Consider the following 72,089-nt stretch of genomic DNA (forward strand, 5'->3'; position numbering starts at 1 on the left):
AGGTACAGTACCACCATACAGTACGGTGCCCCCTCACACAGTCACAGCGCCCATCACAGCTTACAGCGCCTATCACAAGGTACAGTACCGCCATACAGTACGGTGCCCCCTCTCAGTCACAGTGCCCATCACACCTTACAGTGCCTATCACACGGTACAGTATCTATTGCCGCCATACAGTACAGTGCCCCCTCTCAGTCACAGCGCCCCTCACACCCTACAGCGCCTATCACATGGTACAGTATCCATCACTGCCATACAGTACGGTGCAGCCATAGCGCCTATCACATAGTACAGTACCGCCATACAGTACAGTGCCCCCTCACACAGCCACAGTGCCCCCTCACACAATAAGGCAGCACCTAACATAGTACAGACCCCCCTCACACAGCCACAGCGCCCATCTCACAGTATTGTGCCCAACGCCCCCATACAGTACAGTGCTCCTCTCAGGCAACACAGTATCCCCCCCATAGCCACAAAGACCCACACACAGCCCCTACGCCCCCTCATGCAGTACAATGCCACTCAGACCCTACAGCGCCCCTCACACAGCACAGTATCCATTACCCCCCCTCACGCCGTACGGAGCCTCCTCACAGAGCCATAGCGCCCCCCTCACGTAGTACAGCGCCACTAACACAGTAAAGTGCTCATCGGTAGCCCCTCATGCAGCCACAGAGCCCCCTTACACCAAACAGGGCAGCCACAGTACAGTGTTCATCGGCCAGCCACAGAGCCCCTTGCAAAAGTACGGTACCACCTCACGCAGTACAGAGCCCCTTACGCAGCCACAGCCCCCACTCACACAGTATGCCCCCCCACTCACGCAATACGCGCAAGGAGGATGGAGGCGCGCGCACCCCGCACATGCGCACAGATAATCTCCGGCAGGAGCGCGCACGCAGAGAGGCACCGTTGTTTTTGAGGCCGGTATAACAGAGCCTGGTAGAGGTGCCCTGTCATAGAGTGGGCCAGAAGGGTACAGCGTCCTCTGTGCTGAAAAGTCACCGCTACCTCACCATGGCCTCCGTGGAGTTCTCCGGTGATGGAGCCGAGGACTGCGGGACCCCCGAGAACGCCGAGGGCCGGAGATGTGGTCGGAGGAAGCGATCCAAGGTGAGAGATGGCGGAGCAGTGGCCCAGTGCTGGCATGGACTTGTGCCCACTAGCCGTCCTGGGCCTTGTGGTAGCATCCGCTGTGCCATCCATGTGCAGCTCTATCACGACACATGCACTCAGTCCGGAGGATGTCCCTCTATTACCACCACTCACAAGTCATTCCCTACAGATTGCTGCAAGATTGGGAAATAAGTCCACCCCTGCCCCTGTGTCACACTGCCCTGTGCCCTATTGGGCCATTAGCACGTGAATTGTGGAAGCCAGTCTTCACCACCAGTCAGTTGGCGTTCGATGTGCCAAGTTAGGCTAGGTTCACATTTCCGTCAATTTGTATCAGTCACAATCCGCTGCTCTGGTAAACAACGGAATCTGTTTGGCGAATTCTGTGGTTCCCATAGACTTGTATGAGCGGCGGATTGTGACTGATGACGCTGCATTGTATCCTCCGCCCAACTGATCAGTCGTGGAACGACTGACCGTCGGGCGGCAGGAACGCAGCTTGGAACGTTTTTTGAGCAGTGCAATCTGTAGGATTTCTCTGCGCATGCTCTCTAGCTCCCTGCACACGTAACCAGGGTACACATTGGGTTACTAAGCAAAGTGCTTTGCTTAGTTACCCGATATTTACCCTGGCTACGTGTGCAGGGAGCCTGACACTTCCCTGCTCGGCTCCGCCCCCTCCCGCACTTTGCATGTACACACACACACACACACCCCTCTCCCCAGCCATGTAGTCCCCGGCACTGACGTCCTCAGCGCCATGGCCCCGCTCGGCTCCACACACACTCCCGCACTCCACCCCCCGCACACATTCTCGGCGGCCGAGCGTTTGGCTGATCACCCGGCGGCCGGCTGCTGTGAGCGATCGGCTGATCAACCGGCGGCCGGCTGCTGTGAGCGATCGGCTGATCAACCGGCGGCCGGCTGCTGTGAGCGATCGGCTGATCACCCGGCGGCCGGCTGCTGTGAGCGATCGGCTGATCACCCGGCGGCCGGCTGCTGTGAGCGATCGGCTGATCACCCGGCGGCTGGCTGCTGTGAGCGATCGGCTGTTCATCTGTTCGCTCTCAAAAGCCGGCCGGCTAATGTGAACGATCAGCTGATCACTTTCTCTTTTACAATGGAGTCCGACAATGAATTCTGTTCTTTGTCATCCGTTGTACAACGCATGTGACTGATGCAAAACAACGGAAATGTGAGCCTAGCCTTAGGCTCAGGTTTAGGCCATCCTGGATCCAATATTTTGCTCACCGCTGGAACAGCACAGGAGGTGAATATAGAATATAGATGTGTGTGTGTGTGTGTGTGTGTGGATAGATAGATAGAATATAGGTGGATAACCCCCTTGCAAAGGGAACCATGTCACCAGACTTGGTGACTATAAGCTGCGGCCACCACCGGGCTCTTATATACAGCATTCTAACATCCTGTATATAAGAGTCCAGGCCGCTGTGTAGATCATAAAAATCACTTTATAATACTCACCTAGGAGGTCGATCAGATGGGTTGCGCCATTCTTTGGACCGGCGCATCCTCTTTCAGCCATTTTGGTCTTCCTTCTTCTGAAGCCGGCGTCACCCTCGCCGGCATTAAAGTCCCGTGCAGGCACACTTTGATCAAAGGACCTCAATGCCGGCCTGTGTTGTGTATGATGTAGGACGCATCATGCACCCCAGCTTCAGAAGATGGAGGACCAAGATGGCCGAAAAAGGAGGTGCCGACACCGAAGAACGGCGCCACCCATTTGACCAGTCTGCGACCTCCTAGGTGAGTATTTTTAAAGTGTCTTTTACATTCTACACAGCATCCTGGGCTCTTCTATATAGCATGGTAGTATGCTGTATATAAGAGCCCACTGGCGGTGGCCGCAGCTTATAGGCCCGAAATCTGCTGACAGGTTCCCTTTAAGTAGTAAAAAAAAAAAGTCTCCATTTTCACAGCTTTGAACAAATGTTAAATTTAAAGAGGAGCCAAATTTATTAAATATTGTATAACGTTTAGATACATTTAGTGCAAATAATGGCAAAGCAGCTACAATAATATTTATTCACTTATATAGTGCTATTGATTTCATATATATATATTTATTTATATATTTTTTTTATTCCATAAAAGGCTCTGTTTTGTATGTGGTGGCATCAGCTGTGACACCTGGTGTTCTTCTGTATGATTAGTCATAAATAGATGTGAACACACCCTAATCTAGCAGGTATTTAGGTTAAGTGCGTAGGTGAAATTGTTTCTTACACTTTTTGGCCACCTTCAGCGAGTGCAAAGAAACACTTGGGAAGTAAGAACTCATTTTAAGGCCTGCGCCACACATCCGTGCCTCCGGCACGTGTTTGTCATTTTTTACACGTACCGGCGGCACGGAGACACTTTAACCAATGCTACCCTATTGTAGCAGGCACACACACGTAAAACCACACGGAACGTGTGTCCGTGTGCGTTTGTACGTGTGTGCGTTTTTGAAAGCGCTGACATGTCAGTGTTTTCTCCCGCAGCACGGGTGTCACACGGCCCGCACCCGCACCACACGGGTGTAGTGTGGATGCGGTCCCGTGTGACACGCGCCGGAGAAAACACACATGTCATTGAAAAAAAAACAAAACATTAACTCACCTTCTCCAGCCCTCCTGTCTCTGCCGCTGCTGCCTCTTGCTGCCGACCGCCGCTCATTAATCTCATTGAATATTCACTTCACTGCCTGGCAGCAGCAGCAGCGGGGAGACGGGAGGGCTGGAGACCGAGGATCAGCACCACGGACAGCAGCGCGGACATCAGGAAGGACCAGGTGAGTATAATAATTACCGATTCTACGTGTGCTATCGCGGATAGCACACGTAGAACACACGTGTCACGCACGTACCAGAGACACGTACTTACCTGCACGCAACACGCAGGGGAAATACGTGTCTCTCGGCACGTGCGTGAATTTCACGTGAGTGTGGCAGAGGCCTAAGGCTGTGTCCACAATCAGTGTTTGCAGTGTTTTGGATTCAGGGTGTTTCACTGCGTCCAAAACGCTGTGTTGTACAGTAAAAGCACAATGGATGGGATTTATAGAAATCTTCTGCCCACTGTGCTTGTTTCTTCTACAGTATAAACTGACCTGCGGTGCCGCTTTCTGAGCAGCAGCATGTCAATTGTTTGCTGTGGAGTTGCAAGTGTTCTCTGTAGGTAAAACAGAGAGAGAGACCACAGCGCACTGAACCCTGATCGTGGGCCGAGCAGCTACGGATCCTGCGTTCCACTACGGAGGAGACTTGCGACCCCGCAGAGCAGGATCTGCTGCGTCCAGGATGCAGTGAGCTCTGATCGTGGGCACATACCCTCAGGGTAAACTCACATAAGTGTGTGTGTGTGTATTGATAGATAGATAGAGATATATATATCTTCAAATTTTCATCCAAAAAAGTAGAACAATTTTATTTTCCACTTGTCATCCATGTGGAATGCGTTTTTGTTTTTTTTCTCGCATTGCACTTGTACGATTTATATGCTCGTGTGAGCAAACCCTAAGGGTAATGCCTGATCCTGTCGCTGTGGTGCGGCCAAAGAAAGCCTCCTCCACCCGCAGAGTCCAAATTTCCACACAATTGTGCTACAATTTGCCATCAAGGTGGGTGAAGTTTCCCCCGCATGAGGTTGGGCACATGAACTGGCCGGACGCTAATAATCTTAAAAACCTGTGAGCTGAAATCCCCTGAATCTGTTTCTTCATCTACAGCAGACACTTCTGTTCATAATTCAGAAATGGGGAAGGCGGGTGGTGTGTGTAATTGGGATGTGTGTGGGATGTAGTGTTGCATCTCTTCCCTAGTTACCACATTACTAATCTTGTGTATGTAGCTAAGGTTGCCGGTTTAACTAAACCTAGAACAGTTTGGTTTGTGAGGACAACATTACAGTCAAGTTTTCCCCTGTAACCTGGCCTTGCATAATATCTGCTGCTTTTTAAAGGGCCAGCATAGTGTATAAGCTTTTGAGAAATAATGAGAGGTTTAAAAAGTTAGATATGTTTAGCTTAGAAAAAAGACGTCTCAGAGGAGATCTCATTTATATGTATAAATACATGTGTGGTCAATATAAAGGACTGGCACATGACTTATTTCTTCCAAAGACAGTACTAAGGACCAGAGGACATACACTGCGAGTTGAAGAAAAGCGATTCTGACAGCTAAATAGGAAAGGGTTCTTTACAGTTAGAGCGGTCAGACTGTGGAGTGCCCTACCACAAGAGGTAGTAATGGCAGATACTATAACAGCTTTTAAAAAAGGGCTGGATGATTTCCTCAGTACACACAACATTGTTGGTTATAAATGACTTAGGCCGGTTTCACACATCCGGCTTTTCGCTTGTTTGCCGGATCCGGCGCTCTCTCATACAGTGACTACAGTACAGTGACAGCGCAACAAGCGCCGGTCACGTGCTGTCATGTGACCGGCGCATGTGACCCGGAAGTTACAGCGCTGTCACTGTACTGTATTGTCTGTACGGGAGAGCGCCGGATCCGGCAAACAAGCGAAAAGCCGGATGTGTGAAACCGGCCTAAGTGACCAAATGTAGAACTGGTGGAGGAAGGTTGAACTAGATGGACCTAGGTCTTTTTTCAACCTAAGTAACTATGTACGGTAACTATATATATGTATGAAATCTTATGCACATGCTCTGAATCCTACCCAAAACGTAAATGGACAATAGCAGCAGGTTTCAGCTTTGCAATGTGTCAATTTATGCTGTGGATATATGTGCAAGTTTCACCTTTTTGTTGTGTAATGAGTGAAATGTGCAGCTTCCCAAGCACCTTTAGCACAATGCTATCCCCTGTGGTATATGCCAGTGTGGGTGTCACTGTTTTTTGGGGTTTTGGTTTTTTTTGTGCCATAAAAGACACGTGTTCCACTCAATTGTCTCCAAAAATTCAGGCCTACATAAATAGGAGTACATTGCTCTTATGACTCTTTAAAAAGTTGCAATTTGTGACTTGCATGAAAACATTGGGAAAACCACAAACATTGGACACTTTAACAAACATAAAAAAATATAAAACAGGCAAACTCGTATAAAATAGACTTTAAAAAAGGCGCAAATGATACAGGCAAAAATAGATGATAAAGGCGCAAATGATACAGGCAAAAATAGATGATAAAGGCGCAAATGATACAGGCAAAAATAGATAAAGGCGCAAATGCCATCTGACCCCTTGTGTTTACTCTTACTGTAAAAATTCAATTTCCTCAGCATGTGGGGACCCTTCTTTTCGCCATTTAATACCCGCTCCCAGGAATTTGATAACTGCTGGATTGTTGGGGTCTTACAGCTGAGACTTGTGCCACACATTTGAATGGCGCGACACTTGTACATGTGCATTGCTGCTGCTTATGATGGCTGCATGTGTGCCCGCTGCTCCATTAATCAACAAATACCCTGCTCAGGCTACTTTCACACTTGCGTTGAACGGCATCCGTTGCATTGCGTTGTGTGACCGATGCAATGGATGCGTTGCATTTAGTGGCGCAACGGATCTTACAGATTTTTTTTTCTTCGTTTTACTATTGTGAACGATCAGCTGATCGCTCACAGCGGCCGTTCACCGGGTGATTAGCTGATTGCTCAGAGCAGCCAATCGCCGGGTGATCAGCTGATCGTTCGGCCGTCGAGAATGTGTGAGGGGGTGGGGGGTAGAGTGCGGGGTGGGTAGAGCCGAGCGGGGCCATGGCGCTGAGGACGTCAGTGTAGCGAGGAATGCAAGGCTGGGGACAGGGGAGTGGGAGTGTGTGCGCGCGCGTACGTCTGTACATGTGGGGTGGAGTGCGGGAGGGGGGGGAGCCGAGCGGAAAGTGTTGGGCTCCCTGCACACGTAGCCAGGGTAAATATTGGGTAACTAGGCAAAGCACTTTTCTTGGTTACCCGATATTTACCTTGGTTACCAGTGTACACTGCTTAGCGCTGGCTCCTTGCACCCGTAGCCAGGGTAAATATCGGGTAACTAGGCAAATCGCATTGCTTAGTAACCCGATGTTTACACTGGTTACGTGTGCAGGGAGCCAGAGAGAGCATGTGCAGTGAAATCCTACAGATTGCGCTGCTCAAAAAAACGCTACATGCAGTGTTCCCTCTGCCCGACGCAGTGTCAAAATGACAACGCTGTGTCGTGCAGCGGATGCAACGCAAGACCATCCGTTGCTATCCGTAGCTAATAGACGTCTATGAGGAATACAACGGTTTCCTGCAACGGTTCCTGTAATTCCTCAAGGCTGCGGATAGCAATGGAAGCCGTCCAACGCAAGTGTGAAAGTAGCCTCAGATAATCCGTGCCTGGCTCAGAGGTTACACCCCACCTTTTTAATAGTTACCTCCCGTCGTGTGAATGTGATAACTTGTTTTTATCCAGAATATCCCTGTAATTGTAAACTTAGGGATACTGGAGTATGATAACGTTTATGGGGTGCAGCATATCCTAGTGCTTTTGACAAACGTTCGGGTGATGGAACTGTAATTTCTCATGTTATGAAGTAGAGATAGGTGGAACAGTATTTCAGTCGTCGGCTGCTTTTTCTCACAAAACCGGACAGACAAGTACTTGTGCATCTAGGACATAGCAATCATCTGTCTACCGGTCAGCGCTCACTACGAAGTTCTCATCCATCCCTGTACAATGGAAACCAGCCTGATGATGCATCACCCACGTGGGGGCTGCTTAGGAACTAGTTCTTGGTATTCTGATAACTCGACTTAAAAAGAACTAAGGGCTATGCTACTGGGCATTGTAGAAGCTCTCTGCTTTCTAAGCAGCCACACGGAGAATGAACGGAGTGGAGGTCGGGCATCCAACCTGCTCTATTGTGTAATGCGCATAAAAGGGTACATGGTAACTTTTCACCGGAGAACACCCTTTAATATTCCTGAGGATCTAATACATTTTAGGGTATGTGCGCACTAGGCGTTTTTGCCGCGTTTTTAGCGGCGTTTTTTGCCGCGTTTTTGTGCTGAAAACGCAGTGACATTGCTTCCCCAGCAATGTCAATGGGTTTTCATAAGTGCTGTCCGCACACAGCGTTTTTTTTTTTAGCTGCGTTTTTGTGGTGACCACAAAAACGCAGCATGTCAATTATTTCTGCATTTTTCACTCATTGAATTCAATGAGATGTTAAAAACGCAATGAAAAACGCATATAGCCGCGTTTCTATGACTAAAAACGCAGCTATAAACGCAAGGGGTGGGTACTACAGTGACGTGTACAGGAAGAGGATTCCTTCTGTTGGTAAACACAGAAGCATGAATCCTCCCGGTACCGTCACCGCTGCGTCCACCTCCCGTCCTGTGCATGTCAGCTCCGTGCGGCGCCATGTCTGGGCTGGAGGTGGAGGCAGCGGCGAAAACCAAAGTGAACAGTAGAAAAAAAAAAGTCATATATACTCACCTGTCTGCAGGGTCCCGGTGCCATGCCCGCTCCCAGCTCCTCCCGGTACCGCCGCTCTGGCTGTGTGCAGTCTCCCCGGGGCAGGATCTTGCTTGCAGGACCTGGCGGTGGATCACCTGATGCAGTCACCTGACGCATCAGCTGATCGTAGTCTCGCCGGCTTTTTCGCGCCCGGCCGGCTATCAGCTGATCCTGCCGTCAGGGGACTTCATCAGCTGATTACCGGCAGCTCCTGCAGCGATCGGACGGGATCAGATTCCTGTCCAATCGATCGCGGCAGGAGCTGCCGGTAATCAGCACAGCACATAAGTGAGTATTATTTTTATTTTTTTGCACTGATGCATCAGCTGATTGTATAAACAGCTTTTATACAATCAGCTGATGTGTGATGGGATTCATGCACTTGATCCTGACACATCATCAGATCGCTTTGCCTTCCAGCAAACCGATCAGATGATATTGGATCCGGATTGGATGGCGCGGGACCTTGACCCAGGATTACTGCGGAGGGGGGTTCTTTATTTCAATAAAGATGGAGTCACTAATTGTGTTGTGTTTTATTTCTAATAAAAATATTTTTCTGTGTGTTGTTGTTTCCTTTTTTTTTTTTTTTTTTTATCATTACTAGAAATTCATGGTGGCCATGTCTAATATTGGCGTGACACCATGAATTTCGGGCTTAGGGCTAGCTGATAATATACAGCTAGCCCTAACTCCATTATTACCTAGCTAGCCACCCGGCTTCAGGGCAGCTGGAAGAGTTGGATACAGCGCCAGAAGATGGCGCTTCTATGAAAGCGCCATTTTCTGGGGTGGCTGCGGACTGCAATTCGCAGTGGGGGTGCCCAGAAATCTTGGGCACCCTGCACTGTGGATCCCAATCCCCAGCTGCCTAGTTGTACCCGGCTGGACTCAAAAATTAGGCGAAGCCCACGTCATTTTTTTTTTTTTTTAATTATTTCATGAAATTCATGAAATAATTAAAAAAAAAAGGGCTTCTCTATATATTTTTGGTTCCCAGCCGGGTACAAATAGGCAGCTGGGGGTTGGGGGCAGCCCGTACCTGCCTGCTGTACCCGGCTAGCATACAAAAATATGGCGAAGCCCATGTCATTTTTTTTTTTCTTTTTGGGCAAAAAACTGCATACAGTCCTGGATGGAGGATGCTGAGCCTTGTAGTTCTGCAGCTGCTGTCTGCTCTCCTGCATACACTAGTGAATGGAGGACGCTGAGCCTTGTAGTTCTGCAGCTGCTGTCTGCTCTCCTGCATACAATGAACATTTTGAAGAAGGAAATAACATCAGACCTTTTTTTTTTTTTTCATCAACAATCTTTCATGGCATTGTGCACTGATTAAAAACGCAGTGAGCAAAAACGCAGCAAAAAAACGCACCAAATCGCGGCAAAAACGCATGCGGGTGTGTTTTTTTGAGACAAAAACGCACATAAAAATGCAGCGTGAAAAAAACGCCTAGTGCGCACATACCCTTAGTAATGCTTTTACTTTTGATCTTGAACATCTTGATGCTTTCTGATGTTTTCATCTTTATTGCAGACTATTCCTGTGTGGGAGAACAAGCCATGTGGTTCATCTCGTAGCCTTGTAAGGAAAATTGGATCTCACCTGCCCCTGAAGCCATGTACAAGAGCTCACTTTGAGGTACTGCTTGGACTGTTGTGTTGTGTGTTTTTTTTTTTTTTTTTTTTTTACTCCATATGTCATCCTATTTTCACATAGTCATATGAAGAAGTTTGGGCACCCCTATAAATGTTAACCTTTTTTCTTTATAACAATTTGGGTTTTTGCAACAGCTATTTCAGTTTCATATATCTAATAACTGATGGACTGAGTAATATTTCTGGATTGAAATGAGGTTTATTGTACTAACAGAAAATGTGCAATCCGCATTTAAACAAAATTTGATCGGTGCAAAAGTATGGGCACCTCAACATAAAAGTAACATTAATATTTGCTTCCTGTAGCTTTTAATGAGTTCCTGGATCCTGGATGAAGGTATATTTGGCCATTCCTGTTTACAAAACAATTCCAGGTCAGTTAAGTTTGATGGTCGCCGAGCATGGACAGCACGCTTCCAATCATCCCACAGATTTTCAATGATATTCAGGTCTGGGGACTGGGATGGCCATTCCAGAACATTGTAATTGTTCCTCTGCATGAATGCCTGAGTAGATTTCGAGAGTTGTTTTGGATCATTGTCTTGCTGAAATATCCATCACCTGCATAACCTTAACTTTGTCACTGATTATTGTCAAGAATCTGCTGATATTGAGTTGAGTCCATGCGACCCTCAACTTTAACAAGATTCCCGGTGCCGGCATTGGCTACACAGCCCCAAAGCATGATGGAACCTCCACCAAATTTTACTGTGGGTTTCAAGTGCTTTTCTTGGAATGCCGTGTTTTTTTGCCTCCATGCATAACCCCTTTTTGTATGACCAAACTACTCATTGTTTCATCAGTCCACAGGACCTTCTTCCAAAATGTAACTGGCTTGTCCAAATGTGCTTTTGCATACCTCAGGCGACTGTTTGTGGCGTGCTTGCAGAAACTGCTTTTTTCGCATCACTTTCCCATACAGCTTCTCCTTGTGCAAAGTGCGCTCTATTGTTGACCGATGCACATTGACACCATCTGCAGCAAGATGATGCTGCAGGTCTTTGGAGGTGGTCTGTCGATAGTCCCTGACTGTTCTCACCATTCTTCTTTTCTGCCTTTCTGATATTTTTCTTGGCCTGCCACTTCTGGGCTTAACAAGAACTGTACCTATGTTCTTCCATTTCCTTACTATGTTCCTCACAGTGGAAACTGACAGTTTAAATCTCTGAGGCAACTTTTTGTATCCTTCCCCTGAACAGCTATGTTGAATAATCTTTGTTTTCAGATCATTTGAGAGTTGTTTGGAGGAGCCCATGATGCCACTCTTCATAGGAGATTCAAATAGGAGAACAACTTGCAAGTGGCCACCTTAAATATTTTTTCTCATGATTGGATACACCTGCCTATGAAGTTCAAAGCTCATTGAAGTTACTAATCCAATTTAGTGCTTCAGTAAGTCAGTAAAAAGTAGTTAGGAGTGTTCAAGAAATTGATAAGGGTGCCCATACTTTTGCACCGGTCAAATTTTGTTTAAATGCAGATTGCACATTTTCTGTTAGTACAATAAACCTCATTTCAATCCAGAAATACTACTCAGTCCATCAGTTATTAGATATATGAAACTGAAATAGCTGTTGCAAAAACCCAAATTGTTATAAAGAAAAAAGGTTAACATTAATAGGGGTGCCCAAACTTTTTCATATGACTGTATATGATACAAAAAAAGGAAATTTCCAAGTATCTCTTGTCATGATTGAGCAAATTGGGTCCACAAACCATACCTGAGTGGGCCATGTCCTCGTTTTTTTGTTGTTTTTTTTTTTTTTTTGTTTTTGTTTTTTTGTAGTCTAATTATCCTATAAAAAAAAGTCAGTGAATTGCCCCAGAAAATAAATGTTATGTGTTCATCTGTTGTCTGCTTTTCCCCTAGACAACACATTCATGACAAACAGTAGCATCTGAATAAGCCATTAAATGCACTCTGTGAGCACAGGATGACTGTTCACACACAGTACAGGCCTGTATCATGGTGCGGCAAATCATTTACACACATCTTCTCACTTGCTTGTTTTCTCCTCTTCTGTAATTGACAGCTTTGACTTCGTAGCACAAGAGAACGGCAAAGACAGATGGAAAACAAGAATTTCGCAAGGTGTAGTTAACCCCTTCACGACCATGGACGGATATATCCGTCAGTGTGTCCCGTTAAGCCCTGCCCCCTGCTGCGGCCAGGCGGCGTTGATCAGCACACATATCAGTTGTTTTCAACAGCTGACATGTGTGCCTGCATGTTACGAGTGGAATCGCATTCCACCCGTAACATTAACCCCTTACATCTCGCTGCCAAAGTCTGGCAGCGAGTTGTATATACGCGCGGTGAAGATTTTCACTTACCACCGCCCCCACCGGAAGTCACGTGAGTGATCACGTGACTTTCGGTGGTTGCCATCGTAGCACAGCACATGACGCCTGGAGCTATGACGTTTCACTTTCGTTTTCCCTCGGCCCGGAGCAGAGAGAAACAGGAAGTGACTGTATCTGTTGTTTACAGCTGTGTAGCTGTGATCAGCAGATAGATAAGAGCGATCGAATTGCTGATCGCTATAGCCCCCTAGGGGGACTAGTAAACTAAGTATCGCCGCGTTCAGAAATGCCCGATTTATCAAAATATAAAATCAATTAATCTGATTGGAATTTTTTTTGCCACTACGCCGTTTACCAAACGCCAAAATTACGTTTTTTGGTCGCCGCAAGTTTTACGCAAAATGCAATAACAGGCAATCAAAACGTAGCATCTGCGCAAAAATGGTACCATTAGAAACATCAGCTCGAGACGCAAAAAATAAGCTGTCACTGAGCCATAGATCCCAAAAAATAGAACTCTACGGGTTTCGGAATTTTTTAACCCCTTAGATACAGGTAAACCTATACATGTTTGGTGTCTACAAACTCGCACCGACCTCAGGCATCACACCCACACATCAGTTTTACCATATAGTAAACACCGTGAATAAAAAATCCCAAAAACTATTGTGCCATCACACTTTTTTTGCAGTTTTTCTACACTTGGAATTTTTTTGCTGTTTTCCAGTACACTATATGGTAAAGCTTATGGTTTCATTTAAAAGTACAACTCGTCCTGCAAAAAACAAGCCCTCATATGGCAAGATTGACAGAAAAATAAAAAAAAGTTATGGCTCTCGGAAGGGGAGCAAAAAACAAAAACGGAAAGTGCCCCGGGGCTGAAATGGTTACATATTTTCCGCCGCCATCATCCACAAGCACCAGTACTTCATTTCAACAGTCATTCTATACTGACAGACTGCCTATAAGGGATTGCTGTGATTTTTCCTTGGTAGAAGCTATATACTTAGTGATTGGGCTGCAGACAGTGCATTTCTATGTTGGTCCACAATCCCAGAACTGCCCCATCTTTTGCCGCCACAACATTCATTTTGTTCTACCTAAAACCAGTCTTATTTTTCCCTTGCAGGCTCTCCCAGGTTCTGACGTTTATTTCACTGACGCACCAATGGTACCTACCCTAGCTGACATTAAGTGGATAGCCGCAGATGATGACGAAACATATGCAAGAGTTAGGTATTTATTAGCTTTTCATGTCAGTTTTATTGACAGTCAGCATTATTTTACTTTATAGAGCTCATACCACTTGTTTGTGTACTATGGCCATGGCAACACATCATGTCAGGAATTCACATCTTGGGAGCAGGATCCAATGGGTTTAATGTTCAGCATCCCTACGCGGTCTGTTTTATACAGCTATATAAAGACCCAGTCACACACAACGACTTACCAGCGATCCCGACAACGATACGACCTGATAAGGATCGCTGGGAGGTAGCTGGTGAGATGTCACACAGTCAGACCTTACCAACGACGCAGTAACGATGAGCGACCTGTATAACGATCTCGGCAGATCGTTATATATGTACTAGAAGGTGGCCCGATTCTATGCATCGGGTATTCTAGAATTTACGTATTGTGTAGTTCATGTATGATTTTTGTTATATATATATATATAGATAGATGTTGTGTGTAGTTACCAAGTGTTTGTGTAGGGGCTGTACATGTTCTGGGTGTTGTCTGGGTGTGACGGGGGGTGAGAGCGGTGTTGTATGTGTGTTGCGTGTGTTGCGTTGTTTGAGGAGCGCTGTGTGTCTGTAGCGTTGTGTGTTGCGCGGTTTGTGTGTGTGTGTGGTGTGTTTTGGGGGAGGTATGTTTTGTGCAATGTGTGTGTTGTGCGGTATGTGCGTATATTTGTGTGTGCCGCGGTGTTTGTGTGTTGGGTGTTGTGTGTGTGTGTGTGTGTGTGTGTGTGTGTGCAGCGTTGTCTGTGTAGGGCAGTTGTTTGTGGTTCCCAGTGTGTGTGTGGTGTGTTGTGCAGTGCGCGCGCGTGTGTGTGTGTGTGTTGGGGGGAGGTGCGCACTCCCAAACATGCTCCATTCCCCCATGCAGCGCACTCCCCATCGTGCTCCATCCCCCATGCAGCGCACTCCCCATCGTGCTCCATATCCCATGCTGCGCACTCCCAAACGTGCTCCATCTCCCATGCTGCGCACTCCCCATCGTGCTCCATCCCCCATGCAGCGCACTCCCCATCGTGCTCCATCCCCCATGCAGCGCACTCCCCATCGTGCTCCATCTCCCATGCTGCGCACTCCCAAACGTGGTCCATCCGCCATGCTGCGCACTCCCAAACGTGGTCCATCCGCCATGCTGCGCACTCCCAAACGTGGTCCATCCGCCATGCTGCGCACTCCCAAACGTGGTCCATCCGCCATGCTGCGCACTCCCAAACGTGGTCCATCCGCCATGCTGCGCACTCCCAAACGTGGTCCATCCGCCATGCTGCGCACTCCCAAACGTGGTCCATCCGCCATGCTGCGCACTCCCAAACGTGGTCCATCCGCCATGCTGCGCACTCCCAAACGTGGTCCATCCGCCATGCTGCGCACTCCCAAACGTGGTCCATCCGCCATGCTGCGCACTCCCAAACGTGGTCCATCCGCCATGCTGCGCACTCCCCATCGTGCTCCATCCGCCATGCTGCGCACTCCCAAACGTGCTCCATCCGCCATGCTGCGCACTCCCAAACGTGCTCCATCCGCCATGCTGCGCACTCCCAAACGTGCTCCATCCGCCATGCTGCGCACTCCCAAACGTGGTCCATCCGCTATGCTGCGCACTCCCAAACGTGGTCCATCCGCCATGCTGCGCACTCCCAAACGTGGTCCATCCGCCATGCTGCGCACTCCCAAACGTGGTCCATCCGCCATGCTGCGCACTCCCAAACGTGGTCCATCCGCCATGCTGCGCACTCCCAAACGTGGTCCATCCGCCATGCTGCGCACTCCCAAACGTGGTCCATCCGCCATGCTGCGCACTCCCAAACGTGGTCCATCCGCCATGCTGCGCACTCCCAAACGTGGTCCATCCGCCATGCTGCGCACTCCCAAACGTGGTCCATCCGCCATGCTGCGCACTCCCAAACGTGGTCCATCCGCCATGCTGCGCACTCCCAAACGTGGTCCATAGCCATGCTGCGCACTCCCAAACGTGGTCCATCCGCCATGCTGCGCACTCCCAAACGTGGTCCATCCGCCATGCTGCGCACTCCCAAACGTGGTCCATCCGCCATGCTGCGCACTCCCAAACGTGGTCCATCCGCCATGCTGCGCACTCCCAAACGTGGTCCATCCGCCATGCTGCGCACTCCCAAACGTGGTCCATCCGCCATGCTGCGCACTCCCAAACGTGGTCCATCCGCCATGCTGCGCACTCCCAAACGTGGTCCATCCGCCATGCTGCGCACTCCCAAACGTGGTCCATCCGCCATGCTGCGCACTCCCAAACGTGGTCCATCCGCCATGCTGCGCACTCCCAAACGTGGTCCATCCGCCATGCTGCGCACTCCCAAACGTGGTCCATCCGCCATGCTGCGCACTCCCAAACGTGGTCCATCCGCCATGCTGCGCACCCCCCAAACGTGCTCCATCCGCCATGCTGCGCACCCCCCATCGTGCTCCATCCCCCATGCTGCACCAGCATCAGCCTCTCTGCCCGCAGCATCAGCCTCTCTGCCCGCAGCATCAGCCTCTCTGCCCGCAGCATCAGCCTCTCTGCCCGCAGCATCAGCCTCTCTGCCCGCAGCATCAGCCTCTCTGCCCGCAGCATCAGCCTCTCTGCCCGCAGCATCAGCCTCTCTGCCCGCAGCATCAGCCTCTCTGCCCCCAGCATCAGCCTCTCTGCCCCCAGCATCAGCCTCTCTGCCCCCAGCATCAGCCTCTCTGCCCCCAGCATCAGCCTCTCTGCCCCCAGCATCAGCCTCTCTGCCCCCAGCATCAGCCTCTCTGCCCCCAGCATCAGCCTCTCTGCCCCCAGCATCAGCCTCTCTGCCCCCAGCATCAGCCTCTCTGCCCCCAGCATCAGCCTCTCTGCCCCCAGCATCAGCCTCTCTGCCCCCAGCATCAGCCTCTCTGCCCCCAGCATCAGCCTCTCTGCCCCCAGCATCAGCCTCTCTGCCCCCAGCATCAGCCTCTCTGCCCCCAGCATCAGCCTCTCTGCCCCCAGCATCAGCCTCTCTGCCCCCAGCATCAGCCTCTCTGCCCCCAGCATCAGCCTCTCTGCCCCCAGCATCAGCCTCTCTGCCCCCAGCATCAGCCTCTCTGCCCCCAGCATCAGCCTCTCTGCCCCCAGCATCAGCCTCTCTGCCCCCAGCATCAGCCTCTCTGCCCCCAGCATCAGCCTCTCTGCCCCCAGCATCAGCCTCTCTGCCCCCAGCATCAGCCTCTCTGCCCCCAGCATCAGCCTCTCTGCCCCCAGCATCAGCCTCTCTGCCCCCAGCATCAGCCTCTCTGCCCCCAGCCTCAGCCTCTCTGCCCCCAGCCTCAGCCTCTCTGCCCCCAGCCTCAGCCTCTCTGCCCCCAGCCTCAGCCTCTCTGCCCCCAGCCTCAGCCTCTCTGCCCCCAGCCTCAGCCTCTCTGCCCCCAGCCTCAGCCTCTCTGCTCCCAGCCTCAGCCTCTCTGCTCCCAGCCTCAGCCTCTCTGCTCCCAGCCTCAGCCTCTCTGCTCCCAGCCTCAGCCTCTCTGCTCCCAGCCTCAGCCTCTCTGCTCCCAGCCTCAGCCTCTCTGCTCCCAGCCTCAGCCTCTCTGCTCCCAGCCTCAGCCTCTCTGCTCCCAGCCTCAGCCTCTCTGCTCCCAGCCTCAGCCTCTCTCCTCCCAGCCTCAGCCTCTCTCCTCCCAGCCTCAGCCTCTCTCCTCCCAGCCTCAGCCTCTCTCCTCCCAGCCTCAGCCTCTCTCCTCCCAGCCTCAGCCTCTCTCCTCCCAGCCTCAGCCTCTCTCCTCCCAGCCTCAGCCTCTCTCCTCCCAGCCTCAGCCTCTCTCCTCCCAGCCTCAGCCTCTCTCCTCCCAGCCTCAGCCTCTCTCCTCCCAGCCTCAGCCTCTCTCCTCCCAGCCTCAGCCTCTCTCCTCCCAGCCTCAGCCTCTCTCCTCCCAGCCTCAGCCTCTCTCCTCCCAGCCTCAGCCTCTCTCCTCCCAGCCTCAGCCTCTCTCCTCCCAGCCTCAGCCTCTCTCCTCCCAGCCTCAGCCTCTCTCCTCCCAGCCTCAGCCTCTCTCCTCCCAGCCTCAGCCTCTCTCCTCCCAGCCTCAGCCTCTCTCCTCCCAGCCTCAGCCTCTCTCCTCCCAGCCTCAGCCTCTCTCCTCCCAGCCTCAGCCTCTCTCCTCCCAGCCTCAGCCTCTCTCCTCCCAGCCTCAGCCTCTCTCCTCCCAGCCTCAGCCTCTCTCCTCCCAGCCTCAGCCTCTCTCCTCCCAGCCTCAGCCTCTCTCCTCCCAGCCTCAGCCTCTCTCCTCCCAGCCTCAGCCTCTCTCCTCCCAGCCTCAGCCTCTCTGTCCTCCCAGCCTCAGCCTCTCTGTCCTCCCAGCCTCAGCCTCTCTGTCCTCCCAGCCTCAGCCTCTCTGTCCTCCCAGCCTCAGCCTCTCTGTCCTCCCAGCCTCAGCCTCTCTGTCCTCCCAGCCTCAGCCTCTCTGTCCTCCCAGCCTCAGCCTCTCTGTCCTCCCAGCCTCAGCCTCTCTGTCCCCAGCCTCAGCCTCTCTGTCCCCAGCCTCAGCCTCTCTGTCCCCAGCCTCAGCCTCTCTGTCCCCAGCCTCAGCCTCTCTGTCCCCAGCCTCAGCCTCTCTGTCCCCAGCCTCAGCCTCTTCTGTCCCCAGCCTCAGCCTCTTCTGTCCCCAGCCTCCCCATCCCAGCCTTTCCCAGGATCAGCCTCTCTCCTCCCAGCCTCCTCCAGCACGCCGTGCTCCTCTGCCGACACTTACAGATCCGATCACATACACTCACGCACACCCGATCGCATACACTCACGCACACACACATTGACGATATTGCACATACGCGCTCACACTCACAACATCCGGAGATACCACATGCTTCTGGCCATGTGATCCTCCGGCAGGGCCTGGAAGCTCACAGCACAGTATCGCCGCCGAGAAGCAAGCGATATCCCAGGATGTTGTGAGTATGTGGATGTGAGGTGTGTGTGAGAGTGAGTGTGATCTGATGTTTGTGTGTGTGTGTGTGTGTGTGTGTGCTGTTATGTGTGTGCGTGTGTGTATTTCTTTGTCGCTCCATTGGGAGACCCAGACAATTGGGGTGTATAGCTTCTGCCTCCGGAGGCCACACAAAGTATTACACTTAAAAGTGTAAATCCCCTCCCCTTCTGCCTATACACCCCCCGTGCATCACGGGCTCCTCAGTTTTTATGCTTTGTGTTGAAGGAGGCACACATGCACGCAAGCTCCACAATTTAGTCAGCAGCAGCTGCTGACTATATCGGATGGAAGAAAAGAGGGCCCATAACAGGGCCCCCGGCATGCTCCCTTCTCACCCCACTCTGGTCGGCGGTGCTGTTAAGGTTGAGGTACCCATTGCGGGTACAAAGGCTGGAGCCACATGCTGTTTTCCTTTCCCATCCCTTAGGGGCTCTGGGTGAAGTGGGATCCTAACCGGTCACCAGGCACTGGGACCGTGCTCCCTCCGCAGCCCCTGGGTGAATCTGCTGGACAGGAGACCGGGTATCGTCAGGGACAGGCCCTGCTCCTCTGAGGTACTCTGTGTCCCCTTGGGGATGGCGCATAGAGCGCCTGTGTAATGGACGCTGCAGCAGCTGCTGGGTGTGTTTGTGCGCCGGGACTACCGCGCTGACTGTGCTTGTTTGCCGGCCGCGCTTATAACTTTAGTCCCCGGCTTTTGCGGCCTAGTACCGCATACTCCCGCCCCCGGGCCTGCCAGTCAGGGGTAAGGGCGGGACGCTGCACTGGACGTCAGCGCTGAGGGCTGGAGCATACTTAGTATCCTCCTCCCCCCTCACTGAGCACCGTGGGGCACCAGATTCCCGCACTTTCTGAGGCACGCCCACGGCTCCCTCCTCCTCTCAGAACGCTGGCAGCCATTCCTATCAGCACTTCTGACGCTGGAGAACTTCAGAGGGGAGACATCACCGAGCTCCACAGCTCTGGGAGGCCCAGGCAGGGAATCTGGTGGTCACACAACCGCTGAGGGCGGTCGGTAAGCCGCACCTGTTACTAGGTGCTGGCCCCCCTGGGTGCCGAAGTGTATATTTATATGCTTATATTGTATACATTTACTCTGTACGGCCGCACTATTTGCTTTTGGCTATATACCCTCTCTGATTGCTCTAAGAGGAGACAACAGCATGTCGTCCGCAAAAAGCAAGGGTGCCAAGGCACAGGCTTACTTTGCAACCTGTACCTCATGTGCGGCTATGCTACCTGCAGGTTCCACCTACCCTCATTGTGTGCAATGCTCGGCCCTTGTGACACTCACTCAGCCGGAGCCTCTGCCACTGGTGGGACCCTCGGCCCAGGTGGAACCACCTGCTGCCACTGTCCAGGTGACAGGGACAGAGTTTGCAGTATTCGCTGACAAACTTTCTGAGTCTATGGATAAATGGTCTGCTAAGATACTAGAAGCTTTGCAGTCCAGACCGGTAACACAGGCCCCGGGCACTGTTGAATCATTGCCCCCAGGCCCCCCTCGGTTGGAGCAGCAAAGTGCTCCTGGGGCGACTCATAGGTTCCACGGTGAGGACTCTGACACGGACCGCAGTCCCAGACCGGCTAAGCGGGCTCGCTGGGAGCTTCCCTCGACTTCATCACACTGTTCAGGGTCTCAGCATGAGGACTCTCTGGAGGATGAAGCGGAGGTGGCAGATCAGGGCTCTGATCCTGGCGCCGCTCTCAACCTTGATACACCTGAAGGGGACACCATAGTAAACAACATTATAGCGTCCATCAATCAGGTGTTGGATCTTTCTCCTCCAGCTCCTCCGATTTGAGGAGTCAGCTTCTCAGCAGGAGAAATCCCATTTTAGGTTTCCCAAACGTACACGGAGTGCGTTTCTTGATCACTCCGACTTCAGGGATACAGTCCAGAAACACCGAGCTTTTCCAGATAAGCGCTTTACTAAGCGCCTTAATGACACACGTTATCCCTTCCCCCCCCTGACGTAGTCAAGGGTTGGGCTCAGTGTCCCAAGGTGGATCCTCCAGTCTCTAGACTGGCGGCTAGATCCATAGTTGCAGTGGCCGATGGTGCATCACTCAAGGATGCCACTGACAGGCAGATAGAGCTCCTGATGAAATCCATCTATGAAGCTATCGGCGCGTCCTTTGCTCCGGCATTCGCAGCCGTATGGGCACTCCAAGCTATCTCAGCTTGTCAGTCTGAGATTAATGCAGTCACACGTGCCTCTACTCCGCAGGTTGTGTCCTTAACCTCTCAGGCGTCGGCGTTTGCGTCCTACGCCATGAATGCTGTCCTGGACTCTGCGAGCCGTACGGCGGTAGCATCCGCCAATTCGGTGGCAGTCCGCAGGGCCATGTGGCTACGTGAATGGAAGGCAGACTCTGCTTCCAAAAAGTTCTTAACCGGTTTGCCATTTTCTGGCGACCGCCTGTTTGGCGAGCAATTAGATGAAATCATTAAACAATCCAAGGGAAAGGACTCATCCTTACCCCAGTCCAAACCAAACAGACCTCAACAACGGAAGGTACAATCGAGGTTTCGGTCCTTTCGGCCCTCAGCCAGGTCTCAATTCTCCTCGTCCAACAGGCCACAGAAGGGTCAGAGGAACTCTGATTCATGGCGGTCTAAGTCACGTCCTAAAAAGACCGCCGGAGGAACCGCTCCCAAAGCGGCCTCCTCATGACTTTCGGCCTCCCCAAACCGCATCCTCGGTCGGTGGCAGGCTCTCCCGCTTTTGCGACGCCTGGTTGCCACATGTCCAAGACCGATGGGTGAGAGACATTCTGTCTCACGGTTACAGGATAGAGTTCAGCTCTCGTCCCCCGACTCGTTTCTTCAGAACATCTCCGCCCCCCGAGCGAGCCGATGCTCTTCTTCAGGCGGTGAGCACTCTGAAGGCAGAAGGAGTGGTGATCCCTGTTCCCCTTCAGCAATGGGGTCACGGTTTTTACTCCAACTTGTTTGTGGTACCAAAAAAGGACGGATCTTTCCGTCCCGTTCTGGACCTCAAACTGCTCAACAGACACGTGAAAACCAGGCGGTTCCAGATGGAATCTCTCCGCTCCGTCATCGCCTCGATGTCCCAAGGAGACTTCCTAGCATCAATCGACATCAGGGATGCTTATTTCCACGTGCCGATTGCACCAGAGCATCAGCGTTTCCTGCGTTTCGCCATCGGGGACGAACACCTTCAGTTCGTGGCACTGCCTTTCGGCCTGGCGACAGCCCCACGGGTCTTCACCAAGGTCATGGCAACAGTGGTAGCAGTCCTACACTCTCAGGGACACTCGGTGATCCCTTACTTAGACGATCTCCTTGTCAAGGCCCCCTCTCGGGTGGCATGCCAACACAGCCTGAACATTGCTCTGGAGACTCTCCAGAGATTCGGGTGGATCATCAATTTCCCAAAGTCAAAATTGACACCGACCCAATCGCTGACATATCTCGGGATGGAGTTTCATACTCTCTCAGCGATAGTGAAACTTCCGCTGGACAAACAGCGTTCACTACGGACAGGGGTGCAATCTCTCCTTCGAGCCCAGTCGCACCCCTTGAGGCGCCTCATGCACTTCCTAGGGAAGATGGTGGCAGCAATGGAGGCAGTTCCATTTGCGCAGTTTCATCTGCGTCCACTTCAATGGGACATTCTCCGCAAATGGGACAGGAAGTCGACGTCCCTCGACAGGAACGTCTCCCTTTCTCGGGCAGCCAAGGCCTCCCTTCAGTGGTGGCTTCTTCCCACTTCTTTGTCGAAGGGGAAATCATTCCTGCCCCCATCCTGGGCTGTGGTCACGACGGACGCTAGTCTGTCAGGGTGGGGAGCGGTCTTCCTCCACCACAGGGCTCAGGGTACCTGGACTCAGCCAGAGTCCTCCCTTCAGATCAATGTTCTGGAGATAAGGGCAGTGTATCTAGCCCTAAAGGCGTTCCAGCCGTGGCTGGAAGGCAGGCAGATCCGAATTCAGTCGGACAACGCCACGGCGGTGGCATACATCAACCACCAAGGCGGCACACGCAGTCGGCAAGCCTTTCAGGAAGTTCGGCGGATTCTGCTGTGGGTGGAAGCCACAGCCTCCACCATCTCCGCAGTTCACATCCCGGGCGTAGAAAACTGGGAAGCAGACTTTCTCAGTCGCCAGGGCATGGACGCAGGGGAATGGTCTCTTCACCCGGACGTGTTTCAAGAGATCTGTTGCCGCTGGGGGAAGCCGGACGTCGACCTAATGGCGTCCCGGCACAACAACAAGGTCCCGGCATTCATGGCACGGTCTCAAGATCACACAGCTCTGGCGGCAGACGCATTAGTTCAGGATTGGTCGCAGTTTCGACTGCCTTATGTATTTCCTCCTCTGGCACTGCTGCCCAGAGTGTTACGCAAGATCAGGTCCGACTGCCGCCGCGCCATCCTCATCGCCCCAGACTGGCCGAGGAGGTCGTGGTACCCGGATCTGTGGCATCTCACGGTGGGTCAACCGTGGGCACTACCAGACCGACCAGACTTACTGTCTCAAGGGCCATTTTTCCATCTGAATTCTGCGGCCCTCAACCTGACTGTGTGGCCATTGAGTCCTGGATCCTAGCGTCTTCAGGGTTATCTCAAGAGGTCATTGCCACTATGAGACAGGCCAGGAAACCAACGTCCGCCAAGATCTACCAAAGGACGTGGAGGATCTTCTTATCCTGGTGCTCTGATCAGGGTTTTACTCCCTGGCCATTTGCCTTGCCCACTTTTCTGTCCTTCCTTCAATCCGGAATGGAAAAGGGTTTGTCTCTCGGCTCTCTTAAGGGACAAGTCTCGGCGCTCTCTGTGTTTTTTCAAAAGCGTCTAGCCAGGCTTCCACAGGTACGCACGTTCCTGCAGGGGGTTTGCCACATAGTCCCCCCCTTACAAGCGTCCGCTAGAACCCTGGGATCTGAACAGGGTGCTAACGGCTCTTCAGAAACCACCTTTCGAGCCAATGAGATATTTCTCTTTCACGCCTTTCGCAGAAGGTGGTCTTCCTAGTGGCAGTCACATCACTTCGGAGAGTGTCTGAGCTAGCTGCTCTGTCATGCAAAGCCCCCTTCCTGGTGTTTCACCAGGATAAGGTGGTTCTGCGTCCGGTTCCGGAATTTCTCCCTAAGGTGGTATCCCCTTTTCATCTCAATCAGGATATCTCCTTACCTTCTTTTTGCCCTCATCCAGTTCACCAATGTGAAAAGGATTTGCACTTGTTAGATCTTGTGAGAGCACTCAGGCTCTACATTTCTCGTACGGCGCCCCTGCGCCGCTCGGATGCGCTCTTTGTCCTTGTCGCTGGCCAGCGTAAAGGGTCGCAGGCTTCCAAGTCAACCTTGGCTCGGTGGATCAAGGAACCAATTCTTGAAGCCTACCGTTCTTCTGGGCTTCCGGTTCCTTCAGGGCTGAAAGCCCATTCTACCAGAGCCGTGGGTGCGTCCTGGGCATTGCGGCACCAGGCTACGGCTCAGCAGGTGTGTCAGGTGGCTACCTGGTCGAGTCTGCACACTTTCACGAAACACTATCAGGTGCATACCTACGCTTCGGCAGATGCCAGCCTAGGTAGGCGAGTCCTTCAGGCGGCGGTTGCCCACCTGTAGGAAGGGGCCGTTTTACGGCTCTATTACCGAGGTATTCTTTACCCACCCAGGGGCTGCTTTTGGACGTCCCAATTGTCTGGGTCTCCCAATGGAGCGACAAAGAAGAAGGGAATTTTGTTTACTTACCGTAAATTCCTTTTCTTCTAGCTCCTATTGGGAGACCCAACACCCGCCCCTGTTCCCTTCGGGCTGTTGTTCTTTTGTGTACACATGTTGTTCATGTTGAATTGTTCTGGGTTCATGGTTTTCAGTTCTCCAAACATCCTTCGGATTGAATTTACCTTAGACCAATTTATAAGTTTCCTCCTTCCTGCTTTTGCACCAAAACTGAGGAGCCCGTGATGCACGGGGGGGTGTATAGGCAGAGGGGAGGGGTTTACACTTTTAAGTGTAATACTTTGTGTGGCCTCCGGAGGCAGAAGCTATACACCCCAATTGTCTGGGTCTCCCAATAGGAGCTAGAAGAAAAGGAATTTACGGTAAGTAAACAAAATTCCCTTCTTTCCGCCGCTGCAGGACCTTGATGCGCTGGTAACTATGCTACCATGGTTACCAGCATATCTCGTCCCCCGCTCGCACGGGAGCCCACACCAGCATATGCCGGCCAGCCCCAGCAATGCGAGGGTATGTGTCGGCTGGTTTGGCGGCGTACGCTGATGTGGGCTCCCAGGGGTACAGTACTCACCTGGTAGTCGTGGCTCCGTGACCGTGTCGGTTCGGGGAATGCGTGGGGGGGGCGGGGCCAGAGCTAGCGTGCATTGCGTGAGGGGGGCGTGGCCGAGTTGCCAATGCCTGCAGAGTGCCGGGGCGAGAGGCTTATCTGGGGGGGCGGAGCCTGGGCGAGCGGCCGGCCAATCCATGTGGGGGCGCAGCCTCGGCGAGCGGCCAATCCGTGCGGAGGGGCGGGGCCATGGCGAGCCCAGCGGCCAATCAGCTTTGTGTCACCATAAGGACACAATTTTGGAGCAAGACAGACAGACAGAATAAGGCAATTATATATATATAGATAACGACCCTGTTAGGAGGTTCTTGGTAGGCGTTAAACACAGCGCTGTGTCCTGCCCAGCAGGACATCGCCTTTGAAGAAAATGGTCCAGACCATTCTGCATTGACTAGCGATTTCACAATAGGGGCCTGATTGCTGGTAGGTGTCACACATAACGAGATCGCTAACGGGATCGCTACTGCGTCACAGAAACGGTGACTCAGCAACAATCTCGTTGTGTGTAACGGGGCCTTAAGGCCCCGTCACACACGACTTACCAGCGATCTTACCAGCGATCCCGAAAACGATGCGACCTGATAGGGATCGCTGGGAGGTTGCAGGTGAGATGTCACACAGTCAGACCTTACCAGCGATGCAGGAACAATACAGGCAGTAGCGACCTGTATAACGATCTCAGCAGTCACTGTGACCCTGTCACACAGTGTCAAACACAGCGATGCGTCCTGCCCAGCAGGACATCGCATTTGAAGAAAATGGCCTGGACTGTTCTGCAATGACCAGAGATCTCACAGCAGGGGCCTGATCGCTGGTAGGTGTCACACATAACGAGATCGCTGCTGCGTCACAGAAACCGTGACTCAGCAGCGATCTCGCTAGTGATCTCGTTATGTGTGACGGTACCTTTTAAGAAGTGCCATAAATGCGCAATGCTAGAAGGAGTTAATCATCTCTGCAGATAAAGCATTTGAGGACACTGGAGATTTGGTGCTTGTGGTCTCACTCTGCACTGCACACATATAATCACTCCTGGGACTGGTATACTTCTTCCCAGGCTTATCTCACTGGTCCCTCTGCAGTCCTGATCTAACTCTGAGCCAGCACAGTCTTTGTAGTTGTCTACATTGCAGGTTTCCATGAATTCATTAGTTATCCTCCCACTTCCAAGTAATATCCTCGCATTGCTTTTAGCTTCTTGTTTACTGCTCTGTCTGTTGCTTACAGTTAGTTGAGGGTGCATTATAATAAATGATGTATGATCCAGTAAGGAGTGATTGTCTCCAGCTCTGGCAGTGATATAATGTAGGCTGGCTTCTGTGGTTGGAGGTATTCTTCAGTTCTATGCTACATATTTTGTTATGGCTTCTCTCTTTCAGGAGCGACACAAGGCCACTGAAGCACAAGTGGAGGCCAAGTCCTCTATTAGTGATGCAGAGAAATTCATCTGTCCCCAACCTAAAGATGAAAGAAGAAAAAATGTTTTGTTTAAAGAAACCAGGCATGTCCTTAAACAGGTCCACGGACTTACAAGATGAACTAAGTCTCCTCAGAAGCCAGATTGCTAGAATAGTTGCCACAGACACAGGTACTCTACAGCCATCAATAGATTTGCTTTTGTGCTTTAAATATTCCTTTCCTTGAAGGGGTTGTTATAAGATTGTAGGTTATCACCTGTCCACATAAGCTGTAGTCTTGCGTTATTTAACCCCTTCTGCCCCCGGGCACTTTCCGTTTTTGCGTTTTTGTTTTTTGCTCCTTTTCTTCCAAGAGCCGTAACTTTTTTATTATTCCGTCAATCTTGCCATATGAGGGCTTGTTTTTTGCGGGACGAGTTGTACTTTTAAATGAAATCATAAGTTTTACCATATAGTGTACTGGAAAACGGCAAAAAAATTCCAAGTGCGGAAAAATTGCAAAAAAAGTGGGATCGTACAATAGTTTTTGGGATATTTTATTCACGGTGTTCACTATATGGTAAAACTGATGTGTGGGTGTGATGCCTCAGGTCGGTGCGAGTTTGTAGACACCAAACATGTATAGGTTTACTTGTATCTAAGGGGTTAAAAAAAATTCACAAGTTTGTCCAATAAAAGTGGCGCACGTTTTGCGCCATTTTCCGAAACACGTAGAGTTCTTATTTTTTGGGATCTATGGCTCAGTGATGGCTTATTTTTTGCGTCTCGAGCTGACGTTTATAATGGTACCATTTTTGCGCAGATGCTACGTTTTGATCGCCTGTTATTGCATTTTGCGCAAAACTTGCGGCGACCAAAAAACGTAATTTTGGCGTTTGGAATTTTTTTGCCACTACGCCGTTTACCAATCAGAATAATTGATTTTATATTTTGATAGATCGGGCATTTCTGAACGCGGCGATACCAAATATGTGTATATTTATTTATTTTTTAACCCTTTAATTTTCAATGGGGGGAAAGGGGGGTGATTTGAACTTTTAGGTTTTTTGTTTTTTTTTTTTTTTATTTTTTAAAACTTTTTTTTTTTTACTTTTTTTTTTTTATTTTACTAGTCCCCCTAGGGGGCTATAGCAATCAGCAATCCGATCGCTGATCGCTATCTGCTGATCACAGCAATACCGCTGTAATCAGCAGATTCACTCACTTTGGTTTTCCCTCTGCTCTCGGCCGAGGGAAAATGAAAGTGAAAGATCATAGCAGCAGGCGTCATCACATGACCCTGTGCTACGATGGCAACCACCGATAGTCACGTGATAACACACGTGACTTCCGGTGGGGGCGGCGGTAAGTAACAAACATGGCCGCGCGCATTTAAATCTTGCTGCCAGACTTTGGCAGCAAGATTTAAGGGGTTAATGGCCGCGGGTGGAAGCGATTCCACCCGCGGCTAGCAGGCACACATGTCAGCTGTTGAAAACAGCTGATGTGTGCCGATCCACGCCGCCTGCCCGGCAGGGGGCGGGGCTTAACGGGACACGATCCTGGACGGATAGATCCGTCCAAGGTCGTGAAGGGGTTAAAGTCCCCTGCTCCCATTCTTATGCTCCCCCTTCTGGCGGCCTCAAGCTATGTGCGCACTAGAAAACTGATTTTTCTCAAGAAAATTTCTTGAGAAACTTCTGGGAGTTGAAAATTACCGCACCTGCAGTAAAAAACTGCGGTAAAACCGCATGCGTTTTTGCCGCGGTTTTTCCGCAGGTTGGTCCCTGAGGGTTTTTTATGCTGAACTGCAATAAATAATATAGATAATAGATAGATAATCGATAGACGGATAGAGGGAAAGATGGATAGATGAATAGATAGATGAGACCTATATAATGTCCCACCCCCCTGCATTTTCTAAGCTGGCACCCTTTAGTGACTTTCATGTGGCACTAAAGGGTGCCTAGCCTTGTATTTAGCCAAAAAATAAATAATTTTAAAAAAAAAATGACGTGAGGTCCCCCCATCTTTTGTAGCCAGCTAGGGTAAAGCAGACGGCTGCAGCCTGCAGACCACAGCTGGCAGCTTCACCTTGGCTGGTAATCCAAAACAGAGGGCACCCCACGCTGTTATTTTACATTAAATAATTTAAAACAAAAAACGTGGGGTCCCCCCCCCCCCATATTGGATCACCAGCCAAGGTAAAGCGGACAGCTGTGGGCTGATATTCTCAGACTAGGGAGGGCCACTGTTATTGGACACTCCCCAGCCTAAAAAATAGCAGGCCGCAGCCGCCCCAGAAGTGGCGCATCCATTAGACATGCCAATCCTGGTGCTTCGCCCCAACTCATCCCGTTGCCCTGGTGCGGTGGCAAACGGGGTAATATATGGGGTTGATGCCAGATGTGTAATGTCACCTGGCATCAAGCCCTGGGGTTAGTGATGTCACGCGTCTATCAGATACCCGACATTACCAACCCAGTCAGTAAGAAATAAAAAATAGACAACAAAAAAAGTTTTATTTGAAAAAACACTCCCCACATTCCCTCTTTCACCAATTGATTGACAAGAACAATCAAATCCGGGTCCGGCGTAATCCAATAAGGGGGGGGGGGTCCCACGACGATCCAGACCATAGTCACTGTCCCAGTAAGTGAAGAACAGAAGGTTCCCCATTGGCTGGGAGAGTAATGCAGTGACCTGAGCGAACATAAATAGGTCAGCCCAGGTCACTGCAGGGGATGCCGAGCGCTGCCATCAGGAGGTTAGATGAGATCATTACCTGCTGTGATGATCTCCTGCAGTCCTGCCATCAGCGCTGTCACTGACTTCTATGCCCGCCGCGTTGTCAGCAGTATCGCGAGAGCCCGTGACGTCACCGCTAGTGACAGTCTCGAGCCGCAGGCATAGACGGCAGTGACAGCGGTGAGAAAAAGGAGAAGAAGGCAACCGCACATGAATCAAATGCACACCGATAGTAAAAAATATATAATTTGCCTTTATTGTATATCAATATTTAAAACCATTTAAAACCAGAAATACAAAGGTGAACATGCAAACAAGAGGTGAGGTCGGTTCACCCTGGGCAAATAATAAAAATAACAGCATTACATAGGAGATGGTAAAGATAAATACATAAGTAAGAAATAAATAACCAAAGTTTAGATGCTGTAAATGATGCCAAATAGAAATGCTGAAATATACCCAATGTTTGATCTGGACCCACACAAGCAGCAACAACGTCTCTTAGGTAAACGTCTGTAACATATCCCTATAAGATATACAGTCATAGAGAGGGAAAGGGTTACCTACAGATGCATTGGATATAACGATTATATAGAAGGACAATCACAGGACATAAAAGGAAATTCCTGATCTTAAATATCCTAAGCATGTACATAAACCATGGACGTTTGAGCACATATCCATAAACAATACAGAACCTCCTAGGGGGTTTGTTAATAGTGCATGCTGCAGCTGAAGTCTAATGCTCAGGTAAAATGCCAGTTAAACCAATAAGTGCATGCAATCTGATAGTCAAGAGAGACCAGACCAGTAGTGGGGAGTCAAGCATGAATATAGAGCGGCAGTATACCCAGGGTTAGCAGGCCAACGCGTGTCGCCGCCTGAGCGGCTTCCTCAGGGCAAGTGCAGAGGTATACAACAGAACGGCATATAAGTATGCTTGGTAATTAACAAGAGTACACAAACCTGTGAGAGTCAGGGTGTATTATCTGAGCAGCGCCTTGTTAACTCATGCATGGTGGGATGCTACGGCGAGGTGGAGTAGACAAAAAGGCATACATAGCAAAGCACTGTAAAAGGAGAATTGCCATCTGATGCTGCTGTGGTGAGGCGTGACCCTGCATCCATTCTATAGTGGTTAGAGTAGATTTAGAATATATTATATATGCAGTGAGAAGTGTTTTAGAAACCCACATCAGCACAGATCCATATCGGTAAGCCATAGATGAAAAGACATATGTAAAAACGATATGTCAGTTTGATGTTTATCAAAGGTACATAAATGGGCATTTTTTTGACACACATGCATACCTGTGCATGTATCTGCGCATATATACAGGTGCACAGACACATACCCACGTACACACATATCTACACACACGCGCACAGTAGTCACGTGTGTATGATCATGTGTGCACATATACATAAGCCCGGGCTCCATTCATACCTACAGAGAGATGTACCTGAATAATTGTATATATGCACATATAAGCACAGCCTAGAATGAAGGCACCACATTTCATATCAGAACCCACATTTAGCGTTGTATGATGACATTACCCTATAGATCTCATTCCCAGAATCAGCATGTAGGGGTTTGGAAATAAGGTTATCCCAAGGGGTAGTATATCCATTTCTATAAGGTATCAGGGCGGATCACAGAGGGAGTCCCGAAACCATTGTAAAAGTGATGATACGAAAAAATATGATTCTTAATGTTCCATGCTGATCCGCATTGGGAATGAAGAGTAGACAAGTAGCTTCACCTTGACCTCAGATATATGGATATTTCAAATACAGGCGACGGTCCCAATCAACTGTCATGATGTCGAAATATGTGGCAGGAGCCATACAGATACTGCAAGAAAAAAAGGAGGAAATAAAGGAAAAATATATATATATAAAATGGGACCCAGAGTCAGCCCAAAAAGCCGGTAAAGAGTAGCTCCTCGTTCAGACCCATGGGCGTTACTGAGTGTAGATTATAGATCCAACGGGACTCATTTTGCAGTAACCACTTTGAACATGAGCCCCCTCTGGCATTGCCAAAGAATTTTTGCAAGCCAGTGACCCTCGTGGATTGCCATGATGTTTAGACAAAAAATGCGAGGCCACAGAAGTCAAAGTTTTACCTTTACGGATATCAGATGCCGCCAGGTTGATTGTTGAAAAGTGCTTCTGGATGCGTTTGCGGAGCTCTTGAGTAGTTTGTCCGACGTAGACCTTTTCGCAGGGACAGACAATGCAATAAATTACATTCCTGGATTTGCAATTTATGTAGGTCCTAAGGTGATGGTCGGTCGAATCCTGTGGGTTACGAAATGTATCACGTGTCGCATGCATATATTCACATATATTGCATTCCCCACATGGGAAAGAGCCCCTTTAAAGTAATGCCCCGTTGCAATTTGGTAGAGGGTCTGGTAAAATGGCTACGAGTCAGTAGATCTCAAGTTGGGGGCCCGGCGGGCCGTTAAGAGAGGATATGGAGCCACCACCGTAGAGGTCTGTGAGTCAGAGGTGAGGATAGGCCAATGTGTCTGTAGAATGTCCCTTACCTTGTGCCAGCTGTTGTTGTAGTTGGTAATAAATCGAGTATGTTTTTCCTGATTTTTTGGTTTGGCCTGGATCAGAGACACCTGAGTTTCCTTTTTCGCTCTCTGGTGAGCACATGCGATGATCTTGCGTGGATATCCACGCTCCATGAACCTGTATGTAAGTCCACAAGCTTGTTGGTCAAAGTCCGCCATCTCACTACAGTTGCGTCTCACTCGCAAAAATTGTCCCACAGGAATACCTGTCTTGATGTGCTGGGGGTGGAAGCTTGAAAAATGAAGGAGACTGTTGGTTGCCGTCGTCTTTCGGAATAGGGACGTGGATAAACCTTGATCCTTGATGGAGATGACCAAGTCCAAGAAGGTAACCGCTACAGGCGAGATGGTGTGGGAGAGGAAGATATTCAAATTATTTTGATTCAATTCCATGATAAATGCCAAGCATTCTTCCTCTGTACCCTCCCACACAAAGAGAATGTCGTCAATGTAACGGTACCAATGTAGCACCTGTTTTTGAAAAGCCCAAGATTGCGAAACGACAGTGGCCTCCCACCACCCCAAAAAAAGGTTGGCGAAAGATGGTGCGCAGCGTACGCCCATGGCGACCCCGGAGACTTGTTTGTAAAAAGTCCGGTCAAACAAAAAATAATTATGTGTGAGGACAAAGTCCAGGAGGTCAGCCAATAGGGAGTCATGCATACGATCTGAGCCACATTGTTGATCCAAAAAATACAAGACAGCTCTCATACCCTCATCGTGTCCAATGTTGGTATAAAGGGATTCTACGTCACAGGTGACCAAGAGGACACGAGGTCTCAAGGCCACCTGTCTACACAGCTGCACACAATGGGATGTATCCCGTATATATGATGGTAAGCTCGAGACCAAGGGCTGGAGAAAGAAGTCCACATATGTCCCAACCTTTTCGCACAAACCGCCGATGCTCGCCACAATAGGGCGACCAGGAGGTCTCTCCACGGACTTGTGCACCTTGGGTAACATATAAAAGGTTGGAACCACTGGGTTAGTAACCCACATATATTCTTTTTCCTTTACAGAAATAATGCCAAGATGACAGGCGGAGTGCAAGAGATGGTATAACTTGGACGTAAATGCAGAAGTGGGGTCCGACGGTAGTTTGACATAGAAGGTGGTATTGTTAAGTTGTCTATGGGCCTCATCTATGTACATAGATGTAGGCCATAGAACAACATTCCCTCCCTTGTCAGCTTCCTTAATAAGGAAATCCGTGCGGTGTTTCAATTTCTGGATAGCTTGTTTTTCAGCCGCCGTGATGTTAGAGACCGTAGGTGACTTGGATGGAAGCTTGACAATATCAGCTTTGACCAGCTCAAAAAAGATTTTAATAGCTGGCACAAGTGAAAGAGAAGGTGTAGCAGTAGATCTATTTCGGTATGGAAACCGTCTCCTACCTTGTGCCTCTGTGTTTTCTTCCAAAAGATCTAGAAGGTCCTGGAACGTTTGGCGGTCCTCTGGTACAAGTCCATCAATAATCTGGGGTTTGTTATGGATCACCTGGAAAGTAATATTGCGGCAAAAAAGATATAAATCTTTAATCAAAGAAAAATGATCCAGCTGACAAGTTGGAGAAAATGTGAGACCCCTTTCAAGGACCGATATTTCATGGGGTGAAAGCTCATACTGAGAAAGATTAATGATGTGGAGGGAATCTCCTACCTGGGCAGTGTTACCTGTAGCCACAGTGTCATCACCATCGATCAGAAACGGTGTTTGGCGTTTCTGAACGGTGGTTTGCGATTCCCGTGTTTGGCCCTTCTGGCCGGATTTATTCTTGTGGCCCCCTCGTCTGGTCCTACGTCTGGGTCGCTGCTTGTGGACAAAAAATCGCTTGAGCTATTGCCAGATATGGTGGTGGAGCCAGCCTGGATGATATTTGGGGCTCTGCTGGATCTAATCCCTCTCTGGTTGCCTCTGTGACGCCATTTAAAGGCTACTCGATTGTCAAAGTCAGTTTTATCTCTTTGATATTTACTACATTTTTTATCAATGATGTCTTTTTCATATCTGTCCAATTGTTCCTTGAGTTTTGCTTGAAATATGCCCACCTGTGCCTGATCCTCCAGCCTATTGAGTTTCGTTTCCAGGTCTTTGATGTTGGTCTTCGTAGTGGCGAGCAGGGTCCTATCGTGCTCCAGGAGCATATTAATCAATATACTGGAGCATTTGAGAAGACCCTGCTCCCAGGTATCCTTGAAGGCCAGTGAAGGTTCCCAAGCTGGAAAAATATTAACCCGAAGCCCCCGAGGAACAATCCCAGCCCCGAGGTATTCCTCAAGGCTGCGGATGTTCCACCATAACCGTATCCCGGTTTTTGGGCAGATGTGAGGTCTGTGGTTAACAGGGAAAATTCATCAGAGACTGGAAGAGCTGCTCCATGTGAGAAGATACTGGCTGAACGGGCCTGCCAGGTGGCCTCTCTAGAATCCCAATCCATAATGCGTGAGTCCTGGTGCCCTGCTCGTAACAGAAGAAGAAACTCACAGTCAGATGTGTACAGTAACAATGCACAGTGTAAACTCAGCAATTATATATATTAATGCTGAGACAAAACCTGTGTCAAATAGCACAGTGTGCTGCTCCAAAGAAAGTGCCTACCACACCAAAGAGATGGGGGGAGGCATATATCAGCATCAGTAAGAAAAGCAAAAGGAGCGCACCCACATATCAATATAATTAGGGTATCAAGGGGGTGCTATCTGGTGTGGTAAGTGATGATGAGAAAAAGGAGAAGAAGGCAACCGCACATGAATCAAATGCACACCGATAGTAAAAAATATATAATTTGCCTTTATTGTATATCAATATTTAAAACCATTTAAAACCAGAAATACAAAGGTGAACATGCAAACAAGAGGTGAGGTCGGTTCACCCTGGGCAAATAATAAAAATAACAGCATTACATAGGAGATGGTAAAGATAAATACATAAGTAAGAAATAAATAACCAAAGTTTAGATGCTGTAAATGATGCCAAATAGAAATGCTGAAATATAATTTATATTAATATAATTTATATTATATATTATTAAATATATATTAAATTTATATATTTTTTACTATCGGTGTGCATTTGATTCATGTGCGGTTGCCTTCTTCTCCTTTTTCTCATCATCACTTACCGCACCAGATAGCACCCCCTTGATACCCTAATTATATTGATATGTGGGTGCGCTCCTTTTGCTTTTCTTACTGGCAGTGACAGCGGTGACGTCAGGAGGCAGGAGATCGTCACAGCAAGTAATGATCTCATCTCACCTCCTGAAAGCAGCGCCCGTCATCCCCGCGGCTGCACGCACTGCTGGGTGTCAGTGTCTGCCTGCGCTGCAGGGTGACAAGCTGCCGATACTGCGGGCAAACACTGACACACAGCAGGGCAGGCAGCCGCGGGGCCAGAGCGGGACACAGACTGCATGGGCACCTGGAGGTCACACGGAAGTGCTTCTGTGCGGCGTCCAGGGAGTGTGACGTCTGTGTTTACTCTGCTCCGCTTCCTCTTCTGTCATAATGACATCACTTCCTGCAAAACCGCAGGCAGCGATGGGCATTACCGCAGGTAAATCGCGGCTATACCGGGGGTATACCGCACATCATTTGCTAATTGCGGTATAACCCCGGTATTTCGCGATTACATTACAGTGAAATACCGGGAGTATACCGCAGGTATCTGCGGAAAAGAAGTGACATGCACATTTTCTCAAGAAATTTTCTCAAGAAAATCTTCACAAAGAATTTTCTTGAGAAAAAAACGCAGTGTGCACACAGCTATTTTTTTTTTTTTTCCCATAGGTTTTGCTGGGAAATGTCTGCAGGAAGATTTCAAACATTTCTCAAGAAATTTCCGCAGCAAAACCACGGGTAAATACGCGGGTAAAATGGCCTAGTGCCCACATAGCCTCATTCTTTTTTTAGTATCGCTGCAGTCCCGCTGTGCCATCTTGTGACTGGCTGGAAGTCAGAAACTATGTCGCAAGCTCCCAATGCATTGCTATGAGACCCATAACGAGGCTTTCATAGACTTACATTGAGTTGGGGCCTCTAGCACACTGTATGAAACACTGAAGCAGCCGATAGGTCACAAATCTCCTCAGCCCGATTGGATGGTGTCGGTAGAAGATAAAGTTGGCGGCAGGTGTTTACAGTTCAAAAGTTTGGGGTCACCCAGACAATCTTGTCTTTATTTTCCATGAAAAATCATACTTTTAATTATCAAATGAGTTGCATAATGAATAGAAAATATAGTCCAGACATTGACGAGGTTGGAAATAATGATTTTTTACTTGAAATAATAATTTTCTCCTTCAGACTTTGCTTTCGTCACAGAATGCTCCTTTGCAGCAATTCCAGCTTTGCAGACCTTTGGCATTCTAGCTGTAATTTGCGGAGGTAATCTGGAGATATTTCACCCCATGCTTCCAGAAGCCCCTCCCACAAGTTGGATTGGCTTGATGGGCACTTTTTGCGTACCATACAGTCATGCTGCTCCCACGACAGCTGAATAGGGTTGAGATCTGGTGACTGGGCTGGCCACTCCATTACAGATTAGAATACCAGCTGCCTGCTTCTTCACTAAATAGTTCATGCATAATTTGAGGTGTGCTTTGGGTCATTTTCCTGTTGTAGGATGAAATTGGCTCCAATCAAGCACTGTCCACAGGGTATGGCATGGCATTTCAAAATGGAGTGATAGCCTTCCTGATTCGAAATCCTTTTTACCTCTTAAAAATCTCCTACTTAACCAGCACAAAAACAACCCCAGACCATCACATTACCTCCACCATGCTTGACAGATGATGTCAGGCACTCTTCCAGCATCTTTTCATTTGTCCTGCGTCTTACAAATGTTCTTCTGTGTGATCCAAACACCTCAAACTTCGATTTGTCTGTTCATAACACTTTTTTCCAATCTTCCTCTGCCCTATGTCTGTGTTCTTTTGCCCATATTATTCTTTTCCTTAGTCAGTCTCAGATATGGCTTTTTCTTTGCCACTCTGCCCTGAAGGCCAGCATCCCGGAGTCGCCTCTTCACTGTAGACGTTGACACTAGCGTATTGCGAGTACTATTAAATGAAGCTGCCAGTTGAGGACCTGTGAGGCATCGATATCTCAATCTAGAGACTCTAATGTACTTGTCTTGTTGCTCAGTTGTGCAGCGGGGCCTCCTACTTCTCTTTCTACTCTGGTTAGAGCCTGTTTGTGCTCTCCTCTGAAGGGAGTAGTACACACCGTTGTAGGAAATCTTCAGTTTCTTGGCAATTTCTCCAATGAAATATCCATCATTTTTAAGAACAAGAATAGACTGTTGACTTTCACATGAAAGTTTTCTCTTTTTCTGGCCATTTTGAGACTTTAATGGAGCCAACAAATGTAATGCTCCAGATTCTCAACTAGCTCAAAGGAAGGTCCGTTTTATAGCTTCTCTAATCAGCAAAACTATTTTCAGCTGTGCTAACATACTTGCACAAGGGTTTTCAAGGGATTTCTAAATATCAACTAGCTTTCTAACACAGCTAGCAAACACAATGTACCTTTAGAACACTGGAGTGGTGGTTGTTGGAAATGGGCCTCTATACATCTTTGTAGATATTACATTAAAAACCAGACGTTTGCAGCTAGAATAGTCCTTTACCACATTAACAATGTATAGAGTGTTTTTCTGTTAAATTTAATGTTAGCTTCATTGAAAAAAAGTGCTTTTCTTTAAAAAATAAGGGGATATCTAAGTCACCCTAAACTTTTGAACTGTGGTGTATATTGTTTTTGGTTCTTCCCTCCCAACAATGATTACCGTATTTTTCGGACTATAAGACGCACCCTGGTTTTAGAGGAGGAAAATGGGAAAATAAAACTTTAAGCAAAAAATGTGGTCATGACACACTGTTATGGGGCGAGGATCTGCTGCTGACACTGTTATGGGGGTAATGTCCCCAAATTCTCTACTAAGGTACCCCATCCTGGTAATGATCCTCCTGCCTTGTATATGATCCTGCTATAAACCCCCATCCTGCTCCTATACCAGCATCCTGCTCATATTCTCCCATCCTGCTCATATACTCCCATCCTGTTCATATACCCCGATCCTATTGATATACCCCCATCCTATTGGTATACCCCCCATCCATCCTGCTCATATTCCCCCATCCATCCTGTTCATATACTCCCATCCTGTTCATATACCCCCCATCCTGTTCATATACCCCCCATCCTGTTCATATACCCCCCATCCTGTTCACATACCCCCCCATCCTGTTCATATACCCCCATCCTGCCTGCTCATATACTCCCATCCTGCTATATGCCCCCATCGTGCTCATATACCATCCTGGTATATGGCCTGTATCCTATAGCACAGAGAAAAAAATAAACGTTTATACTCACCTTTTCCTCACTCCCTCCAGCACCGATCATCTTCCTCTCTGCGCCACTGACCTGTGTGTGTGGAGCCGTTCCCCTGCTGCATCGCGATGTCTTCCTGTCTGTGCCGGTCAGCTGACCAGCTCAGCACAGATCAGCTGACCGGCACAGACAGGAAGACATCGCGTGCAGCAGGGGGGCGGCTCCACACACGGGGACGGGTGAGAGTACTGATTCACTGCACCCCGCGCTGGTAATGACGCGCGCGGGGGGCAGTGAATACAGCCGCACATGATCACTCCAAGCTGTAATTGCCAGGGGTGATCATGCGGCCGGCTCTTTGCTATGCGCGCGTCCCCGCTCGTCCTCCCGCCCACCTGTCAGCGCCAGCTTCTGCACTGAGAGATGGGCGGGAGGATGGGCGTGCATATGTAATGAGCGGGCCCACGTTGTCACGGCAGGCGCTGCTGCTGCCTGCTCGTGCCCCCGATGACCCGCAGCACCCTCATTCCCAGCCGCAGCCTATAGTCAGACCATAAGACGCACCCCCAACTTTCCCCCAACATTTGGGGGAAAAAAAGTGCGTCTTATGGTCCGAAAAATACGGTATATAAAAAGTCATATGTATCCAAAAAAATACCAGTGAAAACTACAGCTTGTTCCAACCAGAAAAAAGCTCTGTTCACTGAAATGTGTGAAACTTACAAATTTTAGAGAATGACAATAGAAAAAACTGTTAAATTAACATCCTCTGCGTAAATTATACTAGAAATTAGGTATTGGCCTGATAATTCTGACCCACAGAATAAAATTAATATTTTGTTCCCTTTTACATTTTATGCTATTTACCATGTTGCACAAATAATGGCAGAATTGCTGTTTTTCTCTCTTCCCATAAACTGTTTAATAAAAGGAAGATAATGTACCTCAAAATGATGGCACTGACAAATACAACAAATTATGCAAACCACAAGCCATCATACAACTACTTTGACAAAAAGAAAAATCAATCTTACATGAATGAATAAAAAAAAGTTTGGTCCTTTTTTTAAAGGGATATTGTTAAGTTATATTAAGTAGGCAACATGAAAATAAGCAAGGTACCTTGGTTTTTCCATCTCTGTTGGTTTGTTTTTTTTTGGTTTTGTTTTTTTTCCCTCCAGCAGTGATAGCTTTTATCTTTCATAGTGTAAAGCTTTATTTCCATTAAGCGACACCACTGCTGCCTGTCCAGACCCTGGCCAAGAGTGCTCAGTAGTTACATTCCAGGGGAGTAGTTAACTCCTAACATACCACTTGCATTTCTCCAGCCTATTCCTTTCTATACAGGGTCATTCCGTGTCAAGTGGACCAGTGGTCCCCACTCGACGTTCTCCGATTTTGCTGAAAATTTATAAGGATGTACATGTATGTTTGAAAAGAGGTTCTGTAAATTTTTAGGGCCAGATCTCAAATATACTGGGCACTGTTGACCTTTCACTGGAGGCCCCCACCAAGCCTGCGGCTTCAGCTAAGAGGATTTTGCAAACTTTGGCACATAGCCATTAGAGTTCTATACTGGCTATGATGCTGAAATTTGGCATACTAGCTCAACTTTTGCTGCTAAACGCGATAAAATTATTACCGGCTATGACAAAACAATATTTCGGCCGCAATTTTGTGTCAAAGTAGCTTGCAAAACGCCTCGCATAAAATTTATGCCAAACTTTGCCCATATATAACTCAAGACCAAAAACCAATAGGAACTGGTGCTTTGCCCTGTACACCTAACATCTACATGACTTTGCATTGCTGCAATATCGCGGTCAAAGCATATGTATTTGTGGAAATATTCACACCCACATATGATGAAAAACTTAAAAAAACAAATTTTACCTATTTGTAGGTCAAATTTCCCAAAAAAGGGTACCCCTAAAATATATTAATTCTGTTATCATTTGAAAGAGCACAACTTCCCCACCATTGTATGATTTTTATTCTCTATTTGAGATCATGTTATGTATTTTCTGGTGGTGTTGCACACTAGTGTACTTAGGCCCTGATTTGGACCTTATCCTGTTGGTTACTGTTTAATGTATGAGTATTCCATCACTCTATTAGCCCAGGGAAGATACAATTGATCTTTCTGGTTACTTATACGCCCCCTCTGGGATATATAAATACTATTTTCTTCCCCGTTTTAGCTAAGGGGTAGTCTGTCTCCCTCCTTGGGACCCTTTTCTTTCTCTGTCTCATCTAATTCGATTTTAACTATGTATGTCTAACTATTAACTGTTCTCACATGCGATTCCGATATTTGTATATTTTTTGTAATAATAAAACTTGTATACTTTTTTACTTTTTCACAAATGTGGTACAGTGGTTTTACTCTATAAACATGATAAATCCCCCTTATTGTTTACAAGTCTTTGTATGTATTCTATGGGGTTTATGTATACTACCACCAATATGACATCCGCTTTACTTTGGTCTTTTTCTCTAACCTTCTATTTCTAACTTTTTTTTTTTTTTTTTTCCTTTCTCTTTTCAGCTTCTCCTAGTTCAGCAGATTCTTTAACGGCAAACGCAGACACAAATGCCTCCTTTCCAGACTTCGTACCTTCTTTCCAGTCGACGTCATTTGTAATCAGTGACATTACAGAAGAGGATGAGTTGGATGTGTCCGAATACTCAACTGCTTCTATAATGGAATCTTCCTTCAGCCACCAGAAACAACTGGAGGCAAGCATGTCTGATGATGAAGATTCAGTCTGTCTTTCAAAGTCCAACAGTTTTGCAGATATGATGGGCATATTAAAGGATATCCACAAGATGAAAGTGAACAGAGACTGGTAATGTAGATTTACAATTCCGTCATGTTTGGCTGCAGTATTCCTTCTCATCGTCTCTCAGTATAGTAATGCCACTTTCCAGAGGATTTTTGGTGAGTAATTTTGATTTTGTTTCTCTTCCCTAGGACCAATCGAAACCAGGGTTTACACAAAGAGGAGGATCCTATAAATCTTATTTCGGAGGTCCTGAGACAAAAGTTTGCACTAGGTGATCAAGACGATAAAAAGAACATTTAACCAAGTCCATTAAATTATTTTCATGTAGTAAAATTCTGCAAAGGTCACTTATTTTGTTATGAAAAGGACATGAGCGTTCTACACACTTTTTGAGGTTTTCCGTCTTCTACACCGCCGGAAGTACATCCCTTCTCATTGAGTGCCAGTCACCTATCAAATAGTGTGGATGGCAGCGCAATTCGAGAGATTGCTAGAACTCAGCCGATAGGGGGTAAACTACTGCATATATACAGCCTCACAATCTATTGCTACTTTTTCATATTGTGCATTGCATGTTACAATATTTAGGAGAGATACTTGTTTTACACCATCTAATAGCTCTGCTAGTATTCATTTCCTTTGTGTCACTTCTGCCACAGTCCACCACTTAAGTAAAAGGGCTTTGTCACCAAAGGGAGTGTTCTATTAACAGGGTAAAGGCATGTTCACCCACAGCGGGCGTGCTGCAGGGTTTACAGTAGTAGAAAAATGGGTGGGTTTTAACAAATCTCATCCACATGCTGTGATAGAAAAACAAACCTCTGCATGGAAAGATTGATTTTAAAATTGCACCATGTGTTTTTGTTTGTTTTTTCTCTTAATTTTCCCTTTTGGATTTCACCTTTTACAACGCATGGGATGAATTGTGCAGCAAAACTTTAACAAAAAAATGTTTTGCTGCAGATTCAGATCCTTAGCTGCATAATACAGCTATTGTTATATAGAATGCATAGATAAATGCGTCTTATCACACTGGAACTGAATCTTGATAACCCTTACTAATGTAAGATGAAATGGTAAGCTCTACATTAGGTCCCGATGTATGTACTGGGCTCAGAACTGTTACACAGCCGGCACCTGCCTGCAACAGCAGTGACTGGAGCTTTCTCGGATTGCTGCTTTTTAGCCATTTAAATGCCACTGTCAATCACTGACAGCAGTATTTAAATGGTGCCAGTGCATCGGCTCCCATCAGCTCCCTGCAACAAAATAGCAGGATGCTGATTGACTGTCGTGGCAGGCAGGGTACTGCTGAAACCCTTTGTCTGGCACTTTTATATGCAGCATTACAGTGGTATTGCAAGTATATAGGACAATAGGCAATGGCAGATTTACGTTCCCAAAGAGCAGTGAAAAAAAAACAAAAAAACTTACCTTTTAGTATCACCGTTTAGGTAAAAGAATGATCTAACAAAATATAAAACAAATGAACAGTGTTGTAAATGCCTTAAGGAGGAAGGAAAAACCTTCCAGAATTGGGGTGTATCAGTCATGACACCTCCTATGCGTGCAGTAAAAAGCAAAATGTTGTATACTCCTGAATCATATCCATAGAAAGTCAGCTTGCCTTGCAAGAATGAAGAAGCCCTTAAGGGGGCTTTACACGCTACGATATCGTTAATGTTTGGTCGTCGGGGTCAAGTTGTTAGTGACGCACATCCGGCGTCATTAACAATATCGCAGCGTGTGACACTGATCAGCGATCTTAAGCGACCTCAAAAATGGTGAAAATCGTTCACCATGGTGAGGTCGTCCCAAACTCAAAAATCGGTAAGGGTTGTTTATCCAGGTGGTTCATCGCTCATGCGGCAGCACAGATCGCTATGTGTGACACCGCAGGAGCGAGGAACGTCTCCTTACCTGCCGCCGGCCGCAATATGGAAGGAAGGAGGTGGGCGGGACGTTACATCCTGCTCATCTCCGCCCCTCCGCTTTGATTGGCCGGCCGCTTAGTGACGTCGCTGTGATGCCGAACGTCCCTCCCCCTTGAAGGAGGGATTGTTCGGCAGTCAGTGACGCCGCCGACCAGGTAAGTATGTGTGACGCTGCCATAGCGATAATGTTCGCTACGGCAGTGATCACAACAATCGCATGCGCGACGGGGGCGGGTGCTTACACGCTCGCTATCGCTACAAATTGCTAGCGATATCGCTACCGTGTAAAGCCCCCTTAACACTGATCCATCAAGAAAAAAATCAAACCGTTCCGGTTATCACTTCACCAGATAAAGAAAAAACCTACACAAGTTTGGTATCACCGTAATTAAAATGCCCTGGGGATTCGTGTTGCCAGGTCATCTTTACCGCTTAGTGAATGCTGGAAAAACTAATGGCAGAATTGCATTTTTTTTTTTCTTGTTTTTAGTGAATGGTGTCATTCAAATACTACAAGTTGTCCCTATAAAATACAAGCCCTCGTACGGCTGTGTTAAAGGGTAAAATAAAGGTATGGCACTTGGCAGAATAAGCAATTATGAAGACACAAAAATTGGCCATGGTGGGAAAGGGGATAACCTGTTACTTAAATTTTTGTTCAGATATATCTAGCCTTTTGGGATTTCATCTAATAGTCACTGCATTGTATAGGAAATAAAATCATGGAAAATCAAAATGATTCGAGGAAAGAAAAAGGCATGGTATAAGCTACAGTCATGTTTATTAAATGTGATTTCTTTAATGGTTCAGGACTTCATAGCTCATCACTATATTACACTGGACGCAGACTAGCCATACTATTACATTTCAGTGGCTGCACCTAACATTACACTGATCCATTTCGGCCATTAAATAATGTGCAGCACTTGAGGAAGGAAGCCGTTACATGAGCCTCTGCTATTGTAAATGAGACGAGCGTCGCTGCGGTGTTGTAGGAAGATGTTACATCTTTTTGTGAATGTTGAGTGTGTTTCTTATGTTAATGAATTGGATATGTAATCAAGAAACAGTTTTCTTTTTTTAGGATGAATTCTGGTTTTGGTTTGATAAATAAATGGCCTAAAAGGCCCCCATACACAAGTGGTGGTGTAGCTGACTGTTTGTCCAGCATCTCGGCCAGGCAATGTCAAATGTCTGGATTATTTAACATGTTGGCCATTTCGCCCATACACATAAGCGCTCTGTCGGCCAAGCGCTTCGGTGATCTCTAAGATTGCTGCTGTCGCAGTCTGAAATAGAACATGCCCAATCTTATGTTCCCCGACATCTATCGAGAAGGAGTTGGGTGGCCATCATACACATTAGGTTAATGTTAGGCTAACGTGTATCAGGGCCTTAAGGGTTTTATGGACACAGCATTACAGTCTACACAACTACAAATGCATTGTGCTGTTAGTTTACATAATTAATACAAAGGACCGGCACTCCAAATCTTCTGAAATATTTTTGTAGTAACTACAAAAATATTTCAGAAGATTTGGAGTGCCGGTCCTTTGTATTAATTATACTGTGGATGCCTTCCTTGGACACGTGCACCTTGAAGGATTGTGTGCCGCCTGGAACTTCTGTTTCTGCTGTTAGTTTACAGATATTCTCACCTAATAACAATGTTAGATGAATTTTTAGATGAAGATTCTTCGATATACAGCATGCCAGGATTTTTGTTTTCTCGCTTTCCATTCAATAACCTATGTAAGAAACTGGAGTCATATAGAAGTGCATTCACTGTACGATCTATCATCATTACATACAAAATGGAATGTGCCTAAAGTACAATAGAACTGTTACATTAATGAAAGCAAAAAAATGCAGAAATCAACTCTAAGGATAATGGGACCCGTAGAAGTCTGACTTACAGACGAAACGGCCGTTGTCCTTTGGAGGGACTCGCATCCAAGCCACCCCCCGCAATTTTATCTGCACCGATGAAAAGAACGTTTGAATAAAAAAGAATTTGTTTGGCATAGCAGCTGTTTGCGGTCGATTATTCATCTCCCTGTTGTTGAATCAACTCTAAGGATAATCCCCAAATGTGGCTATTTGATATACTGTTCATATAATTCATCAAGGCACTTTCTCCCCCAGCCAAGACTTTGTTTTGCGTTTGTCTTTTTTAACAGAACCATGATTTAGCAAGGAGGTTCACGAAAAAATAAGTACGGTATATCATCTGTTTAATAGACAACTGTCATAATGTCTTTGTATCAAGGGAAATTAAATATATCCCAGTTCTGTAGACCATGTTTGTTCTCATTTCATCCATTCGGCATGTATTCGACTTTTAATTTGACCCTAGACATTAGATAATTGTCTGAGATAACCGGTGTTGACACTTCTATATTTGTGTTACAAATCCTATCAGATAATTTGTTGAACACTCAATATAATTAACGATCTGAAGGCAGGAAAAGTGATGAATATGACCGGCTGATGCTTATCGGCAGCTCATATTCTAAATTTCAGCCAAGTAAAAAAAAAAAATCCAAAAAGGCTAATACATTTTTGAACAAAAATATGACCGTGTCAACAATTGAAGCAATGTCTATAGTCAAATTTAAAGATTAAAACTATTAATAGGAGTAAATTAAAAAAATATTGGCTACAGTGAAATTTTATTCACAAATAAATGATAGTGACACAGCTCCTTTACAAAATCTTATATCCAACAATCTTTGTATGTTGCACAAATCCCAATTCTGGGTTCATTGGGCAAAATTGGATATGAAGAATGGAATGGTTTTTATTGGGTTGTCCAGACTAGTGTTTTATTAGTACATGTGCTGTCCGTTAAAATTGGAGAGCACAAGGACCAAGGTAATTGAAAAGAATGGTACAGATGATTTATTTTACATAGTCCAAGTGTCCATGCTCTAGTCTTCTTCCGTATTTTGGATGAAACTGGCCAATTCAAGTCTATGCTTGAATATAAAAATTCGGATCCCAGGCAGATAATCCGTATTTCACTGTATTTTTTACAGATAAATTGAAGTTAACATCGGAAATGAAATGTTTAGTCCTCTTCCCCCCCCCCCCCAGACATTCTAGGTTTTCATACTGATTGTACTTGTTTTTTTTGTGACTGCATTTTTTTTTTCTTTTCATTACTTGCACCTCTACTAAATAGGAATAAAAAAAATGTGGGTATTCTCAGAAAATGCCTTTTTATGCAATCGATGAGTATCCTCCTTTTCTGAGTGTGACATTGATACACGTGCCCCTATGTCTTTTAATACACATGCAATTATGGGAGTAGCATGGATTGCAAACAAGTGAGCTGCTACTTGCCATCCAGCATGGCTTTTATTAAATGAAGGCTGCTTATTTGCTATGATTACTGAACTATGTACTGTATAGCATAAAAGTATACTTTGAAATAAACAACTTTGAAAATCTAACAGCTTTTGAGTGACGTGACTGGACAATATTTTTGGCAAAGGCACTGGTGTTGTTTATGGTGTATCCCAATGTAGAGGTGAACATAGGACTTCTGCTACAGAAACCCCCCCCCCCTCCCCCCTTGCCGTTGCAAAGAAAGAAATATGCTCATCTGTGATCCTGCAAAAGCATTAAAAAGAATTACACCGCACAGATACCGCTTTCATGACCCCCTGAAAGTATGATGCCAACAAAAGAGCACCCCCCCCCCACAAGAAACACCGTATGATACCCCCAGAGTGAATTCATTCACAGTTTCCTTCACACACACACCGTATGATAAGCCTACTGTATTTCCACCCCACAAACTATAACTATTATGCTCCCTGCACTCAGTATGATGGCCATGACACAGACCTGCACACAATATGATTGTCCCCACACAGACCTTTCATGACTTGACTCCGGGGCTCAATCCGGTGACCACTGGTTGTGTGGAGAGATTCTCTTTGTTGGACCACAGAATGTTTTGTCTCAGTCCAACTGCTGTTAGTTTTCTTGTCCTTTTGATTTGCCTCTGTTTTATTCCTAACCAGGTGTGTTTGTTGAGGAGGGCCATTGGATCAAATACTTAACCTTGAGACGTGGGGGGTTGTGGGAAGTCAATGAGGAAACGTATTATTACACCTTACATAGTCAGTTAAGATAGATCTTCATGTGACACACATTTAAGATGACCACCATTTCCTGTTCTCCACACCTTTCCCTGGTATGCAGGGAATGACCAGATGTAATAAGAGGACCATATAAGCAAAAAGACACGCTGGCCAACCTAGAGGACCAACCCACTGATGACCTCATGGAACTACCCCGTTGATGACCTCACGGACCTACCCACTGACCAACCCATAGGACTAGCCCATTGACCAACCCACTGACCAATGAACACATCTGAGCATACTTGTTTGCCCTATCACATCTTGGAAGGCGCTATTTATACTCTCCATGTACATTCCTCCATTGTTAGCTAGATTCCAAGGTTGATGGAAGTTTTGAGTCCCAGCTTCTCAGTTTAGGATAATCTTCCTGAGTAACTGCTTTACCCTATGTTACGTATGTGTTTCCCTTTCCAGCAATCTCCCATTCTGTTTCATTTAGGATTGGAGGGGTTCTACTTATGGAATAAGTCTTTTTGGATTTCTTTTAGTTTCCTGTTTCTTCCCTGTACAACTTTATGAAAACATACTTAGCCAGGAATCTCATTCTGTGTCTGTGTGCACTTTTATGTTTATTGGTGTTTTGTGTTACATTTTGTGTATAGTTTAGGGTACAGTTAAGAACACTTCGGGTCAGCTAACATTGAATGGGGGCGACATTGCGTAACTTTAGGGGCCAAACCTCTGAACAATACAGGGTCAAGTTTAGGGTACTCAGTCTGTATAGAGACCTGTGTTTACCATCTTCCCTGGTTTGTTTGTCCCCATGTCAGTGGAAGGGCTCAGTTGTAACACCTCCCATCCAGTATGATGGACCCCACACAACTCTCCACACTGTATAATGCCCCCCCCCCCCAATAGCCCTCTAAGCAGTATAGCGGCCCCACGATGTACTAAATAATTAAAAATAAAATGTAACTTATCTGTATTCGCAAGCATCTGGTCTGAATCTCTGCAGCGTTGTTGGGATGAAGTGATGTCCTTTCACCCTTTGAACTGAGACATTAGAGCTCAGATGCACATGGAGAATGATGGAGGAGAGAACTGATGGCCCCAGGATGTAGATGTAGTTGAAAATGTGATGGGAGGCTCGTAGTGGCCACATAGTCTGATGTTATTAGTGGTATGCCAATTCACACAATGTGATCATGCTGCATCTATTTATTTTTCATATTTATGCTAAAATGTCACAAGTAGAGTTGAGCGAGTACCTAACTATCCATACTCGCTATGCTCATGACGAGTACTGTCTAATACTCACGTAGTCATTCCCAATAGTATGTACAATGCAAGTCAATGGAGAATACTCGCAAAGTAACGAGTAACCTGAATTCTGCACTATTCGCTACTCACATCAAAAGTACGGCATTCAGGTTACTCCTTACATTGCGAGTTTTCCCCATTGCCTTGCATTGTACATGTTATTCGGAATGAATACGCAAATATTAGACAATATCGTTATGAGTATAGTGAGTACGAATAGTTAGATACTCGCTCAACTATAGTCACAAGCAAATCCTTAGTCAAAAAGCTTATAAAGTTTCTGGTAAGTGTATGGGGGTTGCTGTTAACTCATTTTACCCCACTCGTTCCCCCCCCCAAAAGAAAATAAATGTTATATATATCCGCAAACAAGCTCGCCTTAGTGCATGGGGCTCTTAATGTACGTCTCTCTGCTTCTGATTTCATGCAGAAGGTATTCTTTACGACACTCCATTCAAATCCGACAAAATTAAATTGTGATCAGATGCCTAGCAGTGGAGGTTCTTTACAAAAGATGAGCAAATCCAAGGTGCGTACCAAACACCAACTTTAAAAAAAACCCAAAACAGTCGAGTTTGGGTTCTTTACATACAGTGTCTCCACCCATATCCTGTCCACTGCCATTAACTTGAGAATGGCGGCAGCTATAGGCATAGAAGTAGTGTCTAGGTATAGTAAAGTAGCCATGCGCTACGCAATGAAACCACCTATAGCGCCACCTGGTGGAAAACAACGGAGTTATTTTTATTTCGAAAACCAAACGAGAGAGAGGAAAAAAAGTGAATTACAAAGTTTTAGGACATCATCAATTCTATAAGAATCGACACCTTGCATACAGAAATGCTATTATTAGAACGTGTAAAACTCACAAGACTGCAGACGTGAAGCGATACCTCATGGAGACCTTCCTACAAGTCATTGGGTATGGTGGCTGTGTGGAGTGGCCTCCACGCTCACCTGACCCCATTGGACTTCTTTCTGTGAGGTCACATCAAACAGCAGGTGTATGCGACCCCTCCACCAACGTTGCAGGACCTACGACGACGTATTACAGATGCTTGTGAAAACGTGTCACCTACCTTATTGCACAACGTCTAACAAGATACAGTATGCTGTCCAGAGTCCAGATGTGCATTGCAGCTGACGGTGGCCACTTTGAGCATCAACGTTAAATGAACGCCATATGTGTGACCAGCATTCAATGTTTTGGGGGGTCATGGGTTTAATATCATAGCATTTCTGTATGCAAGGTGTCGATTCGTATTGAATTGATGATCCCCCTACAACTTTGTAATTCACTTTTTTTCTCTATCTCGTTCCGTTATCGAGGTAAAAAATGCTTACTCTGTTGTTTTCCACCAGGTGGCGCTATAGTTGGTTTCATTGCGTAGCACATGGCTACTTTACTATACCTAGACACCACTTCTATGCCTATAGCTGCCGCCGCTCTCAAGTTAATGGCGGTGGAAAGGATATGAGTGGACACACTGTATGTAAACCACTCTTGCGAGCATCGCTGTGCTTGTGATCTGTTTATGGCTGGCCGCATGTGGGCAGAGAGCCGAACTGTCAAATTAGTGACTTCCATTAGGGCACAGGTCAAGTCCAGGTCTCAAACCGATGTTTATCTGATAAGATATTAGAAAGTTGCTTATTTTCATGTGTGCTATTGATTTATTAAATATATATAAAATGGTTATGCTTTTAAATGTATTTTCCACTTTCAGGAAATGCTGAAAAACAGAGCAGGTACTCTCCCTCCTTGGGTCCAGCGCTGCCTCCCTGCTGCTGCTCAGTTCTCGGTGTTTTGGGTGCAGAGGTGATGTCACATCTCTCTCTCTCTCTCTCTCTCTTATAACCAATCACTGAGCTCAAAAGCTGTCCTGCACGAGCCGACGACCTCTGTGATGGCCTAGAGGGGTGATGCGTGTCACTTTGATGTCCCAGCGGCAGACAAAACACAGCGTTATCAAAAAAAAAGTTCTCACAGGAGAGCAGAATAAGCTTGCCTATCCGATAGTCCAATTGGTCATATGCTCTCTCCTCTGGAATGTGAAAGCTTTGTTTTGTTAGCTTAAGTGATGTGGAAGATAATGTAATTATTTTATATGTGAAACACATCTTGTCTATTTTAGAACGGCCAGCAGATGGCAGCATCACACAGCTGCCGGAGACATAAATACAAAAGTCTATAGGATGTGGGAAGTGTTACTTACACCATAAATGAATGTGTATGCCAAGCTATGCTTATTTTATTACTCTGAGGTACTAAGGTGAAAACGTATTTTGAAATAATGTTATTTTAAAGGGGTGATCCTATCTTAGACATTTAGATCATGCCGGATAATGTGGGTCCCACCTTAGGGCACTCACACCTATCTCCAGAGCAGGGTTTTCCAATACCTGCACAGCCTTGTTAGGGGACTGCTGCATCCTGGTAGAGAATGAATGGAAATATGACAGTGCATGTACTTGGCTTTATGGAGTTTGCAAAAATAATAATACTTCCCATGGATATGCCATCAATGTCTTTTTAAATACATATACTACCTTTTTGTGTATGCTGCTTTTATAACCCAATAGTTACCGAAAACAGATATAGTAGGAGTCTGCTCCTTAGGTCATGTCTTATTACCTCCCCCTTTTCTTTTGGTTGCAGGGTACCAAAAATAGGCCCCTTATAAGGGGTAGTTTTTATGTTGTACCCCTAATAATAAAAGATAATGTAGTACAGTGGTTCCCCACCCAGGGAGGTATGAAAGAATGCAGACATTTGGAGATGACAGTTCAACAATTGTACCCACGGGAAGGCATTGAACTTGCTGGTTCCTGTATGAGGCTGTAAACAAATCCTAGATACAATGGAGGGCTGCTACAGGTGACAATTCAGGCTTTCTGCTAGCAATATGTTCAGCAGTACTTATTACAGTTTGGTACCATCTATGTCCCTATCAATGCAGCTCAGCACACAAACCTTGTCACAGCCCCTGCCTCTGTCACCTCTGCATCAGCTGTTCAGTATAACTACAAAAATACAAACAGCTGCACTCTAGAATGCTAACATTGGATAAGGGAACTCTGATATTGCATTACGGCTATTGAAAAATTTGAAGAAAAAAAAAAAAGAGATACTTCGCTTATGTATTGGCCAATGCGAGACCAGTAATCCTGACAAGGGGATCTCTTATATACCAGGACCCTAACTTGAAATGCCTCTATCTGGGTTAAAAACCTACGTGCCTGGGCAGAATGGATCCAGCTATTACAGAGGGTGGACACAGTCTGGCTACAGGGTGTGGTGCTCAGTCAGAAAAAAATGCACTACAATTATATATATATAAATAAAACTGACCCGCACATCCTACAGGTGTGAACAGGTGTCAGCTAAAAACACATTATAACTACAAAAAAAAAATAGCTGCACTCTAGAATGCTAACATAGAATAAGGGAACTCTGGTATTGCATTACTGCTATAGGAATATTGGTGGAGGCTGCATTATACACCGGGAGGCCTGGTGGGGGCTGCATTATACACAGGGAGGCCTGGCGGGGACTGCATTATACACAGGGAGGCCTGGCGGAGGCTGCATTATACACAGGGAGGCCTGGTGGGGACTATATTCTACACAGGGAGGCCTGGTGGGGGCTGCATTACAGACAGGGAGGCCTGGTGGAGACTGCATTATACACAGGGAGGCTTGGTGGAGGCTGCATTATACACAGGGAGGCCTGGTGGAGGCTGCATTATACACAGGGAGGCCTGGTGGGGGCTGCATTACACACAGGGAGGCCTGGTGGGGACTACATTATACACAGGGAGGCCTGTGGGGGCTGCATTATACACAGGGAGGCCTGGTGGAAGCTGCATTATACACAGGGAGGCCTGGTGGAGGCTGCATTATACACAGGGAGGCCTGGTGGAGGCTGCATTATCCACAGGGAGGCCTGGTGGGGGCTGCATTATACACAGGGAGGCCTGGTGGGGACTACATTATACACAGGGAGGCCTGTGGGGGCTTCATTATACACAGGGAGGCCTGGTGGAAGCTGCATTATACACAGGGAGGCCTGGTGGAAGCTGCATTATACACAGGGAGGCCTGGTGGAGGCTGCATTATACACAGGGAGGCCTGGTGGAGGCTGCATTATACACAGGGAGGCCTGGTGGGGGCTGCATTACACACAGGGAGGCCTGGTGGGGACTACATTATACACAGGGAGGCCTGTGGGGGCTGCATTATACACAGGGAGGCCTGGTGGAAGCTGCATTATACACAGGGAGGCCTGGTGGAGGCTGCATTATACACAGGGAGGCCTGGTGGAGGCTGCATTATCCACAGGGAGGCCTGGTGGGGGCTGCATTATACATAGGGAGGCTGCATTATACATAGGGAGGCCTGGTGGGGCTGCATTATATACAGGGAGGCCTGGTGGGCTGCATTATGCACATGGAGGCCTGGTGGGGGCTGCATTACACACAGGGAGGCCTGGTGGGGGCTGCATTATACAAAATTAAGGACATCTTATACATGGACTATAGAGGTGCATTTACATGGAGGAGTATGGGGCTGCATAATACAATGAGAAGGTTTATGGGGCTGCATTATAATACATATAGGACTATGGGGCTACATTATAATATATGGAGGACTATGGAGGCTACCTTATACATGGACTATGGGGGTGCATTATAAAACATTGAAGACTATGTGGTGCAGTATAATATATGGAGAACTATGGGGTGAATTATAATACATGGAGAACTATGGGAAATGCATTGTAATACATGGAGGACTGTGAGGGTGCATTCTATTATTTGAAGGTTTATGTGGGACCCTTTATACTATATGGAAGGCTATGTGGGGGCCATTACAGTATTTGGAGAACTAATATATGACGGGGGACAAAGATACAAGCATGGGATGCAAATGTTTTGTGCTGAGGGAAAAAGGCTATTTCTCTCAGCACCCAGCTTTCCCATGCTCTGTTGTAATCTTCTCTTAGCACCCAGCTTTCCCATGCTCTGATATGGAAAAGCTGGGTGCTGAAGGAAAGTTGTATAGCAGAGCATGGGAAAGTTGGGTGCCAATGACAAGATGCATATTAGAAAATAGGAAAGCTGTGTTCTGATAGAGGGATTTCAGATCATGGGAAACCTGGGTGCTGAGGGTAAGAGCCAAGTGTCAGCATCATTATCCTGTACCCCGAGTGTCAGTGTCATCCCGTACCCCAAGTGTCGGTGTACGTGGAGGGGGAGCCCAAGTCCGAACTCTGCACCGGGGCCCATCAATCTCTAGTTACTACTTAGAAGCCAACTTTATAATTTCTAATTATGCAAAAAATGCAAAGCATCAGTCAAAATGGTATTAAAACGTAACTTTTTGTCTTAGGCCGGCTTCTCACTTGCGAGTTTCTCGCAGTAGTGCAATGCGAGAAATTCTCGCATTGCACTCGGACACATGTTATTCAATGAATCAGCTCCCATCTGCTATTTTTTTCTCACTCGAAATCGGACTGAGAAAATAATCGCAGCAAGCTGCTATTTGAAGAGTTTCTCGCGCGAGTATCTCCAATGCAACTCTATGGGAGCGTGAAAAAAACGCATGTCACACGGACCGGCACTCACACCATCCTAGTGACAATCGTTTTTCTAAATACATTAATCGCATGTTTCTCAAAACACTGGAAATGAGTGAGGTCTCACAATGTCGGTCAATCATAGACATTGACCGACATTGTGAGACCTCACTCATTTCCAGTGTTTTGAGAAACATGCGATTAATGTCAGTCGGTCTCTCTCTCTGTCGGTCGGTCTGACGGTCGGTCTCTCTCTCTGTCGGTCTCTCTTTCTCTGTCCATGTCGGTCTATTCCTTTCCCCCCCTCTCTCATACTCACCGATCCCCAATCACCGGCGCGGCGCTGCACGGCGTTCACACTGCTCCGGCGGCTTCTCCTCTTTTGAAAAAGCCGGCCGCTCATTATTCAATCTCGTATTCCCTGCTTTCCCCGCCCACCGGCGCCTATGATTGGTTGCAGTCAGACACGCCCCCACGATGAGTGACAGCTGTCTCACTGCAACCAATCACAGCTGCTGGTGGGCGGGTCTATATAATGCAGTTATAAAAATAAATAAATAATTAAAAAAAACAGCTTGCGGTTCCCCCCAATTTTAATACCAGCCAGGGTAAAGCCACATAGCTGCAGGCTGGTATTTTCAGGATGGGGAGCCCCACATTATGGGGAGCCCCCCACCCTAACAATAACAGCCAGCAGCCGCCCGGAATAGCCGCATCCATGAGATGCGACTGTCCCGAGACTGTACCCGACTCTTTCCGTTTTGCCCTGGTGCGTTGGCAAACGGGGTAATAAGGAGTTAATGGCAGCCCATAGCTGCCAATAAGTCCTAGATTAATCCATTGCAGGCGTCTATGAGACACAACCAATGATTAACAGGTAATTTAAAGTGAATAAACACACACAGTGAAAAAATCCTTTATTTGCAATAATAAACACGAACAAATACCCTCATTCACCACTTTATTAAGCCCCAAAAGCACATCCATGTCCGGCGTAATCCACGGAGGTCCCGCGTCGCTTCCAGCTCTGCTACATGAAGGTGACAGGAGCTGCAGTAGAATACAGCTGCTCCTGCCAGCTCCACACAGCAACTGAAGTGAGTAGCGCGATCAGCTGAGCTGTTACTGAGGTTACTCGCGGCCACCGCTGGATCCTCCAACTGTGACTGCAAGTCTCCCGAGTGACAGCGATGAAGTCACAGGTGAGTTGCGGTCACGGGGGGAGGACTCCAGGTGACTGCGGGTAACCTAAGTGACAGCAGCGCTAATCGCGCTGCTCAATTCAGTCACTCAGGGGATTAGCCGTCACCGGTGAGTCCTTCATGGGTGACCGCTAATCAGTACGCGACAGACAGAGCCGCGGTATGACAATGAAGTCGGGTGAAGTACATCCAACTTCATTCTGATCGTGCGGCTCTATCTGTGTCTGCTGTCAGCGACTATTCAGCTCTGCTGAATGGCAAGCATCAAACACGCATTACACACGCTCTGCTAGTCATTAAATAATTTAAAAAAAGCATCGCACTTGCATTGCACAGTGACCTAACGTTAACTTAAATCGGCCGAGTTTTTTTTCAGGCAAGTCGGACCGATTTTACACGCATAGGTGTGTTTCCAGCCTTATTGAAGTTATAGAGAACTTTTTGCTTTTAACTTGCTTTGCTAGATTAAAAAACATTTTGCATCACACTTAGCCTATTTAAGAGAACAAACAAAGAAAGGTGCATTAGCATATGAGCAAAATCATCTTCCCAAATATTAGGTAAGGTTTCCTTTCACAGTAGTTTGCAGCAGCCTTTGGTGACACACCCGCTCTGTAGACCATAAGGTGAACAAAACCTTTAACCAATTTGACATCATGTCATCTAATTTACAAGTCTATGAAGTGATAAGTGGGAAGTGTCTCCCACCAGTGTTTAGAACTGGTAGTGCGAGGTTTTGTCTTTTGTGCTTTCCATGTTTTGTGCACAAGATGTTTCACTTGGAACACGAGTTTTAATAGGGAGATTTCAAGTTTTTCATTTAAGGGGATAAAAAGATACTTGCCTGAAGCAAAATCGCTAAATAAGCAAAATAGTAAATAATTATTCCAAAGTTGAAAGCTTCAGAACTTTTTGTTGGAGACAGGAAACAAGACACAGCCATAAAAAAAAAAAAAATATGAATATATATATATATATATATATATATATATAATTTAGATTTAGGAAAATGGGTGGTTTTTTTTGCTCTATTTCAATAAAAAAAATGCTGCAAATTTGCATTTTATCTTGCAATCTACCAAGAATTATACTTGTGTTTACAGGACCAATGCAGGCATGTGTGTATCCATGGTTACAGACAAAGAATTGTAACTGTCATCTGAACTGTCCCAGACTAAAATATCGTTTGTTGCAATAAGTTGCCTTTGACCTTTTTGAAGCAGAGATATTACCTAATTTGCCGTATTACTATGCATATCTGCTTATTTTGCTATTATATTCCATGTCGTGATATATTATGCATTCTGCCAACAATGTTACATTTCTAAATTGTATTATGCAGCGTGATACCTAAGTCACATCAGAGATAGTAAAGGGTGACATACCCCCCTAGTCAGAAAATGCCTAGCACAAGGTGGCACTGGTTAGTGGTGGCCATCCAACTTGACTGCAAGTGCCACCATTAAATTGGTTGAACACTACTTTTTTTGATTGATGGCCTAATGAATAATTAGCAGCGATCAGATCCTTAATATCGTTGGGCATGCTACACCCAGATGTCGAGCCTTCTTTACCGTTTTCGAGCCACCATCCCAGACTTGTGTAAGGTGCATCACACAGTGCTTGCATGAACGTCTGTGATCTCACTATTATTAAGCAAGTGAGCCAATCCACTGCTGTGTTTGTTACTCCAGAACTGATAGACCTTGTGATGATCTGACTTCTTGACTCTGATATTTTGCCTGGATTTCCACCTCTTGGCTTTTGAATGGATGAATGGACTTCATTTCGTAATCTTCCAACTGTCATGGCACTCACATGATGCAGTTTGGCAATTTTCGTGGCCTAGTTACTGATATTAGGCTAAGTTCACACATCAGTTTTTTCCAATCAGGCACAATCTGCTTTGTGCCTGATGCAACGGATCCGTCTCAGATTGGGTAAAAACTGATGCGACGGATCCGTTTTTTTTTTTAAGCTGAGAGAGAGACCACATCATCACCACGCACGAAGGCACTTCCGCACACATCATCACCGCACACGCAGGCACTACCGCACGCATCATCACCGCGCACCCCTGCACTACCGCAAGCATCATCACCGCGCACGCAGGCACTACCGCACGCATCATCACCGCACACCCCTGCACTACCGCACGCATCATCACCGTGCACGCAGGCACTATCGCACTCATCATCACCACACACCCCTGCACTACCGCACTCATCATCACCGCACACCCCTGCACTACCGCATGCATCATCACCGCACACCCCTGCACTACCGCACGCATCATCACCGCACACCCCTGCACTACCGCATGCATCATCACCGTGCACGCAGGCACTACCGCACGCATCATCACCGCACACTCCCCGGCACTACCGCACGCATCATCACCGCACACGCCCACGCATTACCTCAGTGACGTCCCCGGTGACAGCACGATTCACTTCAGTTGCTGTGTGGAGCTGATAGAGAGTGGCAGTGTTCTACTGCCGCTCCTGTCAGCTTCATGTAGCAGAGCTGGAAGCATCGTGGGACCTCTGTGGATTACATCGGACCTGCAGGGGTATTTGGGGATTTTAATAAAGTGGTGAAAGAGAGTGTTTTTTGTCTTTTATTCCAAATAAAGTATCTTTTGGGGTGTATGTGTTTATTTACTTTCACTTACAGGTTAATCATTGGGGGTGTCTCATAGACGCCTGCCATGATTAACCCCTTATTACCCTGATTGCCACCGCACCAGGGCAATTCAGGATGAGCCGGGTAGAGTCCCGGGACTGTCGCATCTAATGGATGCGGCAATTCCGGGCTGCTGCTGGCTGATATTGTTAGGCTGGGGGGCTCCCCATAACGTGGGGCTCCCCATCCTGAGGATACCAGCCTTCAGTCGTGTGGCTTTATCTTGGCTGGTATCAAAATTGGGGGGACCGCACGCAGTTTTTTTTTGTATTTTTTTTTTTACTGCACGATATAGACCCGCTCACCGGCAGCTGTGATTGGTTGCAGTGAGACAGCTGTCACTCAGCGTGGGGGCGTGTCTGACAGCAACCAATCATAGGTGCTGGTGGGCGGGGAAAGCAGTGAATACAAGATTGAATAATGGCCGGCCGGCATTTTCAAATCAGGAGAAGCCGCCGGAGCTTTGTGAGAGCCGTGCAGCGCCACGATGGTGATCGGTAAGTGAGTGAGAGTGAGTGAATGAGTCAGTGAGTGAGAGAGTTTGAGAGAGAGAGTGAGTGATTGATTTTCTGACAAGCAATGAATTTATATTACTTCTGGGCATGCTCAGAAGTAAAAACCGGGTACGGTACATGCTTCCAGCGTTTGAAGCATGCCACCGTATCCGGCACGCATAGACTTTCATTATGCACCATGCCGCACAGCGCCGCACCCGGCGCTATGCAGTTTTTTGCCGCTGGCAAAAAACGTTCCTCTCTGCGTCCTGTGCGGCCTCTGGAGTGATGATTTTTGCCGCATCCAGCAAAAAACGGATCAAACGCAAGTACATGCAGCACAATCCAGCGCTAATAAAAGTCTATAAGGAAAAACGGCACCCGGCGGCAAAAAATACCTGATGCGTTTTTCCCGCAAAGTGCCGGATTGTGCCGCACAGCAAAAACCTGATGTGTGAACATACCCTTAATTAGCTGGATGATGCTGGTTCTCCTTTCTTGGGACAGCTTCCTCATGGATGCTCCTCGACTAGAACCAGTGACCTTTTGCTTCAGAGTGAAAATACTAACACACTGAGCTATTAGGGAATGTGAGAACAGGTTGTATACAAGTTTGTAATATACTGGAAGAAAAAAAATTCAAACACCACAAGCAAAACTAACACTGAAGTGACCTAACAAGACTTTACATAATTAGTCATATGCTAAATAGTTGCAAGTCATATTTATGTATAAGATAGCCAAGATGATTGTCCATAAAATAAAGGTAGTCTCACACTACTGGATGGTGAGATATGAAGTCTGAAAATCAATAGTTCAAAATATTGTTACCCTTTTGCTCATCACTGGGGAGGTCAAGCTCATATACAGCACTGGGGAGCGCAGGGGGCCCTCCTCAGTGCTGTATATGCCCCCAGTCCTTCCCAGTGATATATGTGCCATATATTGCTGGGGGCATATATATCACTGGGAAGCGCTGGGGGCTCATACAGCACTGTGAGCACATACAACATTGGGAATTGCTGGGGGCATATATAGGTACTGGGGAAGGCAGGAGTCATACATATGAAGCACAGATTGGTGAGGTTTCCATGTTGTTTCATCTTTCCAGGTCTAAAGCGGTCTTTACACGCTACAATATATCTAACGATGTGTCGGCGGGGTCACGTCATAAGTGACTCACATCCGGCATCATTAGTGTTGTAGTTGCGTGTGACACCTACGTGCGATTCAGATTGTATGGAAAAACGTTGATCGCATACACGTCGTTCATTTTCTAAAAATTGAACGTCCGGTTGTTCATTGTTCCCGAGGCAGCACACATCGCTGTGTGTGACACCCCGGGAACGATGAACACCGCTTACCTGCGTCCCGCCGGCAATGCTGAAGGAAGGAGGTGGGCGGGATGTTTACGTCCCGCTCTTCTCTGCCCCTCCGCTTCTATTGGCCGGCCGCTGTGTGACGTCGTTGTGACGCCGAACGTCCCTCCCCCATAAGGAAGTGGATGTTCGCCGCCCACAGCGAGGTCGTATGGAAGTTAAGTACGTCTGACGGGAGGTTACAGCATTGTGCGACACAGGCAACAAATTGCCCGTGCCGCACAACCGACGGGGGCGGGTGCGATCGCAAATACGATTGCACGTTTAATTGAAACGTGTAAAGCAGCCTTAACATTGCTTAACTGGTGACACGTTCATTGTAACCAAAAATGGCGCATTCATTCTAAAGCGTGTGCTCCATATGTCACATTCAACACCGGGGAGGGCTGGGATTACATACATCACTGGGGAGGGCTGGGGGCATATACAGCACTAAGAAGGGCTAGGGTCATATATATCATATATAGGGCTGGGGTCATATATATATATATCTATCGCTGGGGAGGGCTGGGAGTCATATCCAGCACAGATCACGGTGGGGCTGCCACTATTCTCTTCAACTGCAGTACGAGAATGCATCATGCGTTAACTCTGCCCACAAAGTACGTCCTCACGCTGGCACTGGCCAGCGTGAGGACGCAATCCTTCAATGTATGCACATGCACAATTCAGTAGTGAACACTGGGTGCTCGCAGTGCAAGTGGGGTTTAAAGGGCTTGAATCCAGCAAAACGCAGCTGCCGGTCTGAGCGCTGTTGTATCCAGGAATGTGCCCGGGCAATTTCAATCGGTGATTTTGGCGTACACATCATAATATATCATGGCCTCAGTGTCTAGTACAGTGTTTTTCCCCTCCTAACTACTGTCTAAAATTAGTAATGTTAATGAAATATTGGAAACACTGTAAGTTTGCATGGGTCAGTGTTGCAGAAAATAGCTTGTGTGTGACATTACCTCCCACAATGCATCTTTGCATTCTTGGTGTTTATTGGAGGTTCCTGAGCAAAGTGAGGCAATGACATCATCACCTTGGAATGCGGTGTTATCCGGCTGTGGTTACAGAAAGGATTTTTCTTCATGGGGGACTTTTCTTACCGAGAAAGACTTAAAGGAATGCGTAGGATTGGATCATTTAAAAAGATAAGGAGAAACTTTGTGACAGTATTGTGTAATCTGTCCATCCAACCTTGTATCAGTTTAGATGATAAGATATTTATTAAATGCTGGAATGAATTAGTCTTATTTTTGGTGATTAATAGGTGTTATATTGACCGGAAAGTCTATCATTCTCCATATTAAGGGTGCTTCACACACAGCGAGCTCGCTGCCGAGATCGCTGCTGAGTCACGCTTTTTGTGACGCAGCAGTGACCTCATTAGCGATCTCGCTGTGTGTGACAATGAGCAGCGATCTGGCCCCTGCTGCGAGATCGCTGCTCGTTACACACAGCCCTGGTTCGTTTTCTTCAAAGCCGCTCTCCTGCTGTGACACACAGATCGCTGTGTGTGACAGCAAGAGAGCGACAAATGAAGCGAGCAGGGAGCAGGAGCCGGCGTCTGACAGCTGAGGTAAGCTGTATCCAAGATAAACATCGGGTAACCAAGGTGGTTACCCGATATTTACCTTGGTTACCAGCCTCCGCAGCTCTCACGCTGCCTCTGCTGCCGGCTCCGGCTCTCTGCACATGTAGCTGCTGTACACATCGGGTTAATTAACCCGATGTGTACAGCAGCTAGGAGAGCAAGGAGCCAGCGCTCAGTGTGCGCGGCTCCCTGCTCTCTGCACATGTAGCTGCATTACACATCGGGTTAATTAACCCGATGTGTACTGTAGCTAGGAGAGCAAGGAGCCAGCGCTTAGTGTGCGCGGCTCCCTGCTCCCTGCACACACAGCTAAGCGGTGTGCGCTGGTAACTAATGTAAACATCGGGTAACCATACCCGATGTTTACCTTAGTTACCAGTCTCCGCAGCTTCCAGACGGCGGCTCCGTGCAAGCGCAACGTCGCTTGCACGTCGCTGCTGGCTGGGGGCTGTTCACTGGTCGCTGGTGAGATCTGCCTGTTTGACAGCTCACCAGCGACCATGTAGCGATGCAGCAGCGATCCTGACCAGGTCAGATCGCTGGTCGGATCGCTGCTGCATCGCTAAGTGTGAAGGTACCCTTAGTGCAACTCAGCACTTTGTATATGAATACATCCACCTGTTTGGGGTAAAATAAGTGATTAGTAAAATACAGGGGAAAAGTCAATGAAGACCTTTCCTTACAAGTCTCCCATATCCATTTTGCACATTTTGGCTATGTTCACACACCGCATTTTTTTTGCGGAATTTTTTTTTAGCTTTTTTTAATGCAAATTAAAAGCTGCTTTTTACAGTACTAGGTAAAGCTATGAGATTCCAGAAATCTGATGTACGTGAGTGCTTTTTCTTTATTTATTCCTGACTGAATTGGAAAACCGCAGAGTATTTGAAATCGGCAGCATGTCACTTTTTTCAGTGTTTGCAGCAGTTTTTCACGAATAGAAAGCAATGATAGGGCAAAAGTGGATCAAAAAGCACAACAGAATTTTTCAGTGCATTTTTTCTTTGTGTTTGAAGCGATTTTTGCGACTAAAACTAACTTTATTAAACATGTTACATGCGCTTGAATAAGGCTGTATTCACACGTTGCTTTTTTGCTACAGGCAAAACCTAGCAGTAGAAAAGCTGCTTACTAAAAAGCAGGTTTTGCAGCTTTTTTTGTTGCATCTTTTGGGGCATAGATTACTTGTCATTTGCCTACAGTACATGTTTAATAAACTTAGGTTGCATTTTTGCAGAATTTTGTTACTTACTTATTGTTTTCTATGGTAAAAAAAAACAAAAAAAAACACTGCAAGAGCGCTGAAAGAAATGACATGTTGCAATTTCACAAGCGCAGCAGTTTCCCTGCTGCTCATCTGAGTACAGTGGAACTTTGCTTAACAAGTATCCCACTTACCGAGAATTTCGCTTAACAAACAAAGCTTTCTGTAAATTTGTATCGCGATTTACGAGAAAGCTTTGCTGTACGAGCAAAATCCTCACTGCACACACTTCCGGTTCCGTACATCCACCGCGCTCTGACCCGCACTTGCAGTCCACACAAACACACACAAGCACGCACAAACACACACAAACACACACGCACGCACACACATACAGTATTATGCTCACCTTACCGTCCGTTCCACCGCCGGCCTCATGGTTCTTGTAGTCCGCCGGCTCACTGCGACGTCCTCGCGGCGAACTACAAGACCAGGAGGCCGGCGATGGAACGGAAGGTAAGGTGAGCATAATATGTGTACATTCAGTTCCATCGCCGGCCTCCTGGGTCCTGTAGTTCGCCGCTCCACTCCAGGCTGTGCATCGGCAACCATAGTGACGTCACCGCTACTCAAAGGCAGCGCGCTGGCCAATCAGAGGCAAGCGGCTCCTGCCTTTGATGTCAATGCTCTGGCAGCAGAAGTTACTCCCTCGTCGTTATGGTAACCCGATACACAGCCCGTACCAGAGAACAGCAAGTCCCAGCAGGCCGGCGACGGAACGAAAGGTAAGGTGAGCATAATATGTACATGTGTGTTTGTGTGAGTTTGTGTGTGTTTGTGTGAGTTTGTGTGTGTTTGTACGTGTGTGGAATGACACAATAGGGGACCTGAATGGGACATTTAACAAGTTGTGTAACGAATTGTCTGCATTGCAATGATTTCCTATGGGAAACCTTGCTCTGCTGAACGAGTAACTTGGTTAACAAGCTCAGTCCCAGAACGGATTGTTCTCGTTAACCAAGGTTCCACTGTATTCAATATGGGCTGTTTTATTCAGTGCTAATTTTACGGCCTTTACAAAGGGGCGTGTCTCACAGGATTTTCTGGGGGCATGTCTTTGAGCTGCTCTCCATTATCACACTGTGAGCCACAACCTCTTGATAAAGACCATAAAAATGCACATTAAGTAAAAAGACCAAATATTTGGAAGCGTATGAAGCACAACTGGACAAAGTGCGACCCATGGGCCACATCCAGCCCTCTGGCTGCTCTAGTCTGGCCTGTGGACCGAGACCGCAGAAGGGCTGAAAAGTGTGGACTGCATGCTGCATGGTGCTGTCCGCTGCCACTCACTTCCCAATGTCACAGTTATCTGCACACTCAGGATGATGACAGCGGTGAATACATTAGCAGAGGAGGGGTCACTGGCTCTATCTTCCACCAATCAGCATGAAGCACAGCATAATGAATGAAGTCACATCATCGTCTGTGTTGTGCAAAGCTTCATTGCACTGCTGAGTCTGTAGCAGAGGAACGGGGTCTCAGAAATGTATATAAGTGGCTATGTGGAGGTCATGCTGTATATATTAGGCTATGTGAGGGCTTATACTGTTTTTAGGAGACTATGTGGGGGCTCAGAAATTTACATAGGAGTTTTTGTGGGGGCTCATGCTTGGTGGCTGTATATACAGTCAGGGCCAGAAATATTTGGACAGTGACACAAGTTTTGTTATTTTAGCTGTTTACAAAAACATGTTCAGAAATACAATTATATATAATATGGGCTGAAATTGCACACTCCCAGCTGCAATATGAGAGTTTTCACATCCAAATCGGAGAAAGGGTTTAGGAATCATAGCTCTGTAATGCATAGCCTCCTCTTTTTCAAGGGACCAAAAGTAATTGGACAAGGGACTCTAAGGGCTGCAATTAACTCTGAAGGCATCTCCCTCGTTAACCTGTAATCAATGAAGTAGTTAAAAGGTCTGGGGTTGATTACAGGTGTGTGGTTTTGCATTTGGAAGCTGTTGCTGTGACCAGACAACATGCGGTCTAAGGAACTCTCAATTGAGGTGAAGCAGAACATCCTGAGGCTGAAAAAAAAGAAAAAATCCATCAGAGAGATAGCAGACATGCTTGGAGTAGCAAAATCAACAGTCGGGTACATTCTGAGAAAAAAGGAATTGACTGGTGAGCTTGGGAACTCAAAAAGGCCTGGGCGTCCACGGATGACAACAGTGGTGGATGATCGCCGCATACTTTCTTTGGTGAAGAAGAACCCGTTCACAACATCAACTGAAGTCCATAACACTCTCAGTGAAATAGGTGTATCTGTCTCTAAGTCAACAGTAAAGAGAAGACTCCATGAAAGTAAATACAAAGGGTTCACATCTAGATGCAAACCATTCATCAATTCCAAAAATAGACAGGCCAGAGTTAAATTTGCTGAAAAACACCTCATGAAGCCAGCTCAGTTCTGGAAAAGTATTCTATGGACAGATGAGACAAAGATCAACCTGTACCAGAATGATGGGAAGAAAAAAGTTTGGAGAAGAAAGGGAACGACACATGATCCAAGGCACACCACATCCTCTGTAAAACATGGTGGAGGCAATGTGATGGCATGGGCATGCATGGCTTTCAATGGCACGGGGTCACTTGTGTTTATTGATGACATAACAGCAGACAAGAGTAGCCGGATGAATTCTGAAGTGTACCGGGATATACTTTCAGCCCAGATTCAGCCAAATGCCGCAAAGTTGATCGGACGGCGCTTCATAGTACAGATGGACAATGACCCCAAGCATACAGCCAAAGCTACCCAGGAGTTCATGAGTGCAAAAAAGTGGAACATTCTGCAATGGCCAAGTCAATCACCAGATCTTAACCCAATTGAGCATGCATTTCACTTGCTCAAATCCAGACTTAAGACGGAAAGACCCACAAACAAGCAAGACCTGAAGGCTGCGGCTGTAAAGGCCTGGCAAAGCATTAAGAAGGAGGAAACCCAGCGTTTGGTGATGTCCATGGGTTCCAGACTTAAGGCAGTGATTGCCTCCAAAGGATTCGCAACAAAATATTGAAAATAAAAATATTTTGTTTGGGTTTGGTTTATTTGTCCAATTACTTTTGACTTCCTAAAATGTGGAGTGTTTGTAAAGAAATGTGTACAATTCCTACAATTTCTATCAGATATTTTTGTTCAAACCTTCAAATTAAACGTTACAATCTGCACTTGAATTCTGTTGTAGAGGTTTCATTTCAAATCCAATGTGATGGCATGCAGAGCCCAACTCGCGAAAATTGTGTCACTGTCCAAATATTTCTGGACCTAACTGTATAAGACTATTTGAAGACTCATGCTGTATTTAGGAGGCTATGTGGGGCTCATACTGTATATTTGAGGCTATTTCAGGGCTCATACTGTATTTAGGAGGCTATGTGGGGTTCATAATGTATATAGGAGGCTATCTAGGGGCTCAGAAATATATGAAATAGGCTATGTGTGGGTTCATTAAGTATACAGGAGGCTATATCATGGCTCTTGTTGTATTTAGGAGGCTATGTGGGGGCTCATAATGTATATAGGAGGCTATGTGAGGGCTCATACTGAATATAGGAGGTTATGTGGGGCTCATACTGTATATAGGATGTTATGTGAGGCTTATAGTGTATACAAGGCTATGTGAGGCTCATAATGTATTTAGGAAGCTATGTGGGGCTCACACTGTATATAGAGGGGCTATGTTAGAGCTCATACTGTATATGGAGAGGCAGTATATAGAAAAAGTCCAGCTCACCCAAAATTTTGAGTGTCTTGTAAGGGTTACTGCGATTCATTACCTAACATATCAGGTGGCCTTGTTCAGCTTTGATTGTTCCATGACTTCCTGTGGTTCCTTTTATAAGTATGTGTTCAGATGTATTATGTGTTGTCTCAGATTAAGGACTAGTTTTTTTGTCCGAAACGCGTCCACCTTACACGTCTTGTGATGCGTTCTTCATCATGATGGAGAATTTTATGCTTTTATGAAGTTTGGAATAAAGGAAAATTGAATTTTACCAATCTACTGATCTGGATGCTGGATAATTTCCTACACTATGTATATGGAGAGGCTATGTTGGTGGTTCATATGGTATGTAGAGGATTGCATGGTGGTTCATATTGTATATGGAGGGGGCTATATGGAGGCTTATACGGTATAAGGAGCTATGCAGGGTTCTCATACTCTATATAGGGGCTATATGTGGGCTCATATTTTATGTAAGGGGCTGTGAGGGGCTTCATACTATATATAGAGAGGCTATGTCGGGGTTCATACTGTACATAGGGAAGCTATGTTGGAGCTCATACTGTATATAGGAGGCCATGAAAGGGTTCATCCTGTTTGTAGGGATCTATGTGAGGGCTTATGCTGTTTATAGGTAAGCTATGTGAGGGCTCATGCTGTATATAGTGGGCTATATGTGGGCTCATACTGTATATAGGGGGATATTAGCATACTTAATTCTGATCAATATTAAATGATACTATGATTAATATTAGAATAATAATTAATATGTTAATATTGAGCAGAATTAATTTCAGCCTATTGGTTTGGCCCTCCCCAACAGTCACAGTCTCTCATGTACTGAGACAAGAGAACTCCGGCACACTGAATAGTTTCCCAAGAAAAAAAGTTTCACTGGTTCATGTATTTCTTAATCTGTTTTTATTTATTGAAAAAGGTGAAAAGATGAATAGAGAGTCCGCCAGGACGTTTCGGCCTTAGGCCTTCATCAGGTCGGACAATCTGACTGGAATATTTTTATATGTGAAAAAAAATAGCAAAAAACAGATATCAGCAGGTGTACACAGTATATATAGTAGTGACAATCAAAATACGACAGTATTGTACATGTTTGAGGAAATACAACATAGAGAGCAAGTTCACAACAAAATGTCACATGATATTATGGAATATTACGAAAATGTGAGTACAATTATAGTGACGGAGTAATGTTATTATGACAAAGGGGAGATAGCCCTTAATGATGGTGTGGTATACTAGGTAGAGGATAAGTGGCTCACCCATATCAAGCAAAGATCCGAAAATGAGGAAAAATGTGAGTAGCCGATTAGCATATATATGCAAGGTCCAGCATGTAATCAGGTCCTATGGCATAAGTAGGAAGGATAAATCAGAGAAACCAATATAGCGAACAAATAAGGTAAAGTGTATGTAAGAGCATACCTGTAGAAAGACAAAATAAGCTCCCTTGTTTTTTTACAGTCTCTCATGTATGAAGAATAAAATTAAAAGAAAACCAGGATCCTCAGGGTGTTATACGTAGTAGTGGAGCCGTGGAAGTTCAGTTCTGTGGGTTCAGCCAGACTTTAGATAAAGTTCGGTTTGGGACGTGGAATTGACCTGAACCCCAATGAAAATCACTAATTCGGCAGTTCAGGTCTACGTCCACATGCAGCCAGCCATAAACAGAGCATTTCCAGGGGAGGGTGTGTGGGTTTTCCCTACTTAGTTCCAAGTCAGAGTTGGTGGGGTTTTCCCCTCTTTTTGGTGCACACTACATCCAATAACGCTGTAGTTACCCCCAGTGTGAGCCGATCAAACACTGCAAGTGGCTCACACTGGGCTGAGCACCGAGCGTACCCGAATACAGCGATGCTCACGCGAGTGGTTTGCATACATAAAGCTTTTTTTTTTAATTTTAAAGTCTCTGTTTGGTACAAACACAGAACCTTGGGTTCACTCATCTCTAGTTATATATTTTATCCCACATATAGATATGAATTCCAATGAAATGTGAAAAAATTGTGATTAATATCACAAACAAATTCCCATGTCTAGATATTGCTGTCAGATACTTGTTATGTCGCCCCCTACTGTTCTATGTTCTCTGACAGTTGTCTACCTACAGTGCAGGTAATCACACGTGTTCAGTAGCATAGCCAGGATCCTCTTTTACACGGCAATATGTAACCGCAATACCTAAACACTAAATAACTGTATTTGTATTTTAAAAAAATCTCAAACTTATTGGTTCATGACGTCCAGTGATTTTCTTGCCAATATTGATGAGGTATAGATCAAAAAAATTGGTCTGCACTCAGACAAGTGGGTGGTGGTGCAAGTGTAAAATGGGTCCAATCCAAGAAAATAAATAAATTCACTGCACTCATAGATTGTGATGCAAAAAGTTTTCCAAATTTATTGAGGCGACTGTGAAGTCATTCCGACGTTTCGACCCCGCCTGGGTCTTAGTCAAGAGTCGCTTCAAGATGGGTGCCTGGGTATCCTGGTGTATACACCATATCACCAGCCACAACGCTGCTGCGCTGGCTAAACCCAGCACCTTTATCCTTAAGGTATTCTCTACCAAACGCTATTAACCCACTCAAATTTCCATGTCCCAGGCACCCATCTTGAAGCGACTCTTGACTAGGACCCAGGCGGGTCGAAATGTCGGAATGACTTCACAGTCGCCTCAATAAATTTGGAAAACTTTTTGCATCACAATCTATGAGTGCAGTGAATTTATTATCTAATATTGATGAGGTGGCATTTAGACGCTCTTGATTCATTAAGGGGCACATGGCTCTTAAGACTATGTTCACACATCACATTTTTCTGCAAAAATTACAGCATTTTACTGTATCAGCAAAGTGAGTAAGATTTCCAAAATCTCATGTAGGTGTAGCTCATTTTTTCCTTGCAGATTAAACCAGAAAACCTCTGAAAGATATAAACAAACCTTTCTTTCTAAAATCCTACATTTGGGTATTGTATTTTAACTGGTGTTATTGTCAGGAGGGGCAATAACCCAAAATATGTCTGCAAATGCAGTTTCTGGTTTGGCTTTTTATCCTAAATCAAGTAGAAAGGCTCATTATTGTCTTTTAGGATTCTCAGATACAATAGATGGTGCCAGAGATCAAATTCTCTTCTGCACCGAGAAACTACTGGCATATTTAATATCTCAGAGGTGCATTGCAAGGCCTACAAGTCTCCTTATACCAACATGTTAGGGTTGTCACTCTCCACAATGAGAAATATTCTCACTTAGATGCCAGTCAGTGGCCTCTCATACAGCTAAATCATATCTGCTTTGCACTAAGGAGGGGCAACACATCAAAACACGTGTCTACAAATGGAGTTTCTGGTTTGGCATCTTAATCTATGTCATGTGGGAAGACTTGCTAAAGGGTCGATATAGACTTTTAGGATTGTTACATCCAATAGATGATGCCAGAGATCAAATTCTCTTCCTTCTGAAGAGTCTATTTGCATGTGAACAAGGTGACGTACAACACTTGCTCAGCTCTGTAAATCCTGGTAATGAAATTCCACAGACTAATTTATGACGTTGGACTATTCATAGGATAATGACTTATACTGATAGTTGAACAGTAAAGTCATACGTAAATAATAACTCGACAAGCAACATGAAGTTTACTTGGTACTTTCCTGAAATTGTACTTTAGTTCCACTTTTTCCAACTTATGACACTGAAGAATTTTAACACATTCTTCTGAGTACTAAGGGAAATTTTGAAATGGAAGAAATGTTATGATGATATTATTTTTGATAGGAAAACACCCAACCTAGGGATGTCAGTTTACTTTCTGTTACATTTTATTATGCACAAGCATTAAGGAATTATAGAGTGCATATGTAGCGCCCCTGAGCTACTCAGGGCACTACTAGGAACTGCATCCTCACCGGGATGCAGAGCCTACCCCCTGGGACCTGGAACACCAGTGTCGGCAACAGGAACATACACCAATATGCCAGTTGCCACTCCATACCAGGGGGTCACTGCTAGTTGGACAAAAGGGAATAGCCACCTAGAGAGTGGAGCCAGACCAGAGGGAACTAGACAGCCTGGTGGGAGGGGACTGCAGGACAGACAGCAGTGGAGAGTGAAGGAGAAAGAGGTGCCTGAAAGCTGGGTCATGCAACGGTGACCCGGGGACACAAGAGAGTGGTCGCCAGGGCAGGTACACCCGCGTACTGCTGGGACCAGAGCACGCACAGGGCCCTAGGTCAGGTGACAGTTTCAGATGACCTGGCAAACAACTGCACAGTGAGAGGACCTTCACAGACCTCGCTGACGTACAGATCCAGGGGCACCAGCAGTAAAGCAAGAATCAGGGTTCGGGACACAGACCAGCCCTGCAGGGTCCACACTGCCCGCCAGACGGGCAAGGAGACTGCCACACAAAAGGGACAGTTGGGCCCCAAGCGCTCCATGTAATGGGGACCCAACCACACTGAGAGTGCTAGGGACAGAGCAACCGAGTCACCAATCTTGCACTGGCTATCCAGGGACCTGAACCGGTCATCCAAGGTCCCAGAGTGAGTAGAGACTGTTAATTAAACACCGGTGTGGTCTTCTTTATTACCAAGCAAGCATCTCCATTATACAAGTCCCCTCGCTCAGCCCTACCTGCGGAGGGCCTACTATCATAGCTGCCATCACCACCAGCCCAGGGGTACTCCCACTCAGCAGCGGCGATTCCATCCTATTAACCGCAACCCGCAAGTGACATCACACAAATTACTTTAATCTCCCCAGTAAATACTCCCCATTAAAAAGCACTGAGGGCACGGGACCGGGCCACGGCCACCACCAAAGTGACATTCCCCAGTAGTAAACTGCCCGGGACCGAGTACCCCATTCCCTGGGCGACACACATACAGTGAAGGAAATAATTATTTGATCCCTTTCTGATTTTGTAAATTTGTCCACTGACAAAGACATGTCTAGAATTTTAAGGGTAGGTTAATTTTAACAGTGAGAGATAGAAAATACTTGATGGCAAAACCCTTGTTGGCAAGCACAGCAGTCAGACGTTTTTTGTAGTTTATGATGAGGTTTGCGCACATGTCAGGAGGAATTTTGGTCCACTCCTCTTTGCAGATCATCTCTAAATCATTATTATTTTGAGGCTGTCGCTTGGCAATTCAGAGCTTCAGTTCTCTCCATAAGTTTCTATCAATTTAAGGTCTGGAGACTGGCTAGGCCACTTCATGACCTTAATGTGCTTCTTTTTGAGCCACTCCTTTGTTGCCTTGGCTGTATATTTTGGGTCATTGTCATGCTGGAAGACCCAGCCATGACCCATTTTTAATGTCCTGGCGGAGGGAAGGAGGTTGTCACTCAGCATTTTACGGTACATGGCTCCATTCATTGTCCCATTGATGCGGTGAAGTAGTCCTGTGCCCTTAGCAGCGAAACACCCCTAAAACATAATGTTTCCGCCTTCAAGCTTGACAGTGGGGACGATGTTCTTTGAGTCATAGGCGGTATTTCTCTTCCTCCAAACACTGCGAGTTAAGGCCAAAGAGCTCAATTTTTGTCTCATCTGACCATAGTATCGTCTCCTAATCACTCCCAGAATCATCCAGGTGTTCATTGTCAAGCTTCAGATGGGCCTGCACATCTGCCTTCGTGAGCAGTGAGACTTTGCAGGCACTGCAGGATTTTAAGCCATTATGGCATAATGTGTTACCAATGGTTTTCTTGGTGACAGTGGTCCCAGCTGCATTGAGATCATTAAAAAGTTTCCCCATGCAGTTTTAGGGCATGTGCGCACGTTGCGTAGTGTCCCTGCAGAAATTTCTGCAATGATTTGACAGCTCATGTGCAATTCAAATCGCTGCAGAAACACTGCATCATCGATGCAGTGTTTCTACAGAATAAATGCTAAT

At 46.7% G+C, this 72,089-nt stretch overlaps 1 protein-coding gene across 1 annotated transcript; it reads left to right on the plus strand.

Annotated features, from left to right (window-relative positions):
- Positions 1-885: 885 nt before the first annotated feature.
- Positions 886-46,293, plus strand: MTFR1L (mitochondrial fission regulator 1 like). The gene is made up of 6 exons (XM_075336103.1): positions 886-1,119; positions 10,105-10,209; positions 13,660-13,766; positions 26,424-26,632; positions 40,667-40,967; positions 41,093-46,293. The coding sequence occupies exons 1-6, from the start codon at positions 1,024-1,026 to the stop codon at positions 41,202-41,204; spliced, it is 930 nt and encodes a 309-aa protein (XP_075192218.1). The 5' UTR covers positions 886-1,023; the 3' UTR covers positions 41,205-46,293.
- Positions 46,294-72,089: the final 25,796 nt, after the last annotated feature.

This window comes from Anomaloglossus baeobatrachus, chromosome 2, assembly GCF_048569485.1.
Source record: "Anomaloglossus baeobatrachus isolate aAnoBae1 chromosome 2, aAnoBae1.hap1, whole genome shotgun sequence".
Lineage (NCBI taxonomy): Eukaryota > Metazoa > Chordata > Amphibia > Anura > Aromobatidae > Anomaloglossus > Anomaloglossus baeobatrachus.

Bases quoted from the DNA above. Each gene is read 5' to 3' on its own strand.
- MTFR1L (XM_075336103.1), top strand. From the start codon at position 1,024: ATGGCCTCCGTGGAGTTCTCCGGTGATGGAGCCGAGGACTGCGGGACC. The intron at 13,767-26,423 runs GTATTTATTAGC...TCTCTCTTTCAG, and splicing joins GAAACATATGCAAGAGTTAG to GAGCGACACAAGGCCACTGA. The intron at 40,968-41,092 runs GTAATGTAGATT...TCTCTTCCCTAG, and splicing joins ATGAAAGTGAACAGAGACTG to GACCAATCGAAACCAGGGTT.